This window comes from Aquarana catesbeiana, linkage group LG07 (assembly GCF_042186555.1).
Source record: "Aquarana catesbeiana isolate 2022-GZ linkage group LG07, ASM4218655v1, whole genome shotgun sequence".
Lineage (NCBI taxonomy): Eukaryota > Metazoa > Chordata > Amphibia > Anura > Ranidae > Aquarana > Aquarana catesbeiana.
In genome coordinates this window covers 220,812,542-220,873,489 of record NC_133330.1, presented here as the reverse complement: position 1 = coordinate 220,873,489, position 60,948 = coordinate 220,812,542, and the positions used below count along the sequence as shown (strand labels likewise).

Here is a 60,948-nt window from a genome sequence, read left to right as displayed (position 1 = left end):
GATTACAGTAGTAATCACATTTTTTGCTCTAACCAATACTGACACCATTCTTTGCTGATTTTATCATTCGGTGCCACTCACGCACTGACTATAATTATCAGGCACTCATTTGTTTTAGTTAATCATTTATAAATTGAAACAAGTAATTCATAGTACTAGTATCACTGACATTTAATACATTTTCCAGAGAAGCATGGTTTATTTTCTTTTATATTGCATTAACATAGTATGTAGCATTAAATAATGAACAACAAGTTACTCCCTGCCTGGTGGACTTAAAATGAAATGTCTGTACAGCATTCACTGTATGTTTTTGGATTGTAGGTAGAAGCCATGAACCCATAAAGGAAACCCTTATATCCACAGTAGAACATAAAATCCTTTGCAGCTAAGAACATAATAGGCATTGAAGCCAGGACCCCAGAGCTGTAAGGAAGCAGTACTAACAACTTACAAAATCCTGTGCAAGTGTTTAATGATTTCCAGTTCCAGCAGCAGCCTGCAGGAATAAACAAGGTCCAGCTTTGCCACCGGGAGGACAAAGGTCATGGCTCATGCATATCAGTATGGATAAATGCATCAGTAATTGGGTTGCATTTTCACTTTCTTAAAAAGTGCAGATGCTTAGAACAATAATCCTTCCGTGATCAACAGGCAGCTTTGTCTGGAAAACAAACTACAGTACTCATGATTCTGCAGAATGCCTGGCAGCATCAAAAGGAAAAAGGGAAGGGATTTTTTTTTATCTATAAATCCTTAAAAATATTTTACAAAATGAATATATGAACATTCATAGGGTCTTCTACTCAATGACTGCCTCCTGCCAACTCAGCAGGAGGTGAGTTAATATTTAGCCAGAGTGATAAGTAAACAGATGGGTTGGCAGATAAAAATTAAATAATTTCCCACTTTGTTTTCTAAGTTCCATACTACAGCTTGTATTATTTCTTGCCTTTCTCCTGAAAATATAAGAACCCTTCTGTTGCTATCTCTTGAATGTGTGTCCTGGGATTCCCACGTCCACTTATGATGGGTTTTAAAGTGGATGTCTTCAAGCTCTTTGATTATCTCCAGTCTTCATGGCATGCAAGCACCTTCTGCCCTCTGCTTACCTCCAGGTACATGGTTTGCAACCACCTTCCGCCCTCTATTCACCTCCAGGCTCCAAAGTGTACAGGTGAGGTAGAGGTAGACATTGTTGGTAATGAGTAGGTTTGTCGCAGCTTGACTTGTGGAAGGTTCTTAGAGTAAAGCTGCCCCTTTATGGTTAACGTTTGGTTAAATGTTCATAGACAAATCAATCATCAAATCATTCCTTCTTGCCAACATTGGGTTAACTAACTTTGTTCAAAAGCCTTTAAAATGTCCTCCAGACTTGATATTTTTTAATTAATAAATAATTTTTCATTTTCATATCAGTAGAATACAGGGGGGAAACAAGCAGAATCATTAACATCTCCAAATACAGGAAAAAAAATCAAAAATGCACATATATTTACTGTTAATTTTTACCTGCTATTTAATTATTACCTCCTATTTTTTATTAGCTACAACATTTAAAGTGATAGAATGTACCAATCCTGTATATTAATACATAAACCAGAAAAGAAGAGGAGATTAAAAAAGAAACAAAAAAGGGAATTTTTACCTGCTCTTTAATTATTACCTCCTATTTTTTATTAGCTACAACATTTAAAGTGATAGAATGTACCAATCCTGTATATTAATACATAAACCAGAAAAGAAGAGGAGATTAAAAAAGAAACAAAAAAGGGAAAAGAATCGAGAATGATTTATCAACAACGCTTACCGATCCATTCTTGAAATAGTAACACAATTGAAAACGAATCAAATCAGGTCAGAAGCCTAATTCCATTTGTCCATGCAGTATATGAAGCCTACTGGCTGCATTTGACCCTAAACTCCTCATGTCTATCCTGTTGTTGGGCAGTTATTTCTTCCATCCTCATCAAATAACGCATCAATAACACATCAAATAACAAATCCCGCTATCCATTCTTTCACCTGTAGAGGTTTTATAGACTGCCAGTGTCTATGAATTAATGTTTTAGTTGCTTAAAGAAAGTGATTTCTTAATTGTAAACATAGAGCCAAGAATCACCGAGAGCAATTTATCATTTCTTTCTTGGGCAATAGTAGACATATTTGATTTATGCATTAATATAACGTTTTTTAAGATATTCTTCTGATAATGTGATTTTCAGCTCCCTCTCCCATTCCCTAATATAGTACACTCCCTCCCCTTGTTGGTTAGAGTGAAGGAGATTGCACAGTATAAGAGATGCATATCTCGTCAAATAAAGTAGGTGGGCAGTGTAGTTGCTTGTAACAAAATATTTTAGCTGAAAATATTGCACCCAAGCTCCTCTTGGTACTGTTATAGGGTAGAATAATTAGAGTGGTTGTAAGCCCCCCCCCCCCCCCCATCTTTTAAACACTGAAATATAAAAGAAGGTTCTGTTTTTCACCAAAGTAGAATTTAAAAAATACAAAACAAATTCTTGATTCCCCAATATAGGTGTTAGGGACCCATATATCAAGGATATATAATTATCATTGGATATATGTTTCCATGTTCTCAATACCATTGATGTAAAAAAAGGATAACTTTACAAGGGGAGGCAATACTAAAGAGGGCAACTGAGGAAATGCAGATATAGGTATTGGGCTTACATTGCACTTTATTGTAACCCACAACTTAGTATGGGACCAATCCAATATGTGTGCTAAATGGAATGCTTTAAAATACAATTCTATATTAGACAGATCTACTCTACCATGATTCTTTGTTCTTGTAAGAATTCTATAACTATGTCTAGGTGATCTACCTCCCTAAATATCTTCATTGTTTTCATCCTGGCAAAAAATGTATTTGGAAGGCACTGTCTGGAATAGATATAAACATTGAGGAAGCAGGTTCATTTTAGAAAGAGCAATCCTTCCAAACCAAAATGTAGTGGTGTCCTTTCGACCTTGATTGTAATTTAGCTCACACATCATTAACCACTTCAGCCCCGGAAGGTTTTACCCCCTTCCTGACCAGAGCACTTTTTACAATTCGGCACTGCGTCGCTTTAACTGCTAATTGCGCGGTCATGCAATGCTGTACCCAAACGAAATTTGCGTCCTTTTCTTCCCACAAATAGAGCTTTCTTTTGATGGTATTTGATCACCTCTGCCGTTTTTATTTTTTGCGCTATACACGGAAAAAGACCGAAAATTTTGAAAAAAAATGATATTTTCTACTTTTTGTTCTAAAAAAAATCCAATAAACTCAATTTTAGTCATACATTTAGGCCAAAATGTATTCGGCCACATGTCTTTGGTAAAAAAAATGTCAATAAGTGTATATTTATTGGTTTGCGCAAAAGTTATAGCGCCTACAAACTAGGGTACATTTTCTGGAATTTACACAGCCTTTAATTTATGACTGCCTATGTCGTTTCTTGAGGTGCTAAAATGGCAGGGCAGTACAAAACCCCCACAAATGACCCCATTTTGGAAAGTAGACACCCCAAGGAAATTGCTGAGAGGCATGTTGAGCCCATTGAATATTCATTTTTTTTGTCCCAAGTGATTGAATAATGACAAAAAAAAAAAAAAATTACAAAAAGTTGTCACTAAATGATATATTGCTCACACAGGCCATGGGCATATGTGGAATTGCACCCCAAAATACATTTAGCTGCTTCTCCTGAGTATGGGGATACCACATGTGTGGGACTTTTTGGGAGCCTAGCCGCGTACGGGGCCCCGAAAACCAATCACTGCCTTCAGGATTTCTAAGGGTGTAAATTTTTGATTTCACTCTTCACTGCCTATCACAGTTTCGGAGGCCATGGAATGCCCAGGTGGCACAAACCCCCCCCAAATGACCCCATTTTGGAAAGTAGACGGCTAGGCTCCCAAAAAGTCTCACACATGTGGTATCCCCGTACTCAGGAGAAGCAACAGAATGCATTTTGGGGTGTAATTTCACATATTCCCATGGCATGTTTGAGCAATATATCATTTAGTGACAACTTTGCGCAAAAAAAAAAAAAAAAAAAAATTGTCTCTTTCCCGCAACTTGTGTCACAATATAAAATATTCCATGGACTCGACATGCCTCTCAGCAAATAGCTTGGGGTGTCTACTTTCCAAAATGGGGTCATTTGGGGGGGGTGTGAACTGTCCTGGCATTTTATGCACAACATTTAGAAGCTTATGTCACACATCACCCACTCTTCTAACCACTTGAAGACAAAGCCCTTTCTGACACTTTTTGATTACATAAAAAAATAATTTTTTTTTGAAAGAAAATTACTTTGAACCCCCAAACATTAAATATTTTTTTAAAGCAAATGCCCTACAGATTAAAATGGTGGGTGTTTCATTTTTTTTTTTTCACACAGTATTTGCGCAGCGATTTTTCAAACGCATTTTTTGGGGAAAAAACACACTTTTTTAAATTTTAATGCACTAAAACACACTATATTGCCCAAATGTTTGATGAAATAAAAAAGATGATCTTAGGCCGAGTACATGGATACCAAACATGACATGCTTTAAAATTGCGCACAAACGTGCAGTGGCGACAAACTGAATACATTTTTAAAAGCCTTTACAGGTTACCACTTTAGATTTACAGAGGAGGTCTACTGCTAAAATTACTGCCCTCGATCTGACATTCGCGGTGATACCTCACATGCATGGTGCAATTGCTGTTTACATTTGACGCCAGACCGACGCTTGCGTTCGCCTTAGCGCGAGAGCAGGGGGGACAGGGGTGCTTTTTTTTTTCTTTATTATTATTATTTTTTTTATCTTATTTTAAAACTGTTCCTTTCATTTTTTTTTTTTTTAATCATTTTTATTGTTATCTCAGGGAATGTAAATATCCCCTATCATAGCAATAGGTAGTGACAGGTACTCTTTTTTGAAAAAATTGGGGTCTATTAGACCCTAGATTTCTCCTCTGCCCTCAAAGCATCTGACCACACCAAGATCGGTGTGATAAAATGCTTTCCCAATTTCCCAATGGCGCTGTTTACATCCGGCGAAATCTAAGTCATAAAATGCTCGTAGCTTCCGGTTTCTTAGGCCATAGAGATGATTGGAGCCACTCTGGTCTCTGATCAGCTCTATGGTCAGCTGGCTGAATCACCGGCTGCATTCTCAGGTTCCCTGTTGAGACAGGAGAGCCAGAGAAAAACACGGAAGACGTTGGGGGGGGGCATTCCCTCCCACTGCTTGTAAAAGCAGTCTAGAGGCTAATTAGCCACTAGGATTGCTTTTACATGAAAGCCGACAGCTGGCTGAAAAGAATGATACCAAGATGATACCTAAACCTGCAGGCATCATTCTGGTATAACCACTCAAAGTCATGAATGGCGTACCCGAAGACAAAAAAATGGTTAACAATAAAGCACAGTAAACGGTAAAGTATAAAAAATTGCATACCTGAAAAGCAAACATGATAAAACATAATAACAATAAAACATTGCAGAATAGAATACAGTAAAAAAGAGCAGAACAATAGAGAGAATAGAGAGAGAAAGAACAATAAAACGACAACTATTATTTTTTATTTTATATTTTTGTTTGTGTTTTTTTTTTTTTTTTTTACACTTTTTTTTGTAACTAACTTTTATAACTGTAACCAGTTCCAGGTTCGGGTCTCTCAAAATGCGATGGCATCTTGGGAGACCCTGTGAAAGTGTGCCTAGTCTGTGCAATGCTGTACCCTACGCTAATACTCAACTAGTGAATGGTAGCGTTCAAAACATTCACCAATGCAAAGACCAGGATTGTCAGGACAGAAGGGACAATAATAGCGGGTGTCACGCCTATATCCGCGCTTGCTGCAGACACGACATCTTTTTTGGGGGGGTTCGTTGGGTAGGGGTACTCGGGAGGACATAAAGAAAATGCCTCTCATGCAGCCGACTGCATTTGGTTGGGGATGTGAATGGGGGAAGTACGGGCGCTGCAGAAGTGGTGGGTTCCCAATTAGGATTGGCGAATGCAGCAGGAAGGGCATTATGGGCACGACGGGCCTGTGTTTGTCTTTTTGGTGGCAGCGGGACACTACTTGTGCTTGCCACCTCACCAGCATGAACTGCACTTATGGGACTCGCCACGTAACCAAGTGTTACTGCAGTGCGGGTTTGACTACGACCGGGGTGTACTAGGCCGCTGGTGCTTGCCAGTTCACCAAAACACTACAAAAAAAACTGTTAGCGATCGCAGGGATCAGGCCTGACTCTGCGAACGCTGCAGTTATGCGTTTAGTGTTTTGTAAGTGTCAGTGATCGATCGATACTGCACTTGGGTGGGCTGGGCTGGGCCGGGCGGAGGGGCAAAACGCAGGTGCTAGCAGGTATCTGGGCTGATCCCGCTAACACTGTGTTTGTGGGAACCCTAAACTGCTGGGGACGCTAGTATAGATCTGATCGGATCAGATATTGATCCGTTCAGATACTATACCACTAAGGGAGGTGTATGGTGCGTGGGTGTTAGCGGTACTGGCGCTAACCTGACGCTGCCTGGGGCTGGTGCTTGCCAGTTCACCAAAACGCTACCAAGAAAACTGTTAGCCATCGCAGGGATCAAGCCTGACTCTGCGAACGCTGCAGTTATTTGTTTAGTGTTTTGTAAGTGACAGTGATCGATCGATACTGCACTTGGGTGGGCTGGGCTGGGCCGGGCGGAGGGGAAAAACGCAGGTGCTAGCAGGTATCTGAGCTGATCCCGCTAACACTGCGTTTGTGGGAACCCTAAACTGCTGGGGACGCTAGTATAGATCTGATCAGATCAGATATTGATCCGATCAGATACCATACCACCAAGGGAGGTGTACGGTGCGTGCGTGGGTGTTAGCGGTACTGGCGCTAACCTGACGCTGCCTGGCGCTGGTGCTTGCCAGTTCACCAAAACGCTACCAAAAAAACTGTTAGCGATCGCATGGATCAGGCCTGACTCTGCGAACGCTGCAGTTATGCGTTTAGTGTTTTGTAAGTGTCAGTGATCGATCGATACTGCACTTGGGTGGGCTGGGCCGGGCGGAGGGGAAAAACACAGGTGCTAGCGGGTATCTGGGCTGATCCCGCTAACACTGCGTTTTTGGGAACCCTAAACTGCTGGGGACGCTAGTATAGATCTGATCGGATCAGATATTGATCCGTACAGATACTATACCACTAAGGGAGGCGTATGTTGCGTGCGTGGGTGTTAGCAGTCTTGGCACTAATCTGACGCTGCCTGGGGCGACGCATATCACCGCCGGGCGATCAGGGGGCTAAACCTTTATTCGGTAATAAACGGCGGGTGCCCTGACACTATAAAAAATAAATGAACTAACCAGCGTCACCCGTAACACTTATACGGTGATCAGTGGTGAAAGGGTTAACTAGGGGGCAATCAAGGGGTTAAAACATTTATTAGATAGTATATGGGGGTCCCTGACGCTATAAAACGCTGACGGCGAACCTAAATATTTACCTCCCTAACTAGCGTCACCAGCGACACTAATACAGCGATCAGAAAAATGATTGCTTAGCGACACTGGTGACAGGGGGTGATCAAGGGGTTAAAACTTTATTAGGGGGGGTTAGGGGGGTACCCTAGACCTAAAGGGGGCTACCACTCACTGCCCTAACACTGTAACTGTCACAAACTGACACCAATCAGTAATCAGAAAAAAAAAAAATACTGCTTGGTGTCAGTTTGTGACACAGGGGGGGGGGGCGGGTGGTTGGGGGGGGTCCGGGGGGCGATCGGGGGGGGGGATCGGGGTGTTTTATGTGCCTGGCATGTTCTACTGTGTGTGTGTAGTGTTTTTTGCACTTACATGTCTTCTCTCCTCGGCGCTGGAACGGAAACTGCCAAGCCGAGGAGAGATGACATCACATCCTCTGCCTGTGTGAAACTACACACAGGCAGGGGAGGATTCCGATTGGCTGGGAGCGATCGCGAGGGGGGGGCCACGATCGGATGGTCTCCCCCTCGCCTCCCGACGCTCCCAGTCAAATGCCGACCGCCGCTGGCACCGGGGGGGGGGTCCGATCGGACCCCCCGCCCGCGGGAGGCAGATCACGTACAGGTACGTGATTCTGCCTGCCCGTGCCATTCTGCCGACGTATATCTACGTTAGGCGGTTGGCAAGTGGTTAAGTAGCAGCTTATAATTAAGTTCATATAGATTTGACAGTTTAGCAGATATATTGACCCCTAAATAAGTGATACAGACTTGCTATTTTGATGGAATCCCATGTGTTTTAAGCAGGTTTTATTACAATATGTAGGATTTCTCCCGAGCAAAAAACACATTCACAATTAAGATTTTGTTCATTCAAGAAAAAACATTTCCATCCTGTTTCTTCAAATTTTCTTGTCACTATGGTTGAAAAAGGAATGTGGATTTGACCCCACTACTCAATGAAAGGTGGGTAAAGAGCACTAAGCATAAAGTCTTGGAAACTCCAGCTGGTTGAAGAACAATGATCCTGGGGAGCTAAGGGGCGGAGCCAAGCAGATCAGACATGCCTGCCTGAAGCTCTGCTCTCTGAAAGAACGATAAAGCCAAAAAACGGTGGGTGTTCGCCAAACACCCGCACATAAAATATATCAATTTGTGCCCACAGCACTCCTGAATTTGGGGGGCTTGGTCCCGGTGTCACTGGACAGAATATGGGTCCCAAAATCAACAAAACAGTGCTGCCTCACAGCACAGCCAAAACGGTGCTACATCAGCCTGCCTCAGGTACCTTCAGCGGTGAATGATTTCAACTTAAAGGCATATACTGTCACACAGACTGCACCATATGATTCTGAAGTACAATGAGTATTTGGAAGATTCACCTCAGAATGAAATTACCTCACCAGTTACACTGAAACAAATAGAAAAAAATGCTTCAAAAAGCATTGAAAAGCACCTCTGACCATATTACTACTAGCCTTACCAAGGAAATAAGAGAGCTGGGTCAGCGCTTGTCCACACTTGAAACCAGAGTAGATGACTTAGAAATTAATAATGTAGAATGCTATAATGACATTGACAACCTTAAAAGAGGAAAATGCAACATTACAGACAAGATTGGAAGACTACGAAAATCATGCTAGAAAATCGTGCTACAATGACAGCACTTTTTCAGGGAACTACAACCAGCCATCCCGATAGACCATCTGGAAATGGACAGAGTTCACAGAGCCCTAACACCTAAAAAATCTGATGGTCCACCCCGTGATATCATTGCAAAGTTTAATTTCTGCAGAACAAAAGAACAACTACTATCTGCAGCAAGGAATAAAGAAACTCTTAACTTCCAAGGACATAACTACCAGCTTTTTGCAGACTTATCCCAACTTTCAATAACTAAAACAAGGGCCCTAAGGCTGGGTTCACACTGCTGCGGTGGCAGACATCGCATGTGATTCGCAGCGCACTGCTGTTCACATCACATGCGATGTCTGTGCTGTGCGATATCAGCCATACAGATAGTATGGCTGATATCGCACCGCATTCGGTCCAAACTCGCACAGGACCCTTTTTTTTGTTCGGACCAAAATCGGATCGCATGGGTGTTCACACCTATGCGATCCGAAAATGTCCGAATTGTCAGTTCGTATTGCGATATGCGGGCTGAACTGGGGGTGTCATTAACATTGTATGACACTCCCCAGCAGTTCGCATATGGCAGTGTGAACTGCCGTGCGAGTTGGTGCGATGCGGGAACCCGCAGTAAATTCGCTGCGTTCCCGCACCGCAGCAGTGTGAACCCAGCCTAAAACACTTACTACAAGTATTACAACGCAATCAAATTACATATCAATGGGGATTCCCCTTTTCAGTGCATTTCGCATTTCAAGGCTCTAAATTTACATGTTGTTCTGCTAACTCCAAACTACCCTTCAAGACATGCATCTGCTGAACTCGACACAGAATCAAGAAACCACTCAATGAAGACCGACATCATCTTCTCCAAATAAATCTTCTGCGTTGTAAAGGAGAAATGAGCAAAAGAGCTCACATAAAAGGGGCTGATATCGATCGCCTGATCAAGCCCCTGATGACTATGGACTGAAGAATACTATATACTCATATTTTTCTCTCTTGATGGATAAGTTCACCAATCCTTACTGTCTTTTTCACATTTTGCATCTAATTAATTCTTATTATATTTAGACACACTCGGTTATAGTTACATAGTTACATAGTAGGTGAGGTTGAAAAAAGACACAAGTCCATCAAGTCCAACCTATGTGTGTGATTATGTGTCAGTATTACATTACATATCCCTGTATATTGCGGTCATTCAGGTGATTATCTAATAGTTTCTTGAAGCTATCAATGCTCCCCGCTGAGACCACCGCCTGTGGAAGAGAATTCCACATCCTTGCCGCTCTTACAGTAAAGAACCCTCTACGTAGTTTAAGGTTAAACCTCTTTTCTTCTAATTGTAATGAGTGGCCACGAGTCTTATTAAACTCTCTTCTGCGAAAAAGTTTTATCCCTATTGTGGGGTCACCAGTACAGTATTTGTAAATTTAAATCATATCCCCTCTCAAACGTCTCTTCTCCAGAGAGAATAAGTTCAGTGCTCGCAACCTTTCCTCATAACTAAGATCCTCCAGACCCTTTATTAGCTTTGTTGCCCTTCTTTGTACTCGCTCCATTTCCAGTACGTCCCTCCTGAGGACTGGTGCCCAGAACTGGACAGCATACTCCAGGTGCGGCCAGACCAGAGTCTTGTAGAGCGGGAGAATTATCGTTTTATCTATGCATTTGATCCCCCTTTTAATGCATGCCAATATTCTGTTTGCTTTATTAGCAGCAGCTTGGCATTGCATGCCATTGCTGAGCCTATCATCTACTAGGACCCCCAGGTCCTTTTCCATCCTAGATTCCCCCAGAGGTTCTCCCCCCAGTGTATAGATTGCATTCATATTTTTGCCACCCAAATGCATTATTTTACATTTTTCTACATTGAACCTCATTTGCCATGTAGTCGCCCACCCCATTAATTTGTTCAGGTCTTTTTGCAAGATTTCCACATCCTGCGGAGAAGTTATTGCCCTGCTTAGCTTAGTATCGTCTGCAAAAACAGAGATTGAACTGTTTATCCCATCCTCCAGGTCGTTTATGAACAAATTAAATAGGATTGGTCCCAGCACAGAACCCTGGGGAACCCCACTACCCACCCCTGACCATTCTGAGTACTCCCCATTTATCACCACCCTCTGAACACGCCTTTGTAGCCAGTTTTCAATCCATGTACTCACCCTATGGTCCATGCCAACGCACCTTATTTTGTACAGTAAACGTTTATGGGGAACTGTGTCAAATGCTTTTGCAAAATCCAGATACACCACGTCTACGGGCCTTCCTTTATCTAGATGGCAACTCACCTCCTCATAGAAGGTTAATAGATTGGTTTGGCAAGAACGATTCTTCATGAATCCATGCTGATTACTGCTAATGATATCATTCTTATTACTAAAATCTTGTATATAGTCCCTTATCATCCCCTCCAAGAGTTTACATACTATTGATGTTAGGCTAACTGGTCTGTAATTCCCAGGGATGTTTTTTGGGCCCTTTTTAAATATTGGTGCTACATTGGCTTTTCTCCAATCAGCTGGTACCATTCCAGTCAATAGACTGTCTGTAAAAATTAGGAACAACGGTCTGGCAATCACCTGACTGAGTTCCCTAAGTACCCTCGGATGCAAGCCATCTGGTCCCGGTGATTTATTAATGTTAAGTTTCTCAAGTTTCTCAAGTCTAATTTTAATTCCATCCTCTGTTAACCATGTAGGTGCTTCCTGTGTTGTGTCATGAGGATAAACACTGCAGTTTTGGTTACTGAAGCCCCCCGATTCACTTGTGAAGACTGAGGAGAAGAATAGTTATGATAATGTGAAAATAAGCTCTCTTTTCCATTTTCATAACTTCATACTTCTAGTATCCATTCTTCATCTATCTCTTGATTAAGAAGACAGTCTTATTATCTTTCTTTTCTTTTTTTGTCATTTATCGCCTCAAGGAGATACTTTGTCTTAAAGTTCTTAATATAAAACATATTGTAACAACTGCTTTACTCCAGATCCAAGATAAACGGCTTAATGGTCAAAATGGATCAATTTTCAATATCCATGTTTCTTTTCCATTATTTGTCCCCCAGTTCCTGCTAGTGCTAAAATATTCTCGTTAATTATATACTTATGGAAACTTGCTACTAGTAGGCTTTGTTGTTCTTTTGGGAATGTTTCTTGCGCTCCCTTTTTGCTACTGTCGGTTAGTTTATTGATATAGTGGACAATTGACAGTGGCCAATGTACCGTTGGGGGGAGTTTTTTACCCCCCCCCCCCAAAGGAAGTGTAATGAGATTATATATATATGTTTTATTTACTATTCAAAATGAAGAATATTTATGTTTTATTATTAAATCTTCTACCCTTTCCTTTTCTATCCTTCCTCCCTACCCCCCCTTCCGGAGGCAGGTCTATCTACACAATGTTTTGAAAAACATGATATCTTACTTCATGCATTCATAACCCTATGGCTCCGATAAATATACTATCCCTCATGTTCAGGGCTTGAACATCCCACAAAAACGCACCAAAGCCCTTCGCTCCTTTGCCACTAGAAAAGCACATATCTTGTGCCTTCAAGAAACCCACTTCAGACAGCAATCCACTCCTAAATTTTTCAGCAAAATGTACTCACAGGTCTACACAGCCTCAGCTTCAACTAAACAGCGAGGCGTACTTATTGTATTTCACTGCACCAACCCATTTACATTATTAAAAGGAGATTAACGACCCGGAAGGGCGATTTCTGATTCTAACAGGATATTTGCTTGATACTGCCATAACAGTAATTTCATTTTATGCCCCCAACAAAAGTCCTACTTCGTTCCTCTCTCACCTTTTACAGGTAGTTGAATCACATAAAATAGGAATGTTACTTTTATGTGGAGATTCCAATCTAACTCTTTCCCTTTCTAAATCAGCTATAGCTCAATCAAATGTCCCTAATAGACACTCTTTTTCACAACTTATTACAAAACATAATTTAGTAGACTCCTGATGTGAACTGAATCCAACTAAAAGACAATTTACCCATTATTCACATCCCCATCGCTCATTCTCACGAATAAACCACATATTCCTAACATCCAAAATTTTACCAATTCCATGGTCGGATCATAGTGCAATACTTACCACTATAGCCTCTACCATTCCAAAAGCACATGATCCGACTTGGCTTCTTAGAGATTACCTACTTAAAAACCCATCACATAAACTTAATATTGAACTTTCACTGAAAGAATACATTGTAGACAACTATACCCCTGCTACATCCCCGCTCACTCTGTGGGAAGCTCACAAGCCAGTTTTACATGGTATATGTATGAGACAAGCGGCTCTATTTAATCGAGAACGTAGAGCTTTATGTAACAAATTAGAGACAAATTTTAACACTTGCTACGTGGCATTTCAATCCAATCCTTCCCCTTTGTTACAATTGCAATTGGATAAGGCTAAACTTGAATTTGACCTGTTAACATAGCAGAAACCAAGCACAGAATGAATCGGTCATTGTTGCATGCAAAAATGGAAGCCCTAGATAAAGAAAATCTATGGAAACCATGGATCACACATTGTTTACCTATAAACTTTGACCACCAGGTACTCCAGTCATGTTAACTAACATTTTTATATGCAACAATGATAAAATTATAGGAATAGATTATGCCTCCCCATGCACTCTGTCCCCCAGCCCCCACCCCCCACCCCACACACACACCTTTCCTTACTCTTATTTTCTTTCTGTTTTTCTTCTCTTCCTTATTTGTCTCTTATTATCATTTCATAAAGGTACCTAACAGCAACAGGTGATATGGAATATATTTAAAATATTACACTCAGTGGGGCGTGGCGTGGTTACATGGAGTGGGATGCTTGTCGAGGAGCTCCGTCTGTTGATCCTGCAATCCAAAGCATCCTGCGACCCACAGACAAAATCCACACACCAGACTTACCTTGCTGGACACCCCAGACCCTAGACATCATGTCCCCATCAAAAGCGCAAAAATCCGCTGCGGCGAAGCTGGATCAATACCACCAAGACAGAGAGGAGCCGGAGGAAGATGGCGGAACTGCAAAGGCAGGGGAGGAGCAGACGGCGGAAGACACAGACAAGCTCCTGGAAGCGATTACATTTTGCCGAACATCACTCACTGCTCGAATTGAAGAAGTTAAGGTGGATATCTCCTTAATAAGGCAAGATCTACAAAAGCTCCGCGATCGAGTCAAAACCATAGAGACTTGCCTTGCAGACTGGGTCAGACAGCATGTAGCAATAACTACACCAGCTATTCTCCAAGCAGGATGACATGGAGAACAGACTCAGGAGGTGTAATATGCGCCTAATTAGCCTCCCGGAGGGGGCAGAAGGTAAAGAACCCACCACATTCCTTGAACAACTGCTAATTACATCCTATGGCAGAGAAGCCCTCTCCCCATGCTGGCGGTAGAGAGAGCACACCGCATGCCGGCCAGACCACCCCCGCAGGGTGCTTTCCCCCGCACATTCATAGCTAAGCTGCTAAACTACAAGGACAGGGATGCAGCACTGAGAATGGCCAGAGAAAGAGGTAACATCCCCTTTGGAAATGTCAAAGTCGCCGTCTTTCCCGACTTCTCGGCGGAGGTACAGCGTCACCGTCAAGGCTTCATGGAGGCCAAACACAGGCTCAGGAATCGCCACATCAAATACGCCATGCTGTTTCCTGCCAGGCTCAGGGTAGAACACGACGGCAGAGCATCCTTCTTTGAAGGCCCTAAGGAGATGATTACTTGGATAGAACGCTGAGCAACCCCTGAAAGGGCGGATTGATAAAGTTGTGAGTATAATACACATTATCCTATTATTGCACAAGATGTCCCACAATATACTGTATTAGGGCAATATGGTCAGTCTAGACACCCTTTGATACCACACTGAATGGAGCTTGACTATCCACCTGTTGTTCTTGTTGTGCAACTTAACGGGCGTACCATCCTAGCTGAACATTCTACTATATCCCCTAACCTGAGATGGGACATGTGCATATCAGGAAATGTGGGTCAATAACTTCACAAATGGAACTGTGACATTAATTGAAACCCCCATCTGGGGACCTTCACATTCCTCCTATGCTACATAGGTGGCAGGAGCCTCAGGACTATAACAGTCCTGCCAGTTACATTTAAAGTGCAGCAAGACTTTGCCCCATGCACCTCTAGGAAAAACAGCCCAAATGCCTGGAGCAAAGACAGAAACATGCCTGCTATTTTACATGCATATGCCTGGGAATGCATCACTTTACTCTGTGACTTCCTCCTTTTTTTAATGACTCCCACCTTTGTTTTAAAGCTTCAGTGGCTCCATTTGTTTTTTCTCCTTTGCAAGTTCAAACTGACAGTTTTTAGCTTGATTCCAGTTCAAGTTTTGTTCAGGGATTATGCCCGCACCAGTTGGGGAGGGTGCAGGGCAGGGAGGGGGAGGGGGGATGATACTATGGTTGAATTTAAAAGTGTATGCTGCAATTTGGGTACAGGTATTAAAAAAATGCTTAATTTTGAATAGGTACATTCATGCTATGCTATGTTTACAATTGTTAGTGATGTATGTAAGTGAGAAGATCTATGGTGACCGGTTAACAGTAAACCTTGAGTTTGATTTGACTGGGGCGTATTATATCATAGAAAACCGCACATGGCATCCATAAAATTTCTTACCTGGAATGTGAGGGGCCTACGCGAGAAATTCAAGCGGCAGCCTTCACATTCCTCAAGAAACAGAGGGCTGATATAGTGGTACTGGTGGAAACACATGTGGAGGGAAGGCTACAGATGGCCCTCTACCACCCATGGATTGGATGGGAGTTCCACTCTGTACACACGTCCCATTCTAGAGGAGTATCTATACTCATCGCAAAATCAGTACATTTTGAACTCTGTGAGGCCTGCACTGACCCACAAGGCCGATATGTTTTCTTGTCTACTAAATTATATGGGGAACCCTTCCTTATCATGGCCTTCTATGTACCTCCCCCATTCTCCATGTCTATAATCATGGAGGGATTCTCGTTCATGGCCCGACATCCCATGATACAAGTCTGGTTGGGGGACTTCAACCCCACACTGAATACTACCCTTGACAGGCTTAGATGCAATATTAGCCGCAGGGAAGACTGGAGATCCAAGTTCTCCAAACTCACCTCCTCCTTCCACCTAATAGACACCTAGAGAAATAGATTCCCACATACACGTGCCTACTCATGCTTCTCCTCCACACATAACTCCATGTCCCGCATTGACTTCATCCTTATATCCCAACAGCTCACACCTAGACTATTAGAAATTACATTTGAACCCAGGCTACTGTCGGATCATAGCCCCTACTCGATAATACTGAGCATACCCCTTAACAGACCACCACGGACCTGGCGCTTGAATCCATTCTGGTTTTCACTGCTGCCAGAAGATGATACACTCGCAACAGAGTGGAGACGGTACTTTACAGAGAATGACCACTCTGCATCTCTCCCGGCAGTGTGGGACTCATTCAAGCCACATGCCCGTGCGACTCTAACTTCACACATTAACCGGATTAAGGCGGACTCTGTGGAAGCCTTTGACAAGGCGGTAACGGAGCTCTCCTCCACAGAACAAGCATATGCGACTGACCCTTCCCTGTCGAATGCCAATATGCTTAAACTGTAGACAAGAGTAGTGTCCCAACTGCAATATGAGAAAGCTGGATGGAAACTATTTTTCACTAAACAGAAGCGATTCGAGCATGGGGAAAAGGCTGGTAAACTACTTGCTTATCTAGTCCATAGTGAAGACAGACCTCCAATTGTTATCACCTTACATGGCCATGGAGGACAACAGGTCACAGACCCCCCCAGTGTAACCTCCAGGTTTCGAGATTTCTTTAAGGAACTATACACATCAACAGTCTCGGAGGATACAGCACCCATGAATTTATTCCTCGAGAATATCTCATTCCCCCAACTATCTGAGGACCAGATCAACCTCCTTGAGGCACCTCTCACCACCAAGGAAATAGCCACTGCTATTGCAGACTTTGCCAGATCCAAATCCCCAGGTTCGGATGGCTTACCCATAGAATTTTATTCCCACTTTAATGAGATACTTACACCTAAACTACTTGCCCTTTACAATGATCTTTTTGAAACCCTAATACTACCACCTTCTATGAGGGAGGCCACAATAGTGTTAATTCCCAAACCAGGCAAAGATCCAGGATACCCAGAGTTCTATTGCCCCATTTCCTTACTACAAGTAGACATTAAAATATTACCCAAAGTACTGTCCATACACCTCAATCAAGTAATACTCTCCCTAATACACACAGACCAGGCGGGGTTCATGCCAGGCCGCAATACATCATTCAACCTTCGGAAACTATTTATTAACCTACAGGCCATACATGATAATGTTGGAACACGGGTAGTGGTAACACTAGATACGGCCAAGGTGTTTGATTCGGTGGAGTGGAGATACCTCTGGAGGTGCCTGGAGGGATATGGCTTTGGGCCTAAGTTCATCAGATGGGTCCAACTACTATATCAAAACCCAACAGCTAAGGTAGTGGCGAATGGATGGCCGTCTCAGGTGTTTGACCTCAGCAGAGGCACGAGACAGGGCTGCCCACTCTCCCCACTCATATACTCACTGGCTGCAGAACCCCTTGCCATATCCATCCATGCAAATCCAGAGATCAGAGGACTAAATCTTGGGCCCCTGACCGAAAAAAAATCAGTCTGTATGCTGATGACACTTTGCTATATCTGGCTGACTCCTGACCTTCCCTACACAATGCTCTCCAAACGATTAAACAGTTTGGGACGTTCTCTGGTCTTAAGATCAATTGGGGAAAGTCTCAGATTTTACCAATCGATAGTCAAATCTAAAATACATACCTGGGCCCGCTTGCCTCTTGGGGTATGGGGTCGTATTAACTGAATAAAGATGGTTTTACTACCCAAGGTGCTGTATGTTCTCCGGCACACCCCAGTCTACCTACCCCTAAAGTACTTTAAGTCCTTGGAAGCAGTCCTTAAACCCTTTGTATGGGGGAATAATAGACACAAACTCTCATGGCAGATACTTAAAAACCCAACCGACATGGGTGGTACGGCCCTCCCGGACTTCAATCACTACTATATTGCATCCCAGCTGTCCCAACTCTTTCACATAGACAAGACAGACAACGAACATTTCCTTACCCTCTTATGCCCACGTTGGGCACAACATACCAAAGACCCGATATGCGCCATATCAGTGGGTACAGGAAGTCCTTGCTCTATCACTATAGGCGCATAAAGGACCTAGCATCTGCCAAATTAGGAATACCACCACATAACGACTACACGCCACTCTGGCACAACAGACACCTTCAGGAATTTCTTCACATCCAGAACTCAGAGCTCTGGGCCGGGGCTTCTACTAAATGACCCACTTATTGTCTGATGGGAATCTTACACCTTTGATGTACTTAGGGAAGAATTTACACTTCAAAATCAGATGTTTTTTCGATTCCTACAGGTCCACCATGCGGTTCAAGCGCAATTTTCACAATCCCTCCCACAACCCACTCCCAACCCTATTGTAGCAATAATTAAGAGCACAGACCCTAAAAAGCTAATATCATGCTTCTATAACATGCTTTCCACTTCTGTCTCTGTCAAACTGGTTTACAATTTGAAACCCCACTGGGAGGGAGAGGTGGGACCAATGGAGTATGAGGAATGGGAGGAAGCATTAGAGACCTGCAAGACAGTGTCCCCCAAGCTTTCGGACAGACTGTCCCAAATATACATACTTCACTGAGCATACCTTACCCCTCTAAGGGTTGCCAGGTACAAAAGGAACCGGTCCACCGTATGCCTAATGTTTGGCCTTGAAACAGGCACATTCTTCAACCTCATATAGTCCTGCCCCAAAAAACAGGCGCTTTGGAAACAAATTGTGACCTTCCTACACAATGTCATGGGATCCTCTCTAGCACTAGACCCGAAACAATGCCTTCTTGGGATATTTCCCGACCTAGACAAATACATCAAAATATTCCTCCATGAAACCCTATTTTCAGTTAGGAAAAACCATTGCCAGAAAATGGATGAGACCAGAACCTCCAAATATCACAGACTGAAAGAGGGATGTAAACGCGACCCTGCCGTATAAAAAAATTCCTATACATTAATAGAGGTTGCCCAGACAAATATAATAGAATTTGGCACCGGCAGCTACAGGAATCTGAAACCTGTACATGAGTGATGTAAAGAATTTGACACCAATGCGCTAGTATATGCAAACACTGTGTATCTTTATTATATACCAAGTGACACATACATTCACATAAGTGCCTACCAAATACATGATGATTATTCTATGTATTGTAACACTATTATATACCCTATTTCATTTTAGATGGAAACTGTACATGTATGGCCATTCTACATGATTTGTATACACTTTTGCCTAATAAAAACTTTTGTTTAATGAAAAAAAAAATATATCACACTCAGTAGTTTGATACATATACTTTATTCAAATGTTTACCACACATAAGAACTCAGACACAAATAGACCTAATTTTCTTTCATTAACTGATAATGATCCTCTAAATATTAACCACTTGCCGCCCGCCATATAGCAGAATGACGTCGGCAAAGTGGTTTCAATATCCTGACTGGACTTCATATGACGTCCTCAGGATATTGAGCCGATGCACGCCCCCGGGGGCGCGCATCGCGGCGATCGTTGTTGCGGGGTGTCAGTCTGACACCCCGCAACACCGATCTAGGTAAAGAGTCTCTGACGGAGACCCTTTACCACGTGATCAGCCATGTCCAATCACGGCTGATCACGATGTAAATAGGAAGAGCCGGTGATCGGCTTTTCCTCACTCGCGTCTGACAGACGCGAGTAGAGGAGAGCCGATCGGCTGCTCTCCTGACAGGGGGGGTCTGTGCTGATTGTTTATCAGCACAGCCCCCCCTCGGATCCTACCCAGGACCACCAGGGAAGCCGCCCAGGACCACCAGGGAAGCCGCCCAGGACCACCAGGGAAACCAGCCACACTGGACCACCAGGTATGCCCCCTAGACCCCCAGGGAAATACTGATCTGTGCAAAGGCAGCTGCCAATCAATGCCCAGGCAGCTGCCAATCAGTGCCCACTCCCATGCCTACCACTGCCAGTGCCCCCAGGGATGCCCATCAGTGCCGCGTATCAGTGCCCATCAGTGCCACGTATCAGTGCCCATCAGTGCCACGTATCAGTGCCCATCAGTGCCGCCTATCAGTGCCCAGCAGTGCCGCCTATCAGTGCCCATCAGTGCCACCCATAAGAACCCATCTGTGCAGCCTTTCAGTGCCCATAGGTGTTGCCTAACAGTGCCCATCAGTGCCCACCAGTGCCACCCATAAGTGCCCATCAGTGCCGCCTATCAATGCCCATCAGTGCTGCATATCAGTGCCGTCTACCAGTGCCCATCAGTGCCGCATATCAGTGCCCATCGTCAGTGCCCGCTCATTGGTGCCACCTCATCGCTGCCACCTTATCAGTGCCCGTCAGTGCCGCCTTATCAGTGCCCATCAGTGAAGGAGAAAACTTACTTATTTACAAAATTTTTAAACAAAAACAAAAGCAAAACTTTTATTTTTTTCAGAATTTTCAGTCTTTATCTGTTTCACAAAAAATAAAAACCGCAGAGGTGATCAAATACCACCAAAAGAAAGCTCTATTTGTGGGAACAAAATGATGAAAATTTAGTTTGGGTACAGTGTTGGATGACCGCGCAATTGTCATTCAAACTGCGACAGCACTGAAAGCTGAAAATTGGTCTGGGCAGGAAGGTGTCTAAGTGCCTGGTACTGAAGTGGTTAATGTAAGCTAATTTTGAAACAGTCTGAAAACTCTGTATCATTTTGATAAATAGGGAACTTATCTAACGTTAATTTTACCATCTGTGTGTTATATTAATACAATGCCGTAACCCGCTTCTTTATTTTACATGTAACTACAAAAATACCTTTAATTGATACATTATACTTGTTACCATATGTTGATCTTTCAATAAAAACCTTTGAACGAGGAAGAACAATGATCACTATTAGTGTATGACATAAAACATAGCCATCAGGGAATTCAGGGGATTGTGGGTCCCTCTTTCTGTAGGTCTTTTGGCACATTAGATCTGTTGGTCATGGATAGTGCAGTTTGTGTCCTTTGGTGTTTCAGAGTATCTACTGTCCCTACAGTGGAAAACAGTCACAGCAGACACTCTGGAACACTGCAGACACCAACTGCATTGCCCATGACCAAAGCAGGTACAAGCCTTAGTAAATATTTAATTTTTAATTCCAAACAAAAAACAAACAACAATAAAGCCTGGTACACATGGGCCGAAAATTGACCAGTTCAGCAGGAACCGGTTGACTTTCAGTCCATGTGTACAGCTGTCTTTTCAACAGCAGTCTGTCTAAAGGCCCGTACACACGATCGGACTTTTTGACAACAAACATGCAAATTAGCTGTTTTGGAGCAACATCCGACCATGTATACGCTCCATCGGACAAACTTTTTCTGTTTCCATCAGACTTTTGTTGGCTGTGCGAACGCACAAACTTTCCGGCAACAAAAGTCCGATGGAGCAAAGTCTGATCGTGTGTACACAAAACCATCGAACTTTTGTACAAACTACAGTACGCAGCCGCGAGAATGTTTCTGGTTCTCGGCGACAGGGTACCGTACATCTTGCGCTGGCTGCAATAGGAAAAACACATACCAGGCCCTTAGGTTTGGTATGGATTTTAAGGGGAACCCCCTACGCCAAAAAATCGGCGCGGGGGTCCCCTCCAAAATCCATACCAGACCCTTTTCCAAGCAGGCAGCCCGGCCAGTCAGGAAAGGGGGTGGGGACGAGCTAGCGCCCCCCCTCCTGAACCGTACCAGGCCGCATGCCCTGCGGCCCCCCCACCCCAAAGCACCTTGTCCCCATGTTGATGAGGACAAGGGCCTCTTCCCGACAACCTTGACCGTTGGTTGTTGGGGCCTGTGTAGTGTGTTTTTTTATTGGTACGGCCATGGTTGTCGGGAAGAGGCCCTTGTCTTCATTAACATGGGGAAAAGGTGCTTTGGGGTGGGGGGCCGCAGGGTGCCCCCCTCCCCCAAAGCACCCACCCTCCCATGTTGAGGGCATGCGGCCTGGTACGGTTCAGGAGGGGGGAGGCGCTCGCTCGTCCCCACCCCCTTTCCTGACCGGCCGGGCTGCGTGCTCGGATAAGGGTCTGGTATGGATTTTGTGGGGACCTCCATGCCGTTTTTTCGGCGTAGGGGTTCCCCTTAAAATTCATACCAGACCTAAGGGCCTGGTATGCCCCTGGAGGGGAACCCATGCCGTTTTTTTATTTAAAATTTGTCGTGGAGTTCCCCCTCAAGATTCATACCAAACACAGTGCCTGGCATTGGCGGGGATCCAAGTCGGATCCCCGCACCAGTGTGAACCCGGCTCGCAAGGTGTCAATCTTGCCGATAAAAGCGGCGAGATTGACACAATATCAGACAACAATACAGAAGTGGACCAAAGGGTGGTGGTAAAGAGCTGAAAAACCACATGATTTGGTGAAAGTTGGCTGAAAAAGTTCTGCCGTGTGTATGCAATACAAACTTATGGCTAATGCCCTTTGTACAAAAATCCACAGGAAAGTTTGTACAAAGTCCTATCGTGTGTATGAGGCTTAATGATCAGCTTCTGTCAAATGAGCATACTAGAAAACCAGCATTTGATCAGCACTTGCAAACAATGGCTGCGAGTGCAGATCAGTGTATTCTGATGGGGGGGGTGGGAGAGTCCTTTGTCAGAATTCAGTGTCTCAGCAGGAGAGATCCCTGCATCACAAATTGTTGTGTTTATGCTGGGACCTCTCAGTTTGGTTGAATGGAAAAAAAACACTGTGTGTGTACCCAACTTAAGTCACTTTCACTTATGGAATATTTTGTCTAATATAGGGCTCTCTGATTTAAATAATTTATAGTGACCAAAGATTACCAGGCAAACTATACTTGCAAAACAACCTGTTTGGCCTAGTAAGCCTACTTATTCTTAGAAAAGAACTCTTGGAGCTCCCAACTACCCTATGCCATAGTCATTATTTATTGGCGTTTTGGACTAAAAACTATAATTATACTCCACCTCATAAGCTCTCAGTAGAAATTAGTAGAGAATTGGGGAAAGGGTGATCACTCTTTGCTATTATCTTTTCTCATATCTCTGTGGTGGCTAATGAGTCACCATGTGATAAGGCATAATACATACATCTCAGCTTTCTGAAATGGGCAATGCCAATAGATTTAGGCAAAGAACACACCTTTTACACATCATTAGTCAGCAGATCATGATCATGAAGAATGCATGACCAAAAGACACATTTTCTTATGGAAACTTACGTCAGCATAAAAGAATACTACAAAAACTACAAATAACATATACAGTATACACTAGTATTTTTTCACTTTTGTTTTTCCTTTATATGAGCAATTAAAGTGACCTTAGAATCATATGTATCATAAGAAAATAAAGGTGCTAGAATTGCCCAGCCAATCACCTGACTTGAATACGATGGAAAATCTATGGAAAGAACTATAAGATCAGCAGTTCATAGACGAGGCCCATGGAGCCTTCAAGATTTGTTTGAGTGGAAATTGGGCCAAAATCACACCTGAGCAATGCATGTAACTAGTTTCTCCATACAGGAGGCATCTTGAAGCTGTCATTACCAACAAGGATTTTTTACAAAGTATTAAATAAATTTCAGTTAGCGTGTAAATACTTTTTCTTTGTGTCATTCCATTTGATTACACATAACGTAATTTCTGAACTTATTTCTTTTGTTATTTTTTGTATGCATGGATTGTTACCGACGTGTGGTGAAAATTTCATGTCAATGGCAACTTTAGAAATATTTTTACCTAGAAAAATGGTGACGCGTTCAATACTTATTTTACCCACTGTCTACAGTGTGTGCCAGAGGGGCAAGTATTTACACACCAAGAATGGTCAAATACAGGGTTCCCATTGTGTATGAATGACTCTGTAGTGACAGGGTCACTTAAAAATCAGGTAGATTTATGAGCTTGGAAAAAGGCAACACGCTTTTAGCAGAGGGATTTGGCTTCAAAAGCGGGATGGTTGGGAGCTATGGATAATTATAGTTTAAAGGACAGGATCAGATATACTATACATTAGCATAGCAGATTAATATGACATGCCTATTTTAAGTCTTTCCCCAACTTGCTAATAAAGTGAACCTAAAGCCTAAGCTGGATCCTGGTCTGCATGCCCCCCACACTGCCTACATTCAGTTAAGGATTAAAGCCAGAACTTTTAGTTTTAGATACATTAGGGCAGGGTGAGAACCTATGCAAGTTTCTTTTTTGCTGTCTGTGTATGATTGGGTAGAGTGCCTTTCACTTCCTGCCCTAGTGATGCAACAGAATATGAGAGAAAATCTCCCAATGTTGGGGGAATTTCCCTTTTAGACAGTTGTCCCTAAAATAGGTGTTCTTATTGGAAGATTTACCCTCACATCAACTTTTGGATATCCCCTCACTTTCTTTCTCGGTGACAATGGTCACCAGTACAAAAAATAGGTTTTGCCTAGAGATACACTTTAAAGATGATCTCAAGGCACCGATTACTCCCCACCAACTAATCCCCATGTTAGTTAAAAAAAAAATCCTAAACTAAAAGTCTGTTTTATCTACCTAAATCTGTGGTCACCTGCTATGCCAGGCCCCAGTGTTCTTTCTTCTGTACTGCAGAGTGGTGGAGTACTTCCCCATATTCCCTCTTTCCTGCCTGGGTGACATGGAGCCTTCAAATTGATTGGGTCCTCCCTCATTCCAGAAAACTGCAACGACCGGGAGATTGGTAAACAGGGGGGGCACAATCCACAACTAAGGATCACCTGTCTCTGTTCTGGGAAGAGGCACCATCATGGGGCATGTGACAACAATGGACTTAGATGGGTAATAAAGAAGTTTTAAAGTTTTACTGGAAAATTGTGAATGGTGAAAAGTTTACCTTTGTCTGGAGATAGGCTTATGCCGCGTACACACGGTCGGACTTTCCGGCATACTTGGTCCGGCGGACCAGAGTGTGCCGGACAATCCGCCCGTGTGTGGGCGGCGGCGGACTTTTCCGGCGGACTTCTTCCCAAAAGCCCGCCGGACCTAGATTTTAAACATGTTTGAAATCTTTCCGTCGGACTCAGTTTCGGGCGGAAAGTCCGCTCGTGTGTGTGCTGGTCCGACGGAAAGCCCGCTCGTGTGTAGGCTGGTCCGACGGACCAAATGCGACACGAGGGGATGGTATTGCATCTCGCGCTCGCTGCAATAGGAAAAACAAATCTTCCTATTGCGGCGAGCGCGGGGCATACCAGGCCCTTAGGTCTGGTATGGATTATAAAGGGGAACCCCGCTACGCCGAAAAAACGGCGTGGGGTCCCCCTAAAATCCATACCAGACCCCGATCCGAGCACGCAGCCTGGCCGGTCAGGAAAGGGGGTGGGGACGAGCGAGCGCCCCCCCCCTCCTGAACCGTACCAGGCCGCATGCCCTCAACATGGGGGGTGGGTGCTTTGGGGGAGGGGGGCGCCCTGCGCCCCCCCCCCCCAAAGCACCTTGTCCCCATGTTGATGAGGACAAGGGCCTCTTCCCGACAACCCTGGCCGTTGGTTGTCGGGGTCTGCGGGCGGGGGCTTATCGGAATCTGGGAGCCCCCTTTAATAAGGGGGCCCCCAGATCCCGGCCCCCCACCCTATGTAAATGAGTATGGGGTACATGGTACCCCTACCCATTTACCTAGGAAAAAAGTGTAAGTAATAAAACACACTACACAGGTTTTTAAAATATTTTATTAAACAGCTCCGGGGGGGGATCTTCCTCCGGCTTCGGGGGTCTTCTTCCGGCTTCGGGGGTCCCTCCGCTTCATCTTCTCCCGGCGTCCGGTTGGTTCTTCTCCGCTCTCCGGCCTCTTCTCCCGGTGTCGCAGGTCTTCGGCCGGCCCCTCCGCTCTCTTCATGTAGCTCTATTGCGAGCGGAGGTCCGGACTTCTGGGCTTCTTGGCTTCTTGGCTTCTTGGCTTCTCTTCTCTTCTCTTCTCTTCCCCCAGATGTTGACACGACGCTCTCTCCGGCTGGACTGGTCTCTGAGGGCTGCGTTGTGACTTATATAGGCGGAGACCCCGCCCCCATATGATGTCACAGTCCCTGGGCATGCTGGGACTGTGACGTTTTAGGGGGCGTGGTCGACCACGCCCCCTAAAACGTCACAGTCCCAGCATGCCCAGGGACTGTGACATCATATGGGGGCGGGGTCTCCGCCTATATAAGTCACAACGCAGCCCTCAGAGACCAGTCCAGCCGGAGAGAGCGTCGTGTCAACATCTGGGGGAAGAGAAGAGAAGAGAAGAGAAGCCAAGAAGCCAAGAAGCCAAGAAGCCCAGAAGTCCGGACCTCCGCTCGCAATAGAGCTACATGAAGAGAGCGGAGGGGCCGGCCGAAGACCTGCGACACCGGGAGAAGAGGCCGGAGAGCGGAGAAGAACCAACCGGACGCCGGGAGAAGATGAAGCGGAGGGACCCCCGAAGCCGGAAGAAGACCCCCGAAGCCGGAGGAAGATCCCCCCCCGGAGCTGTTTAATAAAATATTTTAAAAACCTGTGTAGTGTGTTTTATTACTTACACTTTTTTCCTAGGTAAATGGGTAGGGGTACCATGTACCCCATACTCATTTACATAGGGTGGGGGGCCGGGATCTGGGGGCCCCCTTATTAAAGGGGGCTCCCAGATTCCGATAAGCCCCCGCCCGCAGACCCCGACAACCAACGGCCAGGGTTGTCGGGAAGAGGCCCTTGTCCTCATCAACATGGGGACAAGGTGCTTTGGGGGGGGGGGCGCAGGGCGCCCCCCTCCCCCAAAGCACCCACCCCCCATGTTGAGGGCATGCGGCCTGGTACGGTTCAGGAGGGGGGGGGCGCTCGCTCGTCCCCACCCCCTTTCCTGACCGGCCAGGCTGCGTGCTCGGATCGGGGTCTGGTATGGATTTTAGGGGGACCCCACGCCGTTTTTTCGGCGTAGCGGGGTTCCCCTTTATAATCCATACCAGACCTAAGGGCCTGGTATGCCCCGCGACGGGGCCAGCAAGGTGTCAATCTCGCCGATAAAAGCGGCAAGATTGACATCCTTCTCTAGTCCCGTCGCACCTGAGTCACGTTCAAAATGAACGGACTTGTCCGTGTGTGGGCAAGTCCGTTCATTCTGAAAGTCCGCCGGAACTCCGGCGAAAGTCCGTCGGAAAGACGGGCGGACTTAGCCCGCCGGAAAATCCCGGCGTGTGTGGGCAAGTCCGTTCGTTTTAAAGTCCGGCGCACCTGGCGGACAAAGTCCGTCGGAAAGTGTGCCGGACCAAGTAGGATAGAAAGTCCGCTCGTGTGTACGCGGCATTAGAATGTAACAAAAAAAAAAAAAAAAAGCCCTCTCAAATGCTTACCTGTAACCTCTAGCAGTCCCTCACAATCTTCATCATACCAGTAATTCCACATGGTCCTTCCTGAATAGGGCAGCTGAGAAACCAGTTAGTGGCTCAGCCTTTGAAATCTGTGGGCCTTGGTATTATGCTGGAAGGAATCACTGGCATGTAGAACCTGGAGAGGCACCACTACAGGTCACAAGTAAAAAATTGTGAGCTATCTTGCTATCAAAACAAATGTAGAAAGGATGAAGGTGATCAGACCTAAAGGTATTCAACTAAACAAACCTGTCTAAGGCATATAATAAAGTGATGGCATAAGCAGAGATTACCTTTAGAGAAAACAGACATTGATATTATTTAAGAAATTTTAGCTTTTGCTGTAATGCCATGGTTAATACCACCCCCTCATGAGCATATATATTGATGAAAAGTGTGACTCTGCAGGAAAAGTCAAGATTTGCATATCATTTAATCCACTCATCATTCTAACGCGCAGTTTTCACTGAAGGTAACATCTGCTTATGTATCGTTTCATCATATCTCGTGTTTACATTGCCCATGTTTTGTGACAGGTTTACTTATAAAAATATATATATATATGTATATATATATATATATATATATATATATATATATATATATATATATATATATATATAAAAAAATTTTACAGGCTTATGGTCTTTTAGTCAATAGGCAGGAAGAGCAGTGAATCTCTGCAGAGTGTAAAAGGAATTATAAGTACTTGAGTAAAGCAGTTGTTTGGTTTAGAGGAGGGGTGGAAAGTAAATACTTATGTTTATGGCTTAGAATTGCTGCTAAATTATATGTCATCCATGAATTGCTGTTAGTTAAAGGATAACTATATTTTTTCTTAGTTATCCTTCAGCCCAGGTTCACACTACTGCGAACACTGACATTTCATGTGATTTGCACCTGCACTGCTGTGCAAATCACATGCGATGTCTGTGCAATGTGAATTCAGCCATACAGTTGTATTGCTGAACTCGTATTGGATTTGCACGAAAAAGGTACAGGAACCTGTTATTTTTCCCCCACACTGGAATCGGATTGCATGGGCAATTCCTGTCTGAATTCACAGTTCGCACTGTGATCTGCGAACAAATCTGGGGGTGTCATTAATTTTGTATTGACACCCGCAGAGGGCAGTGTGAACTCTCTGCGGGGGGAGATGCGATGCGGGAACCAGCACTGGAATCGCACTGGTTCCCGAATGGATATGAACCGCACTGGTTCCCTGGTATGAACCCAGGCTTAAGCTACTCCCCCTTCCCCAACACCCTATTCACCAATTTTCTCTAGGTCCAGGCTGTCGTTCACTCACCCTAACTGGTGACTAGACAGTGAAATGAAAAGCAGCACAATGATGACCTCATACTACTTTAACTCTGCTTTCTCCTCCTATCAGCATCCTTGTTTATAGTATATGAAGAGCATAATTGGCTCTTTGTTCTGCTTCTCACTTTGCAGCCATGCTGTTCAGGAACTGCAAAAGGCTACAGGTAATATCCAGATACTTTCAAAACTTGCATTTTGAAAAAAAAAACTAATTATCACACAATACTAAATACAAAGCTGCATTAATTTGTGTTTTTTTTTAATCTGCTTGGAATTAAGCTTTAAATAGAGTTCTTTAAAGATGAGCTCCAATACACAACCTAAAGTGTCACTAAACCCACATTATAAAAAAACAAAAAAAAACACTATCAATAAATGCTGTATTACTTGCTACTTATACTCACTCAGTAACTATGAGATTCCTTTTCTATATTCTGCAAAAAACCTGGTTGGTTCTGCTACTCTCTATCTCCTCCTTCTGTCTAAGTCCCCAATTTTAGCTAGGTATTTTGCAGAGCAGTGTTAGCAGCTTTGCACATGCTCAGTTTTCAGTGAGTTTCTATGCTGAGCATTTCCTCACTATCACATCTTAGCAGCCCATGTGACTATAGAGTCAAACATGTGGGTGTATACACGGTGGTAAATGACAGCCCCCTCCCTCCCTCCCTCCCTCCTCCATGCCCACTAACCAGCTAAACACAATGGGAGTGCGATATTACATCTTGATTGATAGAGGCCTCACCTCCCTGTCATTCTAAGACACAGGCTGGAGGGGTGTGACACAACCTGTTACTGGCGGAAATCTGATAAACAACATGGTATTGCCAAAAAATATTTGATTGAAAATATATATTTGTATGATCATTTAAAACAATGTATTTATATTCTTTACTCTGCATTCCAAAGGCTGTTTTTTTTTTTGTTTTTTTTTAAACATGTGACCAGCATGTTATGTTTTTCTGCAGACAGGCTGGGAAAGAGCTGGGTCATGTGACAGCTGTGTATCCATTAGGAAAAAAGCTACTTAGATTTTTTTGTTCAATTAAAACAATTACAGAGTCATCATCCATTTCCAGAAAGAGAATGGACAATGTAATTTAAAAAAAATGTGTATATAGTATCATTTTAACTGCTTATATTTAAACTGTCTAATGTGTCAAAAAACATTTAACTTTGTTCAATCAACCTTGTGATGACATACACCCCAGCCAAACAGCACAACCAAGTAGGTGGTTTAGTTTTTTCCATTGCAATTTTGCCATACATCTTAATCACAGCCTATCCAGAACCTGCTAATTAGATAAAGAAGATGAAGGATCATTTCATTAATGATGTTATCCTTCTCCTATTTCCTCCTGTCAGCAAGCTCCCAAGATTAGACTGACAATACTAAGGATAGCGATAGCAACAAGCAGGCCCAAAGTGCTGACCATCTCACTCCTTTTGTGTAATGGGGCGTACACACGGTCGGACTTTTCGACCGGACTGGTCTGACGGACGCCGACGGACCAAATCCGGCGGACAATCCGATCGTGTGTGGGTTTCACCGGACCTTCAGCGGACTTTTCCAGTCGCAAATCTGACTGACTTTAGATTTGGAACAGGCTTCAAATCTTTACGTCGTAACTCCGCCGGACCCAGAAATCTGCTCGTCTGTATGCTAGTCCGACGGACAAAAACTGACGCTAGGGCAGATATTCGCTACTGGCTATCAACTTCCTTATTTTAGTCCCGTGTACGTCATCACGTACGAATCCATTGGACTTTGGTGTGATCGTGTGTAGGCAAGTCCGTTCGTTAGAAAGTCCGTCGGAAGTCCACTGGAAAGTCTGTCGGACCAGTCCGGTCGAAAAGTCCGCCCGTGTGTACGTGGCATAAGAGATTTTTAGCTGTATTTAAAAATATAGTTATATAGTTAGGTTGAAAAAAATAAATAGAAAAACTTATATATATACATACATACATACACACACATACATACATACTACTATACCCACGGTTGATTCAGAAAATGATTAACAAACAAATAGGGGTGTTTTAAAATAAAATCTGCCTAACAATTTCTTAATTTTTGCATTTGGCCACTAGATGGTGATAAGCATAGGGATTTCCTATATGATATTTGGTGCTATCTAGTGGCCAAATGCAGTGTTTTCTGTTTTAAATCATTGAAAACCATTTGCCCAGCACAGGAAATAGCCAAACAACATTTGTTTTTTGCCCCATTCACACATAATGAAAGTACATGGACTTGCACGGGGCAAAATGCCATGCGATGTTTTTTTTTCTTTGTATCTGTTTATCCAGCTCTAATGAATAGTAATATTCTTGAAACAGTAGTGTGTATAGGGAAGAAAACATAAGATCACTTGGAATAACTTAAACTTGTCACAGCTAATTTTCTCGACTTCTGAACATGATCTGTACATTCAAGATGTCAAAAGGGCAACCCGTAAAATCATGCATCATGCCAAATAACATTCCTACCTGTCACAGACAGAGACATATGAGGTCACTGCTCATCTGCTTCAGACATTTCATTTGTGTCTGTGTGTTTTCAGAAAGAGGTGACACTTTGCTGAGTCACTTAACTTTTTTCTATACGTCAGGCATCCCCCCCCCCAAGAACTTCAGAAACATATTTCGTAAAAAACTGCTCTAATGATCGATAACTCTAAGGTTAGGGCAATATATTTGTCAGCTACATATGCATTAACCTATTAAATACCAATATATAACATCAAAATCACATATTAAATCATCAAGCCCTGACTGACCCAGACAAATGGCTCACATTCCAAATCATAGCTACATGAAATATTATTGGTATATTTCATCTCTCTTGCCTCTGCCTATAACCTTAACCTAAACCTTGAGCTGGATTTTAATCCTCACTCAACCCTAAAACGTCACCTTACCATTAAAATCAGGCCAACAAACCCAGGCCCTCTTAACGTGATGCGTTGTGTTAACACATCTGTGAGGGTTCATTCACACCAGATGTTCTGGGGTGCATTTGTGAGCGCCTTCTGAATGCATGGCAATTAAAAAAGGGACCAAAAAAATAGAAGTTTTGGTGTTAGGGTTAGTATACCCTTTAAATAATGTTGCAGGGAATGCCTGACATTTGACTTGTAGATCAATGCAGAACTCTGGAGAAAGAAGTGAACCAGTCACACAAGCAGGAAATATGATTTCTTTGGGAGCACTATTCACACTGTACAGAATGCCTGGAGGTTACCATATTAGAGAGAAGAGACAAAAACTGGCCACTGCAGACCGATATTCAAATGGGATTTGTAATAACATTAAATGACAAAATAGCTTGCAATTTAATGTTATTTAAACTCAAAAGCAAACATTTATTATATTGCAGCTTACCAATTCTTAGATATGATGTCTACATTTGGTTTCTTTTTTAGGCTTTTTTTCTTTTATTTTCATCTGGTGATCGAGCCAGAAAGTCTGTTTTTCACAAGCTGAAGCCCTCCAGCAGAATGTATCAGTTTACAAGGATGAGACAAACCAATTAACAATGGCAGGGGTGGTTAAAATTAGTTTTTATTTATTCATGCAAAAGTGTTATCTCAAAAGTAAAAAACCTGTTTGCTGTAACTGATTATAAAGTGTGAGCTGACGTTTGGCTTCAATTTGTTTAGTGTATTTAAATATGCTAATACATTTAACACTGCTCTCCCCCACCCAGACTGATAATGCTGCTGTCTGCTGTGCCTCTTGTGCTCATTCCATCAGAGTTGCACTGATCACTGTATTAACGGCACTGGTGATGTCAGTGGCAGTTAGTCAGTCCCCCCCAGCATCAGTTAGTGTCAGATTGTCCGCCGCTATATCACAGTCCCATTATAAATCATTGATAGCCGCCATTACTAGTATACAATAAAAAAATAAAAATTCCAGTATATATACACCATTGTTTGTAGGTGCTATAACTTTCACGCACACCAATCAATAAACACTTATTGGGATTTTTTTTCAAACATGTAGCAGAATACATTTTGGCCAAAATGTTTGAAATTTGATTTGTTTTTATTGGACATGTTTTATAGCAGAAAGTAAAAATATAGTTTTTTTTCAAAAATGTTGGTCTTTTTTTTGTTTATATCGCAAAAATAAAAAAACCCAGTGGTGATCAAATACCACCAAAAGAAAGCTCTGTGTGAAAAAAATGATATAAATTTTGTTTGGAAACAGCTTTGCATAACCGCGCAATCGTCAGTTAAAGTAGCGCAGTGTCGAATAGCAAAAAATGGCCTGGTCTTGAAGGGGTAAAATCTTGTGGCGCTGAAGTGGTTAAACAAGTGAACTCTACTCACGTATGGCTAGGTTTACTTTTCACAAGCAGTATGGTTTATTGGGATGCAAAAACTTTATTATACCTGTTAAACAACATTGTGATAAGTTGCATGTGCTATATTATGACATCTTTTCACATTAATGTTTAGTAAACCAAGCAACCCAAAATAGTTTGGATTATTTTGGATATACTGCAACTCTGATGTTCTGATATTTAATGCAGAAATGTAGAATGTGATATGCAATGCCCAGATCATCGCTGCAAGCTAAAAACTTTGTTTGTAATATCAGCTAAAGAACAGTTTGGACATCTAAAAGGCTTCGGAACAATGATGGTGAAATGAAGATCTCCCTGGCAAATGTGCTTTCGTAAAGTATTAGCTAAAAAGTACCAGTTACCGGTAACTACCTTTCTAGGAAATCTTCCAGGACAGCACACCTGAGAGATGAAAGGCTCCTCCCCACAGGAAACAATCAGCTGTTTTAAGTCCCCACCCTACCCCTTGAGCCTCAGTTTGTAGAGAAGCAACTCTTGAACCCTTTTCACAAGGGAAATCATTCCTCATTAGGCACTCACCTTCTAGTGCTCTACAATTTTCCCTCCTCCAATGGGCAGGAAGTAAGCCTGCCGTCCTGGAAGATTTCCTAGAAAGGTAGTTACCGGTACTTTTCTCTAGTCACCTTCCAGGATGGCACACCTGAGGGGATAAGCAAGTACCTCAGGCCTACCTTAGGGTGGGACCACTGCCTGCAAGACCCTCTTGGCAAACCTCGGTTCTGCAGTGGGCTTTACCTCCACTCCATATGCTTCATGAGGGTATCTTAGCTGGAGCATGTGGCTAATCCGCAGGTCTGCTCCACCGATGTCCCTGCCTTCTCCGCTTCAGATGCAGGATCTAGGTGGAGTGAGCTCTTAAAGATGGAATCAGAAAACATGTTAAACTTGTAGGTTAGCAATGTTGCCTGTTTCACACATCTAACAACCATGGTCTATCATGCCTGTAGGTGCTACTTAGAACCATTAAACAGATTAATCAGAGACCCGTCTTGTAAGACAAGGACACTACATTGATAAAGAGGCCCTATCTTAACACTACCCTGTTCAGGGGAATAAGTCTGCAAAAAAGGGGATCCCTGACAGACAACTTTTTTGTTCATTTTTATCTTTACGTTAGCGAAGAACAAAGGGAAGAATAGATAGATAGATAAACAGAAGCTTGAACCCTGAGTTTTGAAGGCACGCCCAATATATGGATTTACTTATGCCTAAATGCCTACTTCAGGAGATTAAGTCCATAGCAGGAGTAGAACACTCATATTGCTACATCTAATTCTGCTAGGATGGTGAAGTGAAGGCTATGTACCAAGCCATAACCTTTTCGGTCGGGTATACAGGCCAGGTGATAAGTTCTTATACTTCCTCTTCAGGCCATAATACTCCTTTGGACAGAAATTTCCAAGTTCTTACTAAACAGGGCGATTTATCGCCTTCCTCCAGTGTCCTATAACCCTACTGGGCTTCAAACCTAGGAAATGGTTCTGGCATCCCTGAATGTAAGGGGCGTCTGCAGCCAGAACTCCTGGCCCCTCCATGGAAAAGAAGGTCTGAAATAAAAAGGAGAAAACATGCATTATTAATATCAGAAATATAAAGGGTATAGATTGTGGGCACAGCACAATAGATTTAGACAGAAGGGACACAAGCATAGACAACAATGTTGTGTATCTGAGTGTGGCTAGCTAAACCGACATATCAAATATGGGAAGAGACCCAAATCTGAACTTCAATCTAGACAGTCTTCACAGTTTGGTTTTCTGGTGTTCGGCCAAGATGTAAAAACATTAAGACACAAGCAAACCCTAAATGCTGCATATTTCTGAAGTGCAGCTAGCTAGGTCATATTTTATATCATACTGATATAAAATACAGAAAGGACGGGAACCCCCTTCACTGTGGTGTTTTACTGATGTACAGCAAAATAAGGCAATAAATATAAGACAGAAAGACCCAACCCAACCTTCAATGTTGCGTATTTCTGACAAACAATAAAATACAGTTATAAGATCAATATGAACATGGAAAAAAACACCAACTCCCATGTTGTGCATTTCTGCTATGCAACAGGGTAAAATAATATGGAACACAAGACAATCTTTTCTGTTATGAATGTTCTGTTTTTGTCTTTCATGTGATAGCCCTTCCATGTGCTCCTTGCTGTGAAGGCCAGTTATAGGTGGGGGCAGGGGCCATTTGTTTGTCACTGGTGTATATTGGTCCGGGGACACACTGTACACCTTTGCTGCCATTGCGCTCTTGCTGGGTGTCCAGTATGCTCCTGTTCCTTTAAGGGGGATTGGGCTGCCTCCAGGCCCACCTGCCCCTTATCTATCCATTTAATGCATGTGCTTCCATTGTGGAGACACTTATAAATGCAGTAGTGTTAGGACTGCAAGCATACACAGGGTGCCCTGAAGAGGCCTTGCAGCTTATGCATGCGTTTGCAAATGCGTGCTAACTAAACCCCTGTTTTTAACGCAGACTGTTGGACAGGTTAATTTGGTCAGTTGGCAGACTGGTTGGTAAGTTGAGCTATGGAATGTTCTGTTTTTGTCTTTCGTGTGATAGCCCTTCCATGTGCTCCTTGCTGTGAAGGCCAGTTATAGGTGGGGGCAGGGGCCATTTGTTTGTTACTGGTGTATATTGGTCTGGGGACACACTGTACACCTTTGCTGCCATTGTGCTCTTGCTGGGTGTCCAGTGTGCTCCTGTTCCTTTAAGGGGGATTGGGCTGCCTCCAGGCCCACCTGCCCATTATCTATCCATTTAATGCATGTGCTGCCATTGTGGAGACACTTATAAATTCAGTAGTGTTAGGACTGCAAGCATACACAGGGTGCCTTGAAGAGGCCTTGCAGCTTATGCATGCGTTTGCAAATGCGTGCTAAGTAAACCCCTGTTTTTAATGCAGACTGTTGGACAGGTTAATTTGGTCAGTTGGCAGACTGGTTGGTGAGTTGAGCTATGGAATGTTCTGTTTTTGTCTTTCATGAAGTTCTGTAGTGCAGTCAGATAGAACCAACACTGAAAAAGGACACAAGCAACCTGAGGCATTGTGTTGTGAAGTGCAGTAAGGTAAGGCAATATGAAACAGAAAGCACCAAGCTTCAATGTTGAGTATTTCTGCTGTGCAGCAACATAAAAACAAAAAAAGGGGCGTGGCTTGGCGCTTAATGGCGACGGATGCACACTAGCAGAGCTCCGTGAAGGAACCCGGCCTGCAGCCAGACACCTCGCTTCCAGCAACACAGCTATGGGCAGAAAGCTATACCAGACCCCCCAGACTCGCCCTAAACGTAGTACCGCTGCCTCCCAGGCTAGAAACATCCCGGATCTCTTCAAGAACCAAGCGATATCCAGCGGCAGCATGGCGGGGCACAAAATGGCGCGGACGCAGCGAACGGAGGAAGACTCCAGCGAGGACTCCCTGTCCACAGCAGGCGATTCAGGTAGGGGCTACTCCCAGACAAACAAACCCCTGACCTACGCCGATATGTCGGGCTTTGCAGCGGACATAAAGTCCACGTTCTCTGCCGCCATTACCGACCTGAAATCTAACCTGCTAGTGTTAACTGACAAGCTGGCTACAGTAGAAGCCAACGGGAAACACAGAGACAGGCGGATGGATAGATTGGAAAGTGTGGCAACCTCTCATTCTTCTCACCTAATCGAAATGAATAGACACCTTGAGGATTTAGATAACAGGGGCAGAAGGTGCAATATCAGGGTGAGAGGTATCCCCGAATCTGTAGACACACCGCACAGATAATACCAGCCCTACAGAGAATCTTCAACACTCTCCTTGAAAGACAGGAAGACACCATCATTGACTTTGTACGGGCACACAGAGCTCTCAGACCCAAAGGACCTGACACTGCTCCCCAAGGGATATAATCTGTTGCTTATAGAGCTTTCCTCTAAAGGAATCCATTATGAATAAAGCCAGGGGCAATGACAGCATTGTATTCAATGGAGAGACTATTATGTTGTTCCACGACCTGTCCCAAATTACTCTACGTAATCGCAGGGCCCTGCGACTCCTCCTTGACAAATTGAGGGCGAGTGATTTGAGATACACGTGGCGATTTCCCTTTGCCCTGACTGTAATGCAAGCAGGCAAGCAGCATGTTTTACGCACCCCCTCTGACCTGCCCGATTTCTTTGAATCACTGCACATGGAACCTGTGGCACTGCCTGAGTGGTATCAGGAATTCCTTCTTCCAAGAACTGAGGGGAGCCCACACAGATCACCTCTTTCCTCACCAGATAAGAGGTTGTCCAAAAAGACAAAACACAACAGAGGATCTGGATCTCATGGCGGCACACCCAACCCCAGACAGGCTGCTTCAAAAGCCTTAGAGGAGGATCAAGCCGACCCAAATGACTGGTGAGTTGTAGCATTACCCTTTGCCAGGTTTCCCGTGGCACACAATAAGGGATTTTACCACTTCATGGGATCTACGTGCCTTGGGAAACGACACTCAGACAACGTTTGTGTCATAAATCTATGCCTCTCTTAAAGTTTGGGATTTATAAGGAAGGTCGGCTCATTTCATCTCGCCAATATCGGCACACTGGTGGCGGAAAATCTTTTTGGCCTGACTATCTAACAATGAACCACTAATTGAGTCTGACAAAGTTTTTCATTTTTCATTTGCACTTTATCCAACCTTTTTCGTTGTGGTTTATGCTGTTTTAATTTCCTTATCTCCAAACAGAGAAGGACATAGACTTCGAGACACTGAGCCTGCAACCTATCAGGTGCATGAAACAGTCTTTGAGTCTGACAGACTATATGATGATATGCACTGTTGGTTGGGAAGGCTGGTAGGTTAACACCAATGGAATACACTAAGCAGAGGCGGCTCTCTAATTAGGCGAAATAGGCGGTGGCCTCAGGGCTCGCAGTCATAGGGGCCTCGCACAGCTGGCTAGTTTACCTAATTAGAGAGCCGCCTCATTCAGCAGCAGAGATCTCCGTCCCGAGTCCCCTCGCTCTGCTACAGGGAGAGATAACAGGCTGCGAGTGAGACGTGTGATCGGAGCTCACAGACATCTCCGGATCACAGATAGGGAGGGAGAGCCGCTCAGTGTACAGCCTGCTCTGACAGATCTCCCCCCTCCCCCTGCTGCCCGCACAGCCAGACAGAAGAGGAGAGAGAGCTTATGCTCCTCCTCCTCCCGCCCTCTCCTCCTGTGTCTGCCCCGCCCACTCTCCTCGGCAGTGTTCTCTGTTCTGCCTCTCAGAAGGGGATGTGTGGGCGGGAAGATTCAAGCTGAAGACCAGCAAAGAGAAAAGGACAAGGGGAGTCTGATCCATCCATCCATCCATCCAGTCCCTCCTGCCTCCCAGTGAGTACACTGATGTAGGGGATGCTCTTCCTTCCCTTCTTCCTCCATTCTCATCTCTTTCTTTCCATTCTTTTTGTCTCTTTCTTTCTCTTTCCTTCATTCTTTCCCCATCCCCCTCTCTTTCTTTCTTTCTTTCTTTCTTTCTTTCTTTCTTTCTTTCTTTCTTTCTTTCTTTCTTTCTTTCTTTCTTTCTTCCTTTATTTCCATTCTTTTTGTCATTCTTTCTTTTTCTCTTTCCTTCCTTCTTCCTCCATCCCCCTCTCTTTCTTTCTCTTTCTTTCTTTCTTTCTTTTTTTCTCTTTCTTTCCTTCCATCTGTCTTTCTTTCTCTTTCCTTCCCTCTTTCTTTTTTTTCTCTTTCTTTCTTTCTTTCTTTCTTTCTTTCTTTCTTTCTTTCTTTCTTTCCTTCTTTCTTTCTTTCTTTCTTTCTTTCCTTCTTTCTTTCCTTCCATCTGTCTTTCTTTCTCTTTCTTTCCTGTCCATATTTCTTTCTTTCGTTCTTTCTATTTTTCTCTTTCTTTCTCTTTCCTGTCCATCTGTCTTTCTTTCTCTTTCTTTCCTGTCCATCTTTCTTTCTTTTTCTTTCCTTCTTTCTTTCCTGTCCATCTGTCTTTCTTTCTCTTTCTTTCCTGTCCATCTTTCTTTTTTTTTTCTTTCTCTTTCTTTCCTGTCCATCTGTCTTTCTTTCTCTTTCTTTCTTTCTTTCTTTCTTTCTTTCTTTCTTTCTTTCTTTCTTTCTTTCTTTCTTTCTTTCTTTCTTTCCTTCCATCTGTCTTTCTTTCTCTTTCTTCCTGTCCATCTTTCTTTCTTTCTTTCTTTCTTTCTTTCTTTCTTTCTTTCTTTCTTTCTTTCCTTCTTTCTTTCCTTCCATCTGTCTTTCTTTCTCTTTCCTATCCATCTGTCTTTCTTTCTCTTTCTTTCCTGTCCATCTTTCTTTTTTTTTCTTTCTCTTTCTTTCCTGTCCATGTATTTCCTTCCTTCTTCCTCCATCCCCCTCTCTTTCTTTCTTTCTTTCTTTCTTTCTTTCTTCTTCTTTCTTTCTTTCTTTCTTTCTCTTTCCTTCCATCTGTCTTTCTTTCTCTTTCCTTCCATCTGTCTTTCTTTCTCTTTCTTTCCTTCCATCTGTCTTTCTTTCTCTTTCTTTCCTTCCATCTGTCTTTCTTTCTTTCCTTCTTTCTTTCCTTCCATCTGTCTTTCTTTCTTTCTTTCCTTCCATCTGTCTTTCTTTCTTTCTTTCCTTCTTTCTTTCCTGTCCATCTTTCTTTTTTTTTCTTTCTCTTTCTTTCCTGTCCATCTTTCTTTCTTTCTTTCTTTCTTTCTTTCTTTCTTTCTTTCTTTCTTTCTTTCTTTCTTTCTTTCTTTTTTCTCTTTCTTTCCTTCCATCTGTCTTTCTTTCTCTTTCTTTCCTTCCATCTTTCTTTCTTTCTCTTTCTTTCCTTCCATCTTTCTTTTTTTTCTCTCTTTCTTTCTTTCTTTCTTTCTTTCTTTCTTTCTTTCTTTCTTTCTTTCTTTCTTTCTTTCTTTCTTTCTTTCTTTCTTTCTTTCTTTCTTTCTTTCCTTCCATCTGTCTTTCTTTCTCTTTCTTTCCTGTCCATCTTTCTTTCTTTCTTTCTTTCTTTCTTTCTTTCTTTCTTTCTTTCTTTCTTTCTTTCTTTCTTTCTTTCCTTCTTTCTTTCCTTCCATCTGTCTTTCTTTCTCTTTCCTATCCATCTGTCTTTCTTTCTCTTTCTTTCCTGTCCATCTTTCTTTTTTTTTCTTTCTCTTTCTTTCCTGTCCATGTATTTCCTTCCTTCTTCCTCCATCCCCCTCTCTTTCTTTCTTTCTTTCTTTCTTTCTTTCTTTCTTTCTTTCTTTCTTTCTTTCTTTCTTTCTTTCTTTCTTTCTTTCTTTCTTTCTCTTTCCTTCCATCTGTCTTTCTTTCTCTTTCCTTCCATCTGTCTTTCTTTCTCTTTCTTTCCTTCCATCTGTCTTCTTTCTCTTTCTTTCCTTCCATCTGTCTTTCTTTCTTTCCTTCTTTCTTTCCTTCCATCTGTCTTTCTTTCTTTCTTTCCTTCCATCTGTCTTTCTTTCTTTCTTTCCTTCTTTCTTTCCTGTCCATCTTTCTTTTTTTTCTTTCTCTTTCTTTCCTGTCCATCTTTCTTTCTTTCTTTCTTTCTTTCTTTCTTTCTTTCTTTCTTTCTTTCTTTCTTTCTTTCTTTCTTTCTTTCTTTCTTTCTTTCTTTCTTTCTTTCTTTCCTTCCATCTTCTTTCTTTCTTTCTTTCTTTCTTTCTTTCTTTCTTTCTTTCTTTCTTTCTTTCTTTCTTTCTTTCTTTCTTTCTTTCTTTCTTTCTTTCTTTCTTTCTTTCTTTCTTTCCTCTTTCTTTCCTTCCATCTGTCTTTCTTTCTTTCTTCCTTTCTTTCTTTCTTCCTTTCTTCTTTCTTTTCTTTCTTTCTTTCTTCTTTCTTTCTTCTTTCTTTCTTTCTTTCTTTCTTTCTTTCTTTCTTTCTTTCTTTCTTTCTTTCTTTCTTTCTTTCTTTCTTTCTTTCTTTCCTTCTTTCCTTCTTTCTTTCCTTCCATCTGTCTTTCTTTCTCTTTCTGTCCATCTGTCTTTCTTTCTCTTTCTTTCCTGTCCATCTTTCTTTTTTTCTTTCTCTTTCTTCCTGTCCATGTCTTTCCTTCCTTCTTCCTCCATCCCCCTCTCTTTCTTTCTTTCTTTCTTTCTTTCTTTCTTTCTTTCTTTCTTTCTTTCTTTCTTTCTTTCTTTCTTTCTTTCTTTCTCTTTCCTTCCATCTGTCTTTCTTTCTCTTTCCTTCCATCTGTCTTTCTTTCTCTTTCTTTCCTTCCATCTGTCTTTCTTTCTCTTTCTTTCCTTCCATCTGTCTTTCTTTCTTTCCTTCTTTCTTTCCTTCCATCTGTCTTTCTTTCTTTCTTTCCTTCCATCTGTCTTTCTTTCTTTCTTTCCTTCTTTCTTCTTTCCTGTCCATCTGTCTTTCTTTCTCTTTCTTTCCTGTCCATCTTTCTTTTTTTTTCTTTCTCTTTCTTTCCTGTCCATCTTTCTTTCTTTCTTTCTTTCTTTCTTTCTTTCTTTCTTTCTTTCTTTCTTTCTTTCTTTCTTTCTTTCTTTCTTTCTTTCTTTCTTTCTTTCCTTCCATCTTTCTTTTCTTTCTTTCTTTCTTTCTTTCTTTCTTTCTTTCTTTCTTTCTTTCTTTCTTTCTTTCTTTCTTTCTTTCTTTCTTTCTTTTTTTTCTCTTTCTTTCCTTCCATCTGTCTTTCTTTCTTCCTTTCTTTCTTCCTTTCTTTCTTCCTTTCTTTCTTCCTTTCTTTCTTTCTTTCTTTCTTTCTTTCTTTCTTTCTTTCTTTCTTTCTTTCTTTCTTTCTTTCTTTCCTGTCCATCTGTCTTTCTTTCTCTTTCTTTCCTGTCCATCTTTCTTTCTTTCTTTCTTTCTTTCCTGTCCATCTGTCTTTCTTTCTCTTTCTTTCCTGTCCATCTTTTCTTTCTTTCTTTCTTTCTTTCTTTCTTTTCTTTCTTTCTTTCTTTCTTTTCTTTCTTTCTTTCTTTCTTTCTTTCTTTCTTTCTTTCTTTCTTTCTTTCTTTCTTTCCTGTCCATCTGTCTTTCTTTCTCTTTCTTTCCTGTCCATCTTTCTTTCCTTCTTTCTTTCTTTCCTGTCCATCTGTCTTTCTTTCTTTCCTTCTTTCTTTCTTTCCTGTCCATCTGTCTTTCTTTCTCTTTCTTTCCTGTCCATCTTTCTTTTTTTTTCTTTCTCTTTCTTTCCTGTCCATCTTTCTTTTTTTTTCTTTCTCTTTCTTTCCTGTCCATCTTTCTTTTTTTTTTCTTTCTCTTTCTTTCCTGTCCATCTTTCTTTCTTTCTTTCTTTCTTTCTTTCTTTCTTTCTTTCTTTCTTTCTTTCTTTCTTTCTTTCTTTCTTTCTTTCTTTCTTTCTTTCTTTCTTTCTTTCTTTCTTTTTTTTCTCTTTCTTTCCTTCCATCTGTCTTTCTTTCTTTCTTTCTTTCTTTCTTTCTTTTTTTCTCCACCCATCCCCCTTTATTTCTCTCTTTGTGACAGCCTACCAGAATAGGTAGGATCTGTGAGAGCAGTTTCCCTGTGCAGCTCTGCTTGAGGAAAATATATCTTTATTATGCCCACTTACCTACCCCCTGTACTGTCCACTCCCCTATACTGTACCCTCCTAATACAGTTCATAATACAGTGGGGCCTCATGTCTAAGTTTTGCCTAAGGCCTCACAAAGTCTAGAGCCACCTCTGACACTAAGGTCGCCTCTAGGGGCTCATTACAATCCTAGAGGGCTACTGGAGATTTATTACTGTTATAGTTGTAATCTGAAACCAATTGCATGGTTTCTTTAATTCTATTTTTGTGTGGTGGCTCATGCGTGACGCCTGTTGGGCGCGGCGGGTGGGACATCTCATGTAAATTAATAGGCCGGGTTCCGTTTCTTTTTTCACTTTTTGGCTGTGCTATTTACAATACTTGTAATTTGGTTGTTACTGTTGGTATATCTCATTGATTTTATAAATCGACTAGTTATAAAGGGTATAGGTAACAACCCCCGCTGCCTGGAAGTAGCCTAGCTACGTTACCTCTTAGTGATTCTAGAGGCTAAACGCGCTCTCTGGACTCACTAATTACATACCATAGGACGATAGTTATGTTCTGAGGTGAACTGATTACTCTCCGTAGAATATTTCTCTTTTTTCTACTACCTTTTCTTATTTTTTCTTCTTTCTCTTACCCATCCCCCCCCCCCTTCCACCCTACCATTCAAAAGTGTTTTGATCAACTTTGAGCCTTATTACAGATTCACCTTGGGAGCTGGTGTCCGTGGGGTTCTCCAGATGGCTTATTCCGCATTAGGTCGCAGACCAATGGTCACATCACACAATGTGAAAGGGCTGAACATCCCGGAAAAACGATCCACGCTGACAAGAGAATTAAAGAAAGGTAGGCCGCATTTTGCTTTTTTGCAGGAAACCCACTTTCAAACGAACAAAATACCAAAAATGACCGGCCCTTATTTTGTAGAAGCAATACATGCTACAAACTCAGTGGCCAAAACCAAAGAAGTGTCAATCTTGATCAATAAGGAAGCTCCGTTCAATCTGATCTGACTGACAAACTGATAGACCCTGAAGGAAGATACGTCTTCCTGAAGGGCACTTATGCAGGCTCCCCAATCACCCTTGCAAATGTATATTTCCCCAATTCATGTGACTTTTTGTCACCGCATGATACGGGCGTTATCGGACTTTACAACGGGTTGTCTAATATTGGGGGGAGACTTTAACATTCCACTCAACCCACTTTTGGGCACGTCAACAGGGAAGACTTGCATAACCTACAAAATACTCAAGAAAATTAAGCTCATGTTAAACTCATTAAACTTAATTGATACGTGGCGATTTTTACACCCAACAGATAAAGATTATACCTTTCATTCCATACCACATAACCGTTATTCCCGTATAGATCACTTATACATTTCACAAAGAGATCTCAATAGAGTGACAGAGGCCAAAATAGGAATTCAGTCCCTATCAGACCACGCCCCCCATATCCCTTGACGTTAGTAGAGAATCACTACTAATTCAGCCTCCTGGAGACTTAATGCATCCCTCTTGACCGATGTAGAACTACTACCCAAAATTAAGACTAAACTTAAAGAATTCTTATAACTGAACGAAACGCCAGGAGCAGACCCCCTAATAATATGGGGAGCCCATAAATGTTCATTGAGAGGTGATTTGATTCGCATGGGGGCACATCGAAGAGACTACAGGAGGCCAAAATCAACAAACTATTAAGACAGATTACCTCACTTGAAACAAAACACAAGCAATCTTTATTTGAAGCTTCTGCCAGTAGCCTTCTGGAGGTCAGGAAAAATTTACAACAAATTATGAACACTAAAACAAAACGCCTTCCTTTTTTTTCAGGAAAAAGGTATACTATGAGGCAGGAGATAAATTAGGTAAACTTTTGGCTAGGGCCCTACGAGAACCACACAACTCTAAACACATTTCGGGAATTAGAAACGCAAACGGATTCGTAGATTTTACAACAGAAGGCATAGCTAGACACTTCCACACATATTACACAGAATTATATAACTTGCCGACCCAACGGAGGACCCCCGGGTGTCCCAGCTGACAGAACACAGGCCATACAAGAATATGTGAAACAGAGTGGATTACCCCAATTAAAAACAGAAGATGTAATTCAATTAGATGCACAAATTACATCAAGGGAATTGCAGCAAGCTATCAAAGCACTTAAACCCGGGAAGAGCCCAGGACCAGATGGCTACACCGCCATATACTATAAGACTTTTATTGACATTCTGCTGGACCCTCTGCTAAGAGCCTTTAACTCCTTGACTGACACCAGACCCATTCCATCAGATGTACTCGCTGCACACATTACGGTAATACCCAAGCCCAATAAAGACGCAGCAAATTGCTCGAGCTATAGACCCATTTCCCTATTGAATATCGACATAAAGTTGCTGGCCAAGATCCTTGCAAATAGACTTCGACCACTGCTAGCGGAGATGATTGGTCCTGAACAGGTAGGCTTCATGCCAGGCAGGGAAGCAAAGGACAATATTATCAAGGCGCTCCTTCTTACACATGCTTCACACTCCCTGCAAGTCGAAAGTCTTCTCCTGTCAACTGACGCGGAGAAGGCTTTCGACAGGGTAGCATGGGATTTTATGTTTGCAACTTGCGCACATGTGGGCCTAAAATCAAATATGATGGCATGGATCACAACATTATACCAGACACCGTCAGCGAGGATAAAGGTCAACGGCTCCTTGTCAGAAAAAGTAGGGATGATGAACGGCACGAGGCAGGGATGCCCCCTGTCCCTGCTGCTGTTCATCCTCTCGCTGGAACCATTCATAAGAACAATTAATAAGGATGAATCAATTCAGGGTATCACCATACAAGATAAGACATACAAGACAGCAGCATATGCTGACGACCTACTATTTTTTATAACAAACCCACACACCACACTACCAAATTTCATGAAAGCTTTTACGCATTATGGTTATCTCTCTAACCTTAAAATAAATCTCACAGTCTCAAGTCAGAGGCCATGAATATCAATTTATCACCCTCTATCTTGACATTGACACAAGCCAACTGCCCATTCAAATGGGAACGGAAGGCCTTAAAATACTTGGGAGTTTGGCTGACTCCTAAGGTATCTATGTTATTCAAGGCTAACTTTCCCCCCCTGCTTCTTAAAATAGAAAGGGATCTGAAGCTTTGGAATGCAGGATACTTTTCATGGTTTGGAAGGGCTGCCATTTTGAAAATGGTAATACTCCCTAGGCTCCTGTACCTCTTGCGGGCATTGCCGGACAATCTACCTCAAAAATTCTACGGCAGACTACACACTACCTCACTAAACTTCCTATGGGCACATAAAAAAGCTAGGATCAAATTCTCACTTATGACCAGACCCAAGGAGATGGGAGGAATGGGACTTCCAGATTACAAAAAATATCATCAAGCAGCCCATCTTACGAGGGTGATTGACTGGCACTGCCATGGAGGAGACAGGGACTGGGTTGAACTTGAAAAAAAACTAAGCCCCTATCCACTTCTTTTTTCCCCATGGAATCCTGGACTACAAAGATTCGTTAAGATTCAACAACAATCATTACAGCATATCACACTAGCCTTATGCAAAAAAATAGACAAACACCTCATATTGACATCTCCGCTGAGCCCCCTTACCCCCTTAACTGATAACCTGGACTTCCCACCAGGAGTGAACAGCAAACTACTCTGGAAACCTCTCACCAACAAGACATTACAAGCGGGAGACTGCTTTCAAAACGGGAAATTCAAAGATCACCTGACCTTAAAGAAAGACAGTGGGATACTCAACATGCCACTCTGGACTTATTTCCAGATACGCAGCTATGTGAATGATAAATCCAGACGAGGACACTTTTCCAGACAGCTAACTGATTTAGAAAAAGTATGCAGGGAGGATACATACAAATGGCTGCAAAACTCAATCACTGACACAGATGACAGATTCAAAACGCATTGGTCTCAGGCGCTAGATCACACAATCACTAACAAGCAATGGACAAAAGCATGCATTCTTGCGCATAAATGCTCTATAAGCACAAAGACACAAGAAACATCCTACAAATTACTTACAAACTGGTATGTTACTCCGGCTAAACTGCACACTTGGTGCACACAGACCCCCGATGTGGGGATAGAGGCAGCACACTAATACATATTTGGTGGCATTGTCCCTGCTTGACCAAATTTTGGCAGCAGGTCAGAGACACTATTAAATTAATTACTGAAACTAAGATCGTATTGGATGCGGCTTGCTGTCTTCTCCACATCACCTCATTCCCATTAAAGAGATACAAACATTCACTAACCAAACATCTGCTAAACGCGGCAAAAACGTTGATTCCTTCCCTCTGGAGAACCGCGCGGACCCCCACCATCTCACAGTGGTTAACAAGAGTATCAGAGATTTGTGAAATGGAAGATACTGTGGCACAGGCCTCAGAAGGGGTGGACAGGTTTCATAAAACATGGACTCCCTGGTTTGAATTCCGCTACTCCGATGCATATAGAGACCTAAGAGGATGCTGAGCAATTCCTTAAACTACTTCTCTTGAAACAGAACACTTGAAAACCTTTGGAATTGCATGTTCTAGTTAATAGGCCATGCAACCCGTATCTGATACCCTCCCCTGACCCTACCCTATCCTTTTCTTTTTTCAACACTTTATAATCTTTATCTTTATAAGCAAAAACATTTTGGTATAGAATGATTCCGATTTAAAATTAATTGTGCCTGTATAGGTTCTTAATGAAACATAGTTAAAGATGTCATTTACAAATGATCGAGCTAAGGAACCAATAAGAGCCCATTCACACAGGGACGACTTGTCAGGCGACCTAGTCGCCTGACAAGTCGCCTCCTGTTCTGTACAATGGAACCGTTCTAATCGGAGCGACGCAAGTCGCTCCGACTTATAAAAAGGTTCCTGTACAACTTTGGGGGCGACTTGGGGCGACTTGCATAGACTTCTATACAGAAGTCGTTTTGCAAGTCGCCGCAGAAGTCGTTTGCAGGTCGCCTCGCTGAGGCGACCTGCAAGTCGTGTTGCCCCTGTGTGAACCGGGTCTAACAGATGTCAGACAGTCAAAAAACGCTTGTATGACGCTTTATATTGACCTCTATTGCAAAGGTTTAGATAGGTTATATAATACCACTCGTTACCATTTGCAACAGACCGTATATATTTATGTGTAAGGTACATCTTCAATGTAAGTTTGTATACATTTCTATACTACTGTTGAAATTTAATAAACTTTGAATGTTTAAAAAAAAAAAAAAACAGAAAAAAAAAAAAAACAGACAGCCTTCACAGCTGCGATATTTCTGGTGTACCGCAAAATAAGGCAATAATTCCACGATGAGTATTCCTGCTGTGTAGCAAAACCTCACCCAGAAGGGACAGAGAAGCTCAAGGCCCCCACACCCGTGCGACCTGACCTGCAACTTGGGACTGCAAGACGCATGAGAAGTCATACACCATGGCTTCCAGTGGGTACCATTTGTGTCTGTGCGACTCAAGTTCGCAGCGCCTCCATGCAGTCCCTGCTCTGTGGATCCACAGACCTCAAGGATTACACGCAGGGAAAAATTTGCAATTTTTAGGTCGAGCAAGCGAGGGGTCCCCAATGCCGTGTCTCCTTGGAGGAGTGCAGCAAACAACCCCCTGCTGTGTATCCCTAAGAAGCAGCACGGTAGAACAATGAGAAACAGAAAAAATACCCCTCACTGCTGTGTCTCTGATAGGCAGTAAATATAGGACATACAGGACACAAACAATCTTCAATCTTTGTGTATGTCTGATGTGTAGCAATATAACAATACTGAGCAGAGATGCCACCACCCTTAATGTGTCTCCCTGCTGAGCAGCAAAAACAAATCAGAAAAGGACAAGCAACCTTCACTGCTGTGTCCTTTCTGATATGCAGCCAATAAGGCAGTAAATGTAGGACATAGAGGACACAAACAATCTTCAATCTTGTACATGTCTGATGTGCAGCAATATAACAAATCTGAACAGAAATAGCACAACCCTAAGCCTAGGTCCATATTGAAGCAATTCGGCATGCAACTCAACATGTCAAATCGCATGCCTAAAATTGGCAGCCATTGCCATTAATAGCACTGTCTGAATCGGCATGACACCACTTGCGGTGCCTCACCCTTTACCAGAGGCAGTATATGTACTACCCCTGGCCCAGGTTCAATGTGTATTTCTGCTGTGTAGCCCAACAAACCAGGACCATCAATCTTCACTGCTGCCTTTCTGATATGCAGCCAATAAGGCAGTAAACACGGAACACACACAAAAAAAAGACAGACCTCAATCTTGCGTATGTCTGAGGTGCAGCAATATAACAATTATGAGCAAAGATGTCACAAAACTCAATGATGTGCATTTCTGTCATGCGGCACAAAACCAGAAAGTACAGAGCACCTTCACTGTTGTATTTCTCTGATCTGTAGCCAAATAAAGCAGTTAATTTAGGATATAAAAGGACACCAAACAATCCTCAGTGTAGTGCATTTATGATGTACATCAATATACCCCTTATGAGCAGAGCTGTATATGTATCTCAAATCTCAATATGTATTTCTGCTGTGCCACAAAACATCCCTGCAAAGACAAACCTTCACTACTGAGCTCTACTGGTGTGCAGCCAAGAAGGAATCATGGTGTATCCCTTTATGAAATAACTAAACATGGGCAAATTATTTCATAGGCATAGCCTGGGCTGTAGATACTAACCCTTCACCACCAGTGAAGGAACAAATTCTAAAATAAAAGTCTAAAGTGGTTGAACACCCCTCTACTATAGTAGCTGTTGTCCTACCTTAGCTCCGCTCCCTGAATCTGAGCAAATGTAGCCAGTTCATACACAGGTGGGGCTAATCAAAGCTGTCCAGCATCTAAAGTCTTAATGAGCCCAGCCCTTGAGACTAATTAAGACAGCCTCTAGAAGAGGTGGTCACCAAATTTAGCCTGGAGGTAAATGGCCACCTGTAGGCCTTAAACAAGCAATCATCAACTACCGGTTTACACATGTAGCTCTTACAGAGGTTTACGCAGAAAATCCTCAATTAAAAGGTTGTAGGAAGTGATTTATGGTAAATCGCTTCTAGTTCTGCCACTGGGTGGACTTTAGTCCAAATGTCAGAAACCATGAATCAGACAGGGACAGAAGTACAGTTAAATCACACTTGTTTAATAATAAAAGTAAATAGAACACACAGTCAAAACTTTGGTAATTGAAACGGATAGTCAGACAAGCTAGAGAGTCAGGGAGCCAGAGATCAGCGTAGTGGAACAGCAAGCAGGATCTAGAGCCACAAGGAAATGTCAGCCAAGCAAGTCTTTAACAGAAATGCAGGAGATAGTCTCTGTGATGTTGAAAAAGGCGAAGGCAGAGATCATCTGGGCTGGATGGCTTAAGTAGGCAGGACTGACGAGCAGGATGTCATCAACAGATGAGTCACTGTGGAGAGATAGGAGCTGGCAATTAGCTGACAGCTGAGCGGCCAGCCCAGAGAAGGAAGGGCTGAGCCCAGCCTGACACCAAAACAAAAAGGTTTTTCTTACCTCCTGCGCTGTAAATATAACCACAGTGTAAAGGTGGAGTGGGAGGTTAGAGCTTATGAAATGTTACCCATAGCAAGCAACCACCAAAAGGAGGCTCTGTTCACAAGGGAACCCTTACTGTGCCTTCCTAATGCATTTCTGCTGTGCCGCACAGAAGCTTGATGTCTGCCATATTGTTAAAAGTTAGTTCAGCTTTTAAGCATTTTGGAGCAACTTCGGATTCCTAGCAGCTGGGCTAGTAGGGCCAGATTACCTGGTGCACCTGCTGATCAGGGGAGCTTACTCCTGAACCCTCCAGGTTCCTGCAAACCACTGCACAACCAACCCTCCTTTAATAACTCAGTTCAGTGGTATACATGGCCTGTAAGAAACTTTGTATCTACCAGGTCACCACTCTTCACTAATGTACTACAATCAGGCTTATAGGGAGAGGATGGCAACCTACTGTTGTGATAACCACAGCGTCTGATATAAGAAGGAGCTGTGGCTGGTGGTTTTAGCAGAAGCTTCTGGGCTATTTGTATCCAGACCCCAGGGGAGATTATCTCATAAATGCCCAGAAACCCTCTGGCTGGTATTAGGGATTTTGCTACTAAATTCCCAAGGCAAAGGGAAGTACTCACCGTTGTCGTCTTCCCCCCTTTGCCACAGCCACCGGGCTTTTCCATCCTTATGGTCCACATGCAAGGAGGATAGCCATCAAAGTGGAGCCCCCCAACTGCTGTTCGTCACAGGGAGCTGCAAGATTAGGCTGTGTCCTGCACTGCACCAGTCAGTATATACACAGGGGGGCAATGCCATACCTTCCTCTTTCCCATCTGAGGTGGTTTAGGCAGACACTCGCTCCTCTGCACCACTTGTCCACTGTAGCGAACTGGTGCCTCTTTGGGCTCTCTTCAGCCGCCATGCTGGTCGGTGTCTCCTCCAGCGCTTCTCCTTTCTTGGGTTGCACCGTCGTCCTCCGCTTAGGGAGGAAGACAGAAGGAACCTGAGAGGCAGAGATGTTGAGCGGTGTATAACAGCGGCGGATTCACACCCCAGTGACTGGATCGCTGATAGTTTCTGGGCCACCTGTGAGAAAGCCGGAGCCTGCAGGATACATTTCAGCCCCAGGCCTGCCTGTACCCGCCTCACAGGGTGACCATCCAACCCTCGGTCATCTGGTTAGAAGAGCAGAAACAAACGTTCCACTGTGTAGGGAGAAACACAATCAAAAACTGAAGATCAATGGGAAGGGTGGATCCTTAAACAGCTGTCAATTGATTGTGTTTCCTGTGGGGAGGAGCCTCTCATCTCAGGTGTGCCATCCTGGAAGGTGACTAGAGAAACGTTGATTAATTTTGGTATCAGTCATATGCGATCTCTAGCTAAGCTTGGCTCATATAATTGAATGAACTCATTTGCACTTACGGATGAAAAAGTAATCACACTCTACTGACTGATTATATTGGCTTCGCTAGCAATGAGAGTGTATTTTTTAAGTCCACTCTACTAGAAATAAAAAATCCAGTCAGTGTAAAAAATAATGACAATGTCATTTAATTTTATATGTTTATTTGTTTCAATAGCAGTCCAACAAAAACAAAAAAAATATATATGAGTAAATAGCAATGTGATATAGTTGTCCATGTATATAAATAAATGCTTATTATTGTAAATTATACATGGACAACTGTATGACATGGTTCAGATTTATAGACGATGTGATTGGCATATGGGTGGGCGACCATGATTCATTGTATCGTTTTGATTTTTATTTGAATAATCTAATTCCCGGTTTAAAATTTAATATGTTCACTTCTGATATAGCGGTTCCCTTTCTAGATACCTTGCTGAGTATACGGGACAACCACATAATGGATGACCTGTATAGAAAATCCACGGCTTGAAACCAGTTATTACATTATTCTAGCTTTCACCCACCGGGGGTATTTAAATCTATACCGAGAAGCCAATTGAAATGGCTATCTAGGATTGTAAATCAGACAGATATAAGAGAGAAGCCGCTGAGTGAGATGGAAGACAGATTATGTCAAAAAGGATATCCAGGTGATACAGTTCAGCAAGAACGTATCAACTTGGACCAAAATAGAAAAATGTAACTCACAGACTGCCTTTCATCTCACAATTCCATCCATTCTCTAACAAAATCAACAACATAATTAGAAAACACTGGTCAATATTAAATAAAAATTATCCCACCATTCCTGAATTTTACCACCCCCCCTTACCATCATATCGTAGGGGTAGAACGTTACGTAATAGACTGGTTAAATCAGACCAATACAGTATTCCCATTGCTCGCACTACATTTTTGGGTCCCCCTAACTATGGGTTCTTCCCTTGTCTATCATGTACCCAATGTACCAGCATAATAAAAGGAAAGAGTTTTTGCCACCCACATAAAGGCTACAACATTAACATTAAGGATTATTTTACATGCCAGTCATCTTATGTTATATACATTATTAAATGCACATGCGGTTTAATTTATGTGGGAGAAACAACTCAGAAAGTAAAAGATAGAATCTCTAGGCATAAGTATTTGATTCGGGACAAACTGGATAAACTTCCATTATCCAGACATTTTACAGAACAAAAACACTCAATTAAGATATATGGTCATTGACGGTATACCCATGAATAGACGAGGAGGAGATAGGGAGCTTGCTTTAAAAAAATGTAAAGTTTACTGGATTAACCGTTTAGACACGTTACAGCCTAAAGGGTTAAATACTGATTTTGATTTGTATTTATTTATTTAGATATTATTGTGAAAAGGTGATACTCCGTGTTCATTGTTACATCTTATTATTGTTATTTTATTGTTTTTTATAGATACTGTGAAAAGAAAAATTTTTCCAGGAAGAATGTCTTTTTTATGGAAAAAGTTATTTTGCTTTTTGTTCTTTTTTTGTTTTTTTTTCTGGTGAAGAGGCAATTGTACCTGTTGACATTTGATTGTTCCAACCATGTGAAATGATGAGAAATGATTAGTTAAAAAACCTGTTACTAGATGTGGATTAATGAATTCCAGCTTAATCAAATACAATTAATGAAGTTGTGTGTATATATACCATGTGATGTATGTAACCAGTTGCAGACATACGATTGTGAGAAAGGGCGTTATCTGTCAAAGCCCGAAAAGTCACAGCCAGCTGCATCTGGTATCGCTTCGATGTCTTTGATATTCATGTAATTTTTTACAGAAATAAATTTTTTGTGCAGCAATCCTTGCTTATCGTTTCTACATATCGGTCCGTGGGAGGGACCAGATTTCTAGCACAGCCAAGATCGTTTAGTGCACCTCACCCTGCATATGGTGATATATATATATATATATATATATATATATATATATATATATATATATATACATATACAGTGGGGACGGAAAGTATTCAGACTCCCTTAAATTTTTCACTCTTTATTATATTGCAGCCATTTGCTAAAATCATTTAAGTTCATTTTTTTTCCCTCATTAATGTACACACAGCACCCCATATTGACAGATAAATACAGAATTGTTGACATTATTGCAGATTTATTAAAAAAGAAAAACTGAAATATCACATGGTCCTAAGTATTCAGACCCTTTGCTCACTATTTAGTAGAAGCACCCTTTTGATCTAATAAAGCCATGAGTCTTTTTGGGAAAGATGCAACAAGTTTTTCACACCTGGATTTGGGGATCCTCTGCCATTCCTCCTTGCAGATCCTCTCCAGTTCTGTCAGGTTGGATGGTAAACGTTGGTGGACAGCCATTTTTAGGTCTCACCAGAGATGCTCAATTGGGTTCAGGGCTCTGGCTGGGCCATTCAAGAACAGTCACGGAATTGTTGTGAAGCCACTCTTTCGTTATTTTAGCTGTGTGCTTAGGGTCATTGTCTTGTTGGAAAGTAAACCTTCTGCCCAGTCTGAGGTCCTGAGCACTCTGGAGAAGGTTTTTGTCCAGGATATCCCTGTACTTGGCCGCATTTGTCTTTCCCTCGATTGCAACCAGTCATCCTGTCCCTGCAGCTGAAAAACACTCCCACAGCATGATGCTGCCACCACCATGCTTCACTGTTGGGACTGTATTGGACAGGTGATGAGCAGTGCCTGGTTTTCTCCACACATACCACTTAGAATTAAGGCCAAAAAGTTCTATCTTGGTCTCATCAGACCAGAGAATCTTATTTCTCACCATCTTGAGTCCTTCAGGTGTTTTTTAGCAAACTCCATGCGGGCTTTCATGTGTCTTGCTGTAAGGTCTTATAGACAGGTGTGTGGCTTTCCTAATCAAGTCCAATCAGTAGAATCAAACACAGCTGGACACAAATGAAGGTGTAGAACCAGCTCAAGGATGATCAGAAGAAATGGACAGCACCTGAGTTAAATATATGAGTGTCACAGCAGAGGGTCTGAATACTTAGGACCATGCGATATTTCAGTTTTTCTTTTTTAAAAAATCTGAAAAAATTTCAACAATTCTGTGTTTGGAGTGCTGTGTGTACATTAATGAGAAAAAAATGAACTTAAATGATTTTAGCAAATGGCTGCAATATAACAGAGTGAAAAATTTAATGGGGTCTGAATTCTTTCCGTCCCCACTGTATATGTATATACTTTTATATATATTTTTTTGTGTATCAAAAAAGTATTTGTAGTAACATATGGGACTTTTGAGGCACAACGTTTTAGAGAAATTTGTAATATTTTATTTAAATTTCTTTGAAAGAAGTAAACATATAATAAGATACAATTACAAAAAGGTCATTTTAAACCACTGCAGTGATTTATAGCAAGTCTTTCCGCTCAATGCGTTTCATGGACATGGTCCTCTTCATCAGGAAATAGCAGACTTGAATTGCTGCCATCTAAATAGAGTGACAAAATTGATCTTAAATAGTCATACAAATATAGTGCATTTTCATACATCATGCCATATTACCTCCACATGAACTGCAATAATGTGTATCCAGATATTCTTCGCAGTTCAACCATACGTGGCACAGGGGTCCCAAGATGGGGAATCTCCCTCCCCAGCTTAATTCATTCTATTTAATACTTTATTAATTCTTTCAATTGGTGGGTGACAGAAATATATTACCCAAACCTTCACATATTTTACCTTCCCCTAAATTACACATACCTTCATTTCAGAAATGTTTAGAGAAAAATTTGAAGAGGAAACAAACAGGACCTCTCCAATTCAGTCCTGCCTCTTCCAGAACAATGGTTATGGACTATTACGGTATCTCAAGGACATAAACAAGATAAATAAAAATTTCCTTGTCAACATCACTGTGAAACATGTTTGTACTATATTACTGTCTATTTATATTGATGTCCATATATGGACTTTTTAAAATGTCTATTTTTTGAATAAACTGAAATTTTTATATATCTTGTTTATGTCCTTGAGGTACCGTAATAGTCCATAACCATTGTTCTGGAAGAGGCAGGACTGAATTGGATAGGTCCTGTTTGTTTCCTCTTCAAATTTTTCTCTAAACACTTCCAAAGGATGATGGTACCCACTAACAATATACTATCCCTTTCCTAATATTGTGGCATTTACTTCATTTCAGAAATGTTTTAAAATCAAAACTTAATTTACCTTATATATTGCAGTCAAAAGAAATGATTTAGACATTTAGGTCATTTCTGCTATCATGGTGACATGGGTGGTGCATTACCCAGGTGATTGGTTAATAAACTTCTCTCATATGTTTAGTTTTGGTTCCTCGCATTCAGTCTAAAAAATAACTATGATTTAAATTTTTTTTATTTCTCACATTTACTTAATAAAACATAGTAATGATGTTATAATAATGGCAATAGTGGTATTACCTTACTGGTGGTAGTAGTAATTATGATATTAGCTATAATGGTGGTACTATTACTGGTGAACAGAGTAACATTCCTCTGTGAAACCATACTGCCATTACACAGTAAACTAAATGGCCAATAAAATGCAAACCTATCACAATTCACAAAGACAAGACGAAGGGGAAGTTACTGCTGGTTGTAGGTATTTCCAACACAGCAAAATCCAATGCTGACAGCCATATTCTGTCTCATTTAGACAGACGTTAAACAAATCTGCAGATTAAATGAGAGAATAAACTGTCAGTTACTTAAAGAACTTGGTGCTAAAATGATGGGACTATTGCTGGTAGACAGAGTGACTTTCCTCAATAGAACTACACTGCCTTTGCACATCAATTAAGTAGTTACTATTGTTGGACAAGACAAACTAGAAAATGCATTTCCTGGAGAAAATGCGTGGGAATGCTGAATAGCATCTCCCTATCTGCTAGCTGCCTGTCCCCTGAACACACTGTAAAAAACATCTCCTCACTATCTGCTAGCTGCCTGAGTGAGAGACAGTGTGAGAGAACCCTTCAAACAAGCCTTAATAAATCCGCAACAGTACATGCTATGGAAACAGCGACTTCACCGTTAGAGACACAGTTGGCTGTGCGTTTCGCTGGGAAATGTGAAGAATTTTATACAGGACAGTCAATGGAAGAAAGTTTAGAACTCTTGTCATTTGGAAGCTAAACCAGCCAAAAGTAAAAGGTGTATCACAAAACTGAGCACATTGCCTGAAACTAGACAAAAATACCTACGTTTTGATGTATAAATTGTGTATAACAAGTAGATCTTGTGGACGTGAGGACAATTTATAAAGAAGGAACTAAGATAATTTTTTTAAGGCTCTATGCTCTAGGTATGACATCATCTACTCTAAGCATCCCAATAGACACTGTTTAGTTGATAAAATTTCATGAAATGATCACTAAACTTAAACAGCTTTTTCACAAAAACTGTAAAAGGTATCATACTAAAAAGATATAGCCAGATAGCTGAATATTTTGTGAACATTTTAAAGTTTGTTTGGCGACTTTTGGGAGCAGAAGAAGATTTTAAGGATTTGAAGCATGCTCTCATTCACTTCAATGTTAAAAAAAGTGTTAAAAAGCTAGATATTTTAAAAAGTAGAAATAGTAGAAAAAAAAAGTTGAAAAAGTCCCATCATCAGCTGAAAGAGCTGAACATTTTAAAAGTTGAATGGTTTTAATAGCTAAAAGTATGCAGAAGTTGCGCAGAGCCAAAAAATGTACGGAATAAATTTAAAATTAAAACTAGAAAATGCATTTCCTTGGGAAAATGCGTGGGAATGCTGAATAGCTGAATTGCTAAAACGGCCCCCATCAAAACTGCCATCAAAACTGCCCCATCAAAATTTACCCATCAGAATTGTCCCCATCAAAACTGCCCCATCATATTGCCACCATCAAAACTGCCCCATCAAAACTGCCCTATCATATTGCCACCATCAAAACTGCCCCATCAGAATTGCCCCATCAAAACTGCCCCATCATATTGCCACCATCAAAACTTTAAATTTAAAATTAAAACTAGAAAATGCATTTCCTTGGGAAAATGCGTGGGAATGCTGAATAGCTGAATTGCTAAAACTGCCCCCATCAAAACTGCCCCCATCAAAACTGCCCCCATCATACTGCCATCAAAACTGCACCATCAAAACTGCCCCATCAGAATTGCCCCATCAAAACTGCCCCATCATATTGCCACCATCAAAACTGCCCCATCATATTGCCACCATCAAAACTGCCCCCATCATATTGCCATCAAAACTGCCACCATCAAAACTGCCTCATCAGAATTGCCCCATCAAAACTGCCCCATCAGAATTGCCCCATCATATTGCCACCATCAAAACTGCCCCATCATATTGCCACCATCAAAACTCCCCCATCAGAACTGCCCCATCAAAACTGCCCCATCATATTCCTCTATTATAAATCAGTACATGGTGTGTCTGTCCCCTCACCCGGCTCTGTAATCAGAGCTGAGATGCTCCAGCCACCTCCCCCCACCGTGTATAACAGAAGTTTTGGTAACCATGGCAACAAAACCAGTACACTACGATTAATAGCTGAAATTTCCTGAAATGACCACTAAACAAACAGCTTTTCCACAAAAACTGTAAAAGATATCAAACTGAAAAGATATAGCCAGATAGCTGAATATTTTGTGAACATTTTAAAGTTTGGCGTCTGTAGGTGTAAGTATGAAGGAGCTGAAACTTTTGGGAGCGGAAGAAGATTTTAAGGATTTCAAGCATGCTCCCATTGACTTCAATGTTAAAAAGCTTAATATTTTAAAAAGTATAAATAGTAAAAAAAAGTTCAAAAAAAGTCCCATCATCAGCTGAAAGAGACAACCATTTTAATAGTTGAATGGTCTTAATAGCTAAAAGTATGCAGAAGTTATACAGAGCCAAAAAACGTACGGAATAAAATTAAATAATAATAACTAGAAAATGCATTTCCTGGTGAAAATGCGTGGGAATGCTGAATAGCTGAATTGCTAAAATGGCCCCCATCAAAACTGCCCCCATCATACTGCCATCAAACTTGTCCCATCAAAATTGTCCCCATCAAAACTGCCCCATCATATTGCCACCATCAAAACTGCCCCATCAAAACTGCCCCATCATATTGCCACCATCAAAACTGCCCCATCAGAATTGCCCCATCAAAACTGCCCCATCATATTGCCACCATCAAAACTCCCCCATCATATTGCCACCATTAAAACTGCCCCCATCATATTGCCATCAAAACTGCGCCATCAGAATTGCCCCATCAAAATTGTCCCCATCAAAACTGCTCCATCAGAATTGCCCCATCAAAACTGCCCCATCATATTGCCAGCATCAAAACTTCCCCATCAGATTTGCCCCATCAAAACTGCTCCATCATATTGCCACCATCAAAACTGCCCCATCAGAATTGCCCCATCAAAACTGCCCCATCATATTCCTCTATTATAAATCAGTACATGGTGTGTCTGTCCCCTCCCCCGGGCTCTGTAATCAGAGCTGAGATGCTCCAGCCACCTCCCCCCCTGTGTATAACAGAAGCTTTGGTAACCATGGCAACAAAATCAGCACAGTACACTCTATTTAGTAGCTAAAATTTCCTGAAATTACCACTAAACAAACAGCTTTTTTCACAAAAATTGTAAAAGATATCAAACTGGAAAGATATAGCCAGATAGCTGAATATTTTGTTAACATTTTAAAGTTTGTATGGCGTCTGTAGGTGAAAGTATGAAGGGGCTGAAACTTTTGGGAGCAGAAGAAGATTTTAAGGATTTCAAGCATGCTCCCATTGACTTCAATGTTAAAAAAGTGTTAAAAAGCTTAATATTTTAAAAAGTATGAATAGTAGAAAAAAAGTTGAAAAAGTCCCATCATCAGCTGAAAGAGATGAACATTTTAATAGTTGAATGGTTTTAATAGCTGAAAGTATGCAGAAGTTACGCAGAGCCAAAAAGCGTACGGAATAAAATTAACCCTTTCATGACTAAGCCTATTTTTGAAATTTGGTGTTTACAAGTTAAAATCCATATTTTTTGCTAGAAAATTACTTAGAATCCCCAAACATTATATATATATTTTTTAGCAGAGAATCTAGAGAATAAAATGGAGATTGTTGCAATATTTTATATCACACGGTAATTGTGCAGCGGTGTTTTAAATGCAAATTTTTGGAAAAGGGACATTTTTATGAATTTTAAAAAATCCAAACAGTAAAGTTACCTAAATTTTTTTCTATAATGTGAAAGATGATATTACGCTGAGTAAATAGATACCAAACATGTCACGCTTTATAATTGCACGCACTCGTGGAATGGCGACAAACTATGGTAGCTATGAATTTCCATAGGCGACGCTTTAAATTTTTTTTACGGTTACCAGGTTAGAGTTACAGAGGAGGTCTAGGGCTAGAATAATTGCTCTCACTCTGATGATCGAGGGGATACCTCACATGTGTGATTTGAACACCGTTTACATATGCGGGCGTGACTTCCGTATGCGTTTTCTTCGATGCACGAGCTCGCGGGGAGGCGGGGGCGCTTTAAAAAAAATTATTTTTTTTATTTATTTAATTAATTTTTTTTACTTATAAACTGTGTTTTAAAAAAAATGTTTTTTTAAACTTTTATTGCTGTCACAAGGAATGTAAACATCCCTTGTGACAGTAATAGGTGGTGACAGGTACTCTTTATGGAGGGATCGGGGGTCTAAAAGACCCCCGATCCCCCCTCTGCACTTCAAAGTATTCAGATCGCCGAAAATGGCGATTCTGAATACTGTGTATTTTTTTAAATTCGGCGCCATTGGCAGCCGAGTAAATGGGAAGTGACGTCATGACGTCGCTTCCGCGTTTACAGTTAGAAGGCTGAAACGAAGCCATTCATGGCTTCGTTCCAGACTGCCCCCAGCCGCCGGAAGCAGCCAATTGGACAGGGGGCCTCCCGATCGCACGGGAGGCCCGGTAAGAGCGGCGGGAGGCGGCAGGAGGGGGGGTCCCCTCCCGCTCCTCCAGTATAACAGCCGAGCGGCTTTTAGCTGCATTGGTTGTTATATACGGATAGCCGATCGCTGGCTCAAAACAACGGTACCGGGATGATGCCTGCAGCAGCGGGCATCATCCCAGTATAACCCCCGAAAGCCGAGTACGCACATCTGCGT

General features: G+C 42.1%; 1 long non-coding RNA gene across 1 annotated transcript; it reads left to right on the top strand.

Moving 5' to 3' along the window:
- Positions 1-910: 910 nt before the first annotated feature.
- LOC141103459 (uncharacterized) lies at positions 911-53,661 on the top strand. The gene is made up of 3 exons (XR_012235325.1): positions 911-1,118; positions 43,503-43,645; positions 53,229-53,661. It is a non-coding gene; the product is annotated as an uncharacterized lncRNA (long non-coding RNA).
- Positions 53,662-60,948: the final 7,287 nt, after the last annotated feature.